The 72,089-nt window shown below is 42.0% G+C and overlaps 1 protein-coding gene across 1 annotated transcript; it reads left to right on the forward strand.

Annotated features, from left to right (window-relative positions):
* Positions 1 to 15,628: 15,628 nt before the first annotated feature.
* On the forward strand, positions 15,629 to 48,330 carry LOC139379243 (mucin-22-like). The gene is made up of 19 exons (XM_071122042.1): positions 15,629 to 18,758; positions 20,457 to 21,656; positions 22,638 to 24,215; positions 24,828 to 24,946; positions 26,426 to 26,584; positions 28,220 to 28,292; positions 29,721 to 30,493; positions 30,623 to 30,684; positions 30,769 to 30,917; positions 35,899 to 36,317; positions 36,585 to 36,649; positions 36,729 to 36,913; positions 44,559 to 44,977; positions 45,245 to 45,309; positions 45,389 to 45,573; positions 46,176 to 46,381; positions 46,511 to 46,572; positions 46,659 to 46,807; positions 47,289 to 48,330. Exons 1-19 carry the CDS (start codon positions 15,629 to 15,631, stop codon positions 47,378 to 47,380), a joined length of 9,090 nt encoding a protein of 3,029 aa, XP_070978143.1. The 3' UTR covers positions 47,381 to 48,330.
* The last annotated feature ends 23,759 nt before the right edge of the window (positions 48,331 to 72,089 follow it).

Here is a 72,089-nt window from a genome sequence, read left to right on the forward strand (position 1 = left end):
ATTCATATATCCTTATGTACATATTCTTTATCCCCTCACACTGTGTACAAGACAGTAGTTTTGAAATTGTTAGTTAGATTACTTGTTGGTTATTACTGCATTGTCGGAACTAGAAGCACAAGCATTTCGCTACACTCGCATTAACATCTGCTAACCATGTGTATGTGACAAATAAAATTTGATTTGATTTGATTTATATTTTTGACCTTTAATTAACTAGGCAAGAACAAATTCTTATTCACAATGACTGCCTACCTCATCCAAACCCAGACGACGCTGGGCCAATTGTGCGCCACCCAATCACGGTCGGATGTAATACAGCCTGGAATCAAACCAGGGACTGTAGTGATGTCTCTTGCGCTGAGATGGAGTGCCTTAGACCGCTGCGCCACTCAGTCTATATTTTCCCCTGGCCATGTTTCGAGACAGGTGCATGATAATGGCCCATTCTAAATCAAAACAAATTTCACACATATAGTTGAAGTCGGAAGTTTACACACACTTAGGTTGGAGTCATTAAATCTCATTTTTCAACCACTCCACAAATGTCTTGTTAACAAACTATAGTTTTGGCAAGTCAGTTAGGACATTTACTTTGTGCATGACACATGTCATTTTTACCAACAATTGTTTACAGACAGATCATTTCACTTACAATTCAGTGTATAACAATTCTAGTCGGTCAGAAGTTTACATACACTGAGTTGTATGTGCCTTTAAACTGATTGGAAAATTCCAGAAAATTCTGACAGGCTAATTGAACTAATTTGAGTCAATTGGAGGTATACCTGTGGATGTATTTCAAGGCCTACATTCAAACCCAGTGCCTCTTTGCTTGACATCATGGGCAAATCAAAAGAAATCAGCCAAGACTTCAGAAAAATAATTGTAGACCTCCACAAGTCTGGTTCATCCTTGGGAGCAATTTCCAAATGCCTGAAGATACCACATTCATCTGTACAAACAATAGTACGCAAGTATAAACACCATGGGACCACATAGCTGTCATACCGCTCAGGAAGGAGAAACATTCTGTTTCCTAGAGATGAATGTACTTTGGTGCGAAAAGTGAAAATCAATCCCAGAACAACAGCAAAGGACCCTGTGAAGATGCAGGAGGAAACAGGTACAAAAGTATCTATATCCACAGTAAAATGAGTCATATATCAACATAACCTGAAATGCCACTCAACAAGGAAGAAGCCACTGGTCCAAAACCGCCATAAAAAAAGCCAGACTAAGGTTTGCAACTGCACATGGGGACAAATATCGTACTTTTTAGGGAAATGTCCTCTGGACTCATGAAACAATTTTTTGGGGGGGCCATTATGACCACTATGAACACTTTCCCAACCGTGAAGTGGCAGCATCATGTTGTGGGTGCTTGGCTGCAGGAGGGACTGGTGCACTTCACAAAATAGATGGCATCATCAGGGATGAAAATTATGTGGATATATTGAAGCAACATCTCAAGACAAGTTAAAGCTTGGTCGCAAATGTGTCTTACAAATGGACAATGACTCCAAGCATACTTCCAAAGTTGTGGCAAAATGGATTAAGGACAACAATGTCAAGGTATTGGAGTGGCCATCACAAAGCCCTGACCTCAATCCCATAGAACATTGTGGGAAGAACTGAAGAAGTGTGTGCGAGCAAGGAGGCCTACAAACCTGACTCAGTTACACCAGCTCTGTCAGGAGGAATGGGACAAAATTCCCCCAACTTATTGTGGGAAGGTTGTGGAAGGCTACCTGAAACGTTTGACGCAAGGTAAACAATTTAAATGCAATGCTGCCAGATACTAATTGAGTGTATGTAAACTTCTGACCCACTGGGAATGTGATGAAAGAAATACAAGCTGAAATAAATAATTCTCTCTACTATTATTCTGACATTTCACATTCTTAAAATAAAGTGGTGATCCTAACTGACCTACTATTTTTTATTTGGATTAATTGTCAGGATTTGTGAAAAACTGAGTTTAAATGTATTTGGCTAAAGGTGTGTGTAAACTTCCGACTTCAACTGTATATAATTTACTATATGTAAAGACGAGATTAACTCAAGAATAGTCTGATGGGTGACAATATTAGCCTTATCACATGTGAATTATATTTTATCACTTGTAAATGATGTCCAGCGGTAAGGCAAGACACAAAGCCTTTTTAGAATCATAGTCGCACACCTCATGTAGCCTACCCATTGGCCTATTGGTTTTTGATAAGGTTTGTATCACAACTAAAGTGTCCGAATAAATTCTTAAAATGAAGCGCATTGATCCGCTTTACAAGAGGTGTAGAGCCTCACCGGCATGCATAAGCAGCGAGAGAGTGTCATGTTTGGGGGAAGATCATTTTCACCATAAAAATGCACCTTTATAATAAAAGCATTACGCGCATATTTGGGGTCACTTTTGATAATGGTGTTTTCCCGCAAATGACTCATTTGCGCTTATAGCCTACTGCCTGTGTGTGCATAGCTGTGCTTATAATGTAAAGAAATACCCTGATATTTTATCACATTTTAAACTAAACGCTCTGATCTGTTCCGTCCGCCTCATTTTTTAAGTAAATCAATATTTTTTATGCTTGTGGTTGTATTCATGTGGGATCTATCGCATCCTAGACTATGTTTGGAATATGTATTTATTTAGGTCAACTTTTGTACTATGGGGGATAATAGATTGATATGGTGCTTTTGCTGTTCGTTAGGCCTACTCATCCGGATTTTCTTCCGTCAGGGGTTACTAACCAAAAATACTACAGCAGAGGACATGGATGGAGTTCACACGGATCCCCTCAATGTGACAAAGAAACCTTGGATGATGTCATTCATTTTTTTTGGAGAAGGAACACGATTAGAAGAGTCTACAGTACACCAGTTTGATACGAGATCCTATACCCAGAGCAGTACTCTGCAGAACCCGTTGACTCATCAGAGCAGTACTCTGAAGTACCCGTTGACTCATCTGAGCAGTACTCTGAAGTAACCATTGAGTCATCTGAGCAGTACTCTGAAGTACCCGTTGACTCATCTGAGCAGTACTCTGCAGTAACCATTGACTCATCTGAGCAGTACTCTGCAGTAACCATTGAGTCATCTGAGCAGTACTCTGCAGTAACCATTGAGTCATCTGAGCAGTACTCTGCAGTAACCATTGAGTCATCTGAGCAGTACTCTGCAGTAACCATTGACTCATCTGAGCAGTACTCTGCAGTAACCATTGACTCATCTGAGCAGTACTCTGAAGTACCCGTTGACTCATCAGAGCAGTACTCTGAAGTAACCATTGACTCATCTGAGCAGTACTCTGCAGTAACCATTGACTCATCTGAGCAGTACTCTGAAGTAACCATTGAGTCATCTGAGCAGTACTCTGCAGTAACCATTGACTCATCTGAGCAGTACTCTGAAGTACCCATTGACTCATCTGAGCAGTACTCTGAAGTACCCATTGACTCATCAGAGCAGTACTCTGAAGTAACCATTGAGTCATCTGAGCAGTACTCTGCAGTACCCGTTGACTCATCTGAGCAGTACTCTGAAGTAACCATTGAGTCATCTGAGCAGTACTCTGCAGTAACCATTGACTCATCTGAGCAGTACTCTGAAGTAACCATTGACTCATCTGAGCAGTACTCTGCAGTAACCATTGACTCATCTGCACGTGAGTCTGGAAGACTGTACTCTTGTGTGTAACATGGTGGAAGTTGAAAATATGCCTTTATGTGTGACAACTGCATGTTTTCCTGTGAATTTATGTAAATCACAAGGCTTATTTGATTTTCCTGTGGTGCGGGAAAACTCTCAGCGACAACAGAGTGATGAAATAAAGATATAACTTCTGTAGGTACAATGACACCTTGTTATTGAATGCAGGAGGAGAGAATTATATAACATCAGCATGACTTCCTCCTGCATTTATGTATGAGTGTGAACAAGGTGGCATTGTACATAGTGCCATGAAAAATTATCTTTCTGAATTTCTCAATTTATGCCAATTTTTGATAAAGGGAACCTAAGTTTAAAAATAACAAAACAAAATCTATAGTCATTTTATTTATTTAACTTACAAAAAATAGGCAACGCCCAATTCCCCTGTGTGAAAAGGTCATTGTCAACATACGCTCAATAACTGGGTGTGCCACTTTTAGCAGCAATGACTGCAAACAAATGTTTCCCGTAGTTGTTTTTCAGTCTCTCACTTCACTGTGGAGACATTTTGGACTCATGCATGCAGAACTACTTTAAATCAGTGACATTGGTGGGTTTTGTTAAGCAAGAAGTTTTCGTTTTAAGTCCTGTCACAACATTCTCAGTTGGGATTAGGTCTGGACTTTGTCTAGACTTTTTTTATATTTTAGAATATAATACATTTAATTAATAATTAATAATTAACATAATTATTGCGACAAACAGGCATATGAAATGCCAATATCATTATACCACTGACAATGTGGTGATGAATTTGTAAAAACTGAACACACTACACAGTTTGTAATTTATTTATATATATTTTAATCTTTATTTAACTCGGCAAGTCAGTTAGAAACACATTCTTATTTACAATGACAGCCTAGGAACAGTGGGTGACCTTGAATAGGAGCAGATGTTCAGATTTTTTACCTTCTCAGCTCGGGGATTTGATCTTGCAACCTTTCGGTTACTCATCCAACGCTCTAACCACCAGGCCACCTGCCGCCAGAATAGCCATTTATGAACAGCAATGATGAGCAATTTATTGTTACATTCTATCACAAATGAGCCGATTTTTCAGATCTATATGTCTGCGTCCGATAATTGGTTTGGTCATTGTTAAATTCAAGGAATACTGTAGAGTTATAAAATGAAGGATTGTTGCCAACTAATCGCCTACGTTTGTAATGTTTATTGGATTAATTTGTATTGTAATATAATATTCATGCTTGGATTATAGGACATCTGATTTTATACTCAAATTACACAATAAAAGTGCAAACTAACTGTGGCAAAACTAGTACTCAAATTACACAATAAAAGTGCAAACTAACTGTGGCAAAACTAGTACTCAAATTACACAATAAAAGTGCAAACTAACTGTGGCAAAACTAGTACTCAAATTACACAATAAAAGTGCAAACTAACTGTGGCAAAACTAGTACTCAAATTACACAATAAAAGTGCAAACTAACTGTGGCAAAACTAGTACTCAAATTACACAATAAAAGTGCAAACTAACTGTGGCAAAACTAGTACTCAAATTACACAATAAAAGTGCAAACTAACTGTGGCAAAACTAGTACTTTTGATGTGTTACATTTTTTATTGTATATTATGATTGGCACCCCTAATGTGCTTTCTGTTTTGTTTCTGTTTAGCCTAATGACCGGCACACGGAAGTAGAGAACAGGTTAAGGCAGTTAAAAGGAATTCATTAACAATACATCGTAGACATGAGACAGGGAACAGATTGGTTACCACTACAGTTGCTCATATCACGTCATACCACATTACCTTATATAAGTGCCCACAGTCAAGATTAAGTCATCTAAGGGTGCACCACGGATTCTAAGACAAACTACTCTTGAACTTCTGAATATTGCACTATAGATACTGGATACATATAACTTGGTGTAGCTCTAGTCATATATGTATTACGAAATTATGATATCAACCATTAAGACATTTTAAAATGAACAGAATTTAAATTTCACAATAATGGGTAAGTATTTGAATATGCTTTATAATAATTTTTACTATTTTCAACAAAAGAAAAATCTGTAAACTCACTTTTAAATACATTTTCTGTCAACGATATAGAAAAGGGTCCTTAGGCTATGCATTATTTCAGTACAATGCCGTTGAAATGATGCATGAAGTCATTTCATAGAATATCTCAGAAACCTTATTTTATTTTAAGGCCAACCACCATAGGCTGAATTAGATTTTCATCTACTTATCAGTGATCTACAGTGTGCTACCATGTTGGGGACATATGCTCCTACATATGCTGCTGTGCTACCTGAAACTATTATTATTTTGGGAGCACCGGTGCCCCTAGAAGAAGAAAAAAATCACCCAGATAATAAATGTTGTAAAGATTTCTTCGCTGTCCTTCAGCCTCAGTAGTAGGCAAACATGTTGTGGCACAGAAAGTTCGGAAAATGGAGATGAGCTTCAAAAGTAACTAGGATTCATATAGATCCAATGTAGGATATATCTCAATTAAAAAATATATATATATTCCGGTGCTCCTAAACCAGCAATCTGCAGATGCTACGCAAAATATAAGGTTGTTTTTCCAATGTTTGTAAAGTAAATGTCAACAAACACTGTATGGCAAGCGGTACCGGAGATCCAAGTCTAGGTCCAAAAGTCTCCTTTTACCCCCAAGCCATAAGACTGCTGAACAATTAATCAAATGGCCACCCTACTCTCTGTTTAATGTCTATGCACGGTCACTTTACCCCTACCTACATGTACAAATTATCTCGACTAACTTGTACCCCCGCATATTGACTTGGTACCGAAACCCCCTGTATCTATCCTCATTATTGTTATTTTATTGTTACTTCTTTATGACTTTTTTTTTTACTTTAGTTTATTTCTTAAATATTTTCTTAAATCCATTTTCTTAAAACTGCCTTGTAAGTAAGCGTTTCATGGTAAGGTCTACCTACACCTGTTGTATTCGGTGCATGTGACAAATAACATTTGATTTGATTCAAACTATAATGTTGATATCATGGATGATCAGACTTCCCATCCATAGCCCTGTTTATGAATTGGAGTGTGGGTATATTTCTCCAGCCCCATCCTTCAACCTTTTACCAGATTGGCGCTTAAAATACCTCACATACTTTTCACTGTCTTCCTAAATATATTCACGTGTTCCTACATTTTTTCAACTTAGGAACACATGTGCTCACCATAGAACCCTGCTTATACATTTTGGTACTTTAATACAATGAGTGCTTTCAAAAAGAAACATCAAAATGTCAGAAACCTGATATTAAAGGTAGATTGTCTTTAATTTATCAATTTATCATCCAGTGGCGGTTCTAACTTGTATGGCTCCCTGGGCCCCCCCCCCCAATTCAGTGCCACCCCCCCCCCCCCCCCCAAAAAAAAGCACCTGTCACAGTCGTGTGTATAGGTGGCAGGGAAGTCAGGTGCAGGAGAATCAAAACTTGGTGGAAGGGAGTATTTTAATAACTTAAAAAACATAACTCCAAAACCATGAGATACAATGAAACAAAGTGGGTACGAGGAACCGTCGCGCACCTAATACAAAACAAGAATACTGAACATAAAACAATCTCTGACAAAGACATGAGGGGAAACAGAGGGTTAAATACACAACATGTAATGAATGGGATTGAAACCAGGTGTGTAGGAAGACCAGACAAAACCAATGGAAAATGAAAAATGGATCAATGATGGCTAGGAGACCGGTGACGTCGACCGCCGAGCACCGCCCGAACAACGAGAGGCAACGACTTGTCGTGACAGCACCATTCTGCACTAAGTGTAATTTTTATTCAGACATTTGGAACAACACAAATTAATAATCAGAACATTTAAAACTATATAAATATAAAAAATATATACAAAGATAAGACTCATAAATATAAAAAATAATTAACAAAGACAAATAGAAACAAATTTGTGTTGATTTGGCACTCGAGCATCAATACATTACCCATTCCCCAACACTGTCATCTAAGAGCCAAGACTAAACCCATTCACCTTAGTGGTGTGCATCTTGGTTTTATATTATTCTTAACGATTTCACACAAACCAGAAAGAAATGCAACAATATGTCTGTGAAACTATATTTTCACAGTATTATGAATGAATTGTGGTTCATTTGGTAGCATTTCGTTGTGTGACTGATTTTACTAAATGCATTAGTACTGTACAAAGTTAGAGGTGCGTTATTTGATAGATTCCCCCGCCCCCCTACCTCGGGCTTCCAGTGGGGAGACCTGAGGTCAACCTACCCCCACCCCCCTATCTCGGGCTTTCAGTGTGGAGACCTGAGGTCAACCTACCCCCACCCCCCTACCTCGGGCTTCCAGTGGGGAGACCTGAGGTCAGCCTACCCCCACCCCCCTACCTCGGGCTTCCAGTGGGGAGACCTGAGGTCAGCCTACCCCCACCCCCCTACCTCGGGCTTCCAGTGGGGAGACCTGAGGTCAACCTACCCCCACCCCCCTACCTCGGGCTTCCAGTGGGGAGACCTGAGGTCAACCTACCCCCACCCCCCTATCTCGGGCTTCCAGTGGGGAGACCTGAGGTCAACCTACCCCCACCCCCCTACCTCGGGCTTCCAGTGGGGAGACCTGAGGTCAACCTACCCCCACCCCCCTATCTCGGGCTTCCAGTGGGGAGACCTGAGGTCAACCTACCCCCACCCCCCTACCTCGGGCTTCCAGTGGGGAGACCTGAGGTCAACCTACCCCCACCCCCCTACCTCGGGCTTCCAGTGGGGAGACCTGAGGTCAGCCTACCCCCACCCCCCTACCTCGGGCTTCCAGTGGGGAGACCTGAGGTCAACCTACCCCCACCCCCCTACCTCGGGCTTCCAGTGGGGAGACCTGAGGTCAACCTACCCCCACCCCCCTACCTCGGGCTTTCAGTGTGGAGACCTGAGGTCAACCTACCCCCGCCCCCCCTATCTCGGGCTTCCAGTGTGGAGACCTGAGGTCAACCTACCCCCGCCCCCCCTATCTCGGGCTTCCAGTGTGGAGACCTGAGGTCAACCTACCCCCGCTCCCCCTATCTCGGGCTTCCAGTCAACCTACCCCCGCTCCCCCTATCTCGGGCTTCCAGTGGGAAGACCTGAGGTCAACCTACCCCCGCTCCCCCTATCTCGGGCTTCCAGTGGGGAGACCTGAGGTCAACCTACCCCCGCCCCCCTACCTCGGGCTTCCAGTGGGGAGACCTGAGGTCAACTTTCCCCCGACCCCCTCCCCATCTCGTACTTCTTAGTGGGAGACCTCCCAGTCAGTAGCCTGCCTAGCTCACTAACTAGAATCAGGGACGCCCACTCCGACCAGGTTTATTGACCCACAGTCCCACACGGTGACACGATATCATTGATGTGACGTGCAAATGAGCGATAGAAAACCGATCACGCAAATGTCACAATTCCGAAATGTTGGTTCAGCCGCTCCGTGCCACTCCCGGCAAGATGCCGCCCCAGGCGGCTGCCCGTGTCGCCTATACCTAAATCCGCCATTGCTACCGTCACCAAAATGTCATTATTTTTACCCCCTTTAAAATGTACATACATACTTTCAAAGCTCACTATATTGAATCCCACATAATGTAAAACCCAATTTAATAGAGAATGTTACAAACTGGACTATATGTAGTAACTTAGTTTGAAAAGATGGGATTGGATCTAAATAAGCATTTGGCAATTGGCAATTGGCAATTGGCCGGCTAAATTCGGTTTAATTTTCTTTAACTGACATTTCCCAAAAGTCAGACACTTCCCACAGGCCAAGTAATTTTTTCTCAGCTACATTCACCAAAGTTTGTGTGATTATCTTTAGATCATGTCAGACTTTTACTGAGGGAATTGTTTATATGTTGTCAAATTTGTATCGATGTAAAAAAAAAAAAAAAAATGAAAAAATGCAATAAAGAGAATGTACATTTTTGCATTTTAGAGATTGAAAGATGAAAAAGTGTTTATCCATAATCTGCTGGTTATAGTCCAATCCTGGAATTTCTTAATATTGAATTAGATTTAGCCAAATATTTCCTTTTAAATACAATATTTCAGAAAATGTGTAATGAAAAAAGTATAATATCTATAATCTACATTCAACTGGTAAAAATGTATTGTGATATGATTAAGGGGGGGGGGGGGGGGGGGGGGGGGATGTACCTTTAGGATAGGATAACTGCAGAACTCATTTAGCTGAAGGCTGTATCTTCAGCTATAGCTACAGTGGTTGAAACATGAGATGCAGTAAGTGAACTGTCAATTTATTTATGATCTTATTGCTAATTTGTATGTGGTTTAACTTAATTAAGGATCGGACCCTTTAAAAAAAATGTTTTGGCTAAAATGACAAACTGCCAGTAACTCAGGAACTGAAGCAAGGATATGCATACTATTGATACCATTTGAAAGGAAACACTTTGAAGTTTGCGGAAATGTTAAACTAAAGTAGGAGAAAATAACACATTACATCTGGTAAAAGATAATACACAGAAAAAAAACGTTGTTTTCTGTATTTTTTTTTGTTCCATCATCTTTGAAATGCAAGAGAAAGGCCATTATATCACTTAGGAGTCTATGCAGAATATATATTTTGGCCACTAGATGGCAGTAGTGTATGTGCAACGTCTAGCTTAGCTTGTAGGACAGACAGGGTGTTAAGCATGTCCCAGTTTAGGTCACCTAACAGTGCGAACTCTGAAGATAGATGGTAGGCAATCAATTCACATATGGTATACAGGGCACAGCTGGGGGCTGAAGGGGGTCAACGGTGAGAGACTTGTTACTGGAAAGGTGGATTTTAAAAGTAGAAACTTGAATTGTTTGGGCACAAACCTGGACAGAACTTTGCAGGCTAACTCTGCAGTAGATGGCAACTCTGCCCCCTTTGGCAGTTCTATCTAGTTGGAAAATGTTGTAGTTTGGGATGGGTTTTTGGTGGCCTTCCGAAGCCAGGATTCATACACTGCTTGGACATCCGGGTTGGCAGAGTGTGCTAAAGCAGTGAATAAAACAAACTTAGGGAGGAGGCTTCTAATGTTTACATGCATGAAACCAAGGCTTTTACGGTTACAGAAGTCAACAAATGAGACCACCTGGGGAATAAGAGTAAGAGGAGTGGTTCAGGGGGCTGCAGGGCCTGGGTTAACTTCTACATCACCAGAGGAACAGAGGAGGAGTAGAATAAGAGTACGGCTAAAGGCAATAAGAACTGGTTGTCTAGTGCATTCGGAACAGAGAGTAAAAATTATATGGTAATAAAAAAATGTAAGTTTACACACTCCCAGAAATGTCATAAATTATGCATAATTAGCTGTTTTCTAGTTTTTCCCGATTTCGACCTTTCTGCCTGCCCTGAGTCTGCCTGGCGTTCTGTACCTTGCCACACCACACTGCATTATTGACCCCTGCCTGCTCTGACCATGAGACTGCCTGCCATTCTGGACCTGTTGAACCCTATCTGGATTACTGGCCTCTCATTTTGCCTGCTCCTGTATTAGTAATACACGTTTGTTACTTTGACACTGTTTGCATCTGGATTTGACCTGAAATGTGCAATGACTGACCCAGCAGACTAGGACCATCTCTGCAGTGCCATCTCCTCCCAAGGAGCCACCGTTGGAAGGCACCAGGAGTTGCTTCGTGGTCTTATGGAAGAGTTCAAGACCTTGGCCGAACGCCATGACCAACCGTTGAACACATTGCTGGAGCAATTCCGCAGGGTTGTCTGTTAGGCAGCCTACCACGATGGTAATCTCCCAGCCCTTCAGTAATCCGGCTGTTAGCAGCGCCACCTCCCCGGGTCACCCCCGGAACCCAGCTTACCTTTCCCGGAACGCTTCGATGGAGAGTTGGGCACCTGTCGAGCGTTTCTCACTCAGTGTTCCCTCATCATCGAGCTGCAGCCCTCTTCCTTCCCCTTGGACCGCTCTCATCACACTGATGTCCTGGAGGGATCTCGCTACGGCTACAGGGCTACGGCAGTATGGGAACAACAGTCTGCCGTATGCGTCAGTCTGGAGGAGTTCATGGCGGAGGTAAATAACGTTTCTGAGGCTCCAACAGTCACTGCTGTGTCGCCAAAGACTCCCGCAGTGACGCAGACGATGCAGTGGATTTCTGCACGTTGGCAGCTGAGAGTGTCTGGAACCCGGAAGAGCTGTTTGACATGTTCCTGCACTGAGTATCGGAGGAAGTAAAAGATGAGCTTGCAGCCAGGGAACTACCGACGGATCTCAACTCGTTCATTGCCTTGGATATTCGGATCAATGGGCAACTAAGGGTACGAAGGAAGGGGAGGAGAGTCGATTCCACCTCGCCTCCGAGGCATCCCGGAAGTCCCCAACGGCTCCATTGCCGAGAGAACCCGAGGCTACCCAAGTTCCTCCAAGAGCCTCCAAAGACTGCCGATTCACCTCTTCCCGAGCCTATGCAATGAGACAGCTGTCTCCAGCTGAACAGCTATACAGTCTTCACACTAAGAGTTGCCTGTATTGCGGGACTGCTGGTCATTTCGTCTCCTTCTGTCCACTAAAAAAACAGACTCACCGGTAGGAGCAAGTACTCTGATGAGCCATATGGAGAACTTTTCATTTCCCCTTACTCGCACCCCTTTTCATACCATTTTGCTGTGGGAGAACCAGTCAAAATCTCCCCAGGTACTCATTGACTCTGTGGCCGTGGAGAGCTTTATGGACGCTACCCTGGCTTCTGAGCCGGACATCCCCACTCAGCCCCTCTCCATTCCAATGGACGTTAGAGCACTGGACGGGCGCTCTATAGGCCGGGTCAAGCACAATACCACCCCCATCAACTTACGTGTGTCAGTGAACCACAGCGAGACGATTCAATTCCTGCTCATAAAGTTTCTTCAGGTTCCTGTATTATTGGAATTTTCCTGGCTCCAGTGACACAATCCTCTCACTGACTGGTCTGCTGGTGCCATCATGGGCTGGAGCCCATTCTGCCATGCCCATTGCCTGAATTCAGCGCAGCCTGCCCTGGGACGTCTTCCTGGGGGCTCGGAAGTTGCCCCGGACCTTTCCGCCATTCCCATGGAGTACCAGGCCCTCCGGGAGGTGTTCATTAAGGCCCGGGCTACTTCGCTTCTGCCGCACTGACCCTATGACTGCGAGATTGACCTTCTCCCATGGACCACTCCGACCCGGGGACGACTGTGCTCTCTGTCAGGTTAGAGACCAAGGCTATGAAGACCTACATTGAAGACTCCCCATCTGCAGGGTTCAACAGTCCTTCTGCCTCCCCCGCCGGAGCAGGGTTCTTCTTTGTGGAGAAGAAGTGCAAAACCCTGAGCCTGTGTATTGATTTCCGGTGTCTCGACGACATCACGGTGAAGAACCGCTGCCCGCAACCAGTCATCTCCTCGGCCTTCGAGCCGCTCCAGGAGGTGACCATGTTCTCCAAGTTGGACCTAGGGAACGCCTACCACCTGGTGCGGATACGGGAAGGGGAGGAGTGGAAGACTGCCTTCAACACAGCCAGCAGTCACTACGAGTATATGGTCATGTAATTTGGCTTACCATCACCCCTGCTTTGTTCCAGGCTCTGGTTAATGTTCTCCATGACATGTTGAACCGTTTGGTCTTCGTCTTTCTTGATGCCATCCTCGTCTTCTCCCTCTCCACCCAAGAACACGTGTTTTACGTCCGACAGGTTTTCCAACGCCTCCTGGAGAACCAGATTTTTATCAAAGCAAAATACTTATGTAAATTACTTCATTTTCAATAAATTAGCAAACATTTTCAGAAACATGTTTGAAAAACAGTCTTTATGGGGTATTGTGTGTAGATGGGTGATAAAAAACATATTTAAACGGTATTTAATTCAGTCGGGTTTGAACTGAACTGTATTTTTGTCAAGGCTCATCCTATATAACTACTGCTGTACACACCTTTCTATGGGGTGTCAGGGAGTCTAGTGGTTAGATTGTTGGGCGAGTAACCGAAAACCTGCTGGAGTGAATCCCCAAGCTGACAAATAAAAAAATCTGTTGTTCTGCCTCTGACCAAGGGGCAATGATGCCGTCATTGAAAATAAGAACTTGTTCTTAACAGATTTGCCAGATTTGCCTAGTAAAATAAATTCCTGACATGGCTCGTTCTGATATTTCTTAATTTCTTTATATTTATTTGGGGGATTTATGTGTATTGATTTCTATTGTTAGTTATTAATGCACTGTTGGAGCTAAAAACATAAGCATGTCGCTGCTATAACATCTGCAAAATATATGTACGCAACCTATACCTTTTTTTAAATTTGGGTATTGACTGAAGTGATTAGGGAATCTGATCTGATTAGTGAAAACATGACCTATTTGGATATATTTGTGTTGAGCTAGTGATGGAGAAGTTTATATGTGGAGGTAGCTAATAGGTCACAAGCACTGTAGGTCATATTTTCATGGTATTAGTTTTACCTCTCCCAATTTGAACAGTTGTTGTGCTTTAACCAAATCCATTGTATTGTATATTTATGTCTTCAGATCATAATTCTCAAAGAACACATATGATGAGTCTATACCAGGTTATAGCAACAGCGCTCCTTCTAATGGGTAAGGGACGTGTATTCATAAGAATTTGACATTTTGGAATATATATCTATGATGTCATTGTTACAATTTTAATCAGATACATTTTACTCTGTTTATGTTGAACAATAGTGGTCATTACAATGAATCCTACAACTGCAACCACTACAACCATCAAAGATGCATCAACAACTGGTGAACCCTCTACAACCGTCAAAGATGCATCAACAACTGGTGAACCCACTACAACCGTCAAAGATGCATCAACAACTGGTGAACCCTCTACAACCGTCAAAGATGCATCAACAACTGGTGAACCCTCTACAACCATCAAAGATGCATCAACAACTGGTGAACCCACTACAACCGTCAAAGATGCATCAACAACTGGTGAACCCACTACAACCGTCAAAGATGCATCAACAACTGGTGAACCCACTACAACCGTCAAAGATGCATCAACAACTGGTGAACCCTCTACAACCGTCAAAGATGCATCAACAACTGGTGAACAACTACAAACGTCACTGATTGACCAAGAACAACTCGTGATCCCACTACGACTACCAATGAGTTATCAAAAACTAATGGTGAACCCATTACAATCGTTTCTTGGTCATCGACAACAACCGGTGAACCCGCCACAACCATCAATCATTCATCCAGAAAAACTGGTGAAAAAACTACAACCGTCAGTGACACATCGACAACGAATGGTGAACACACTGCAAAAGCCATTGATGCATCGACAAAAACTGGTGAGCCCAATACAACAGACAATGATTCACCACCAACAACTGATGACCCCACTACAACTGTCACTAATGCATCGACAACTATTAGTGAAATCACTTCAAAAGGCACTGGTGCATCAAAAACAACTTATGCACCGACTACAACCAACACAGGTGTTGTTATCAAAAACAACTAGTGAACCCACTACATCCGTCACTGAGTCAACAAAAACAACTAGTGAACCCACTACAACCGACACTGTTTCATCAACAACTGGTGAACCCACTACAACCATCACCGTTTTATCAACAACAACTGGTGAACCCACTACAACTATAACTGAGTCATCATCAACAACTGGTGAACCCACTACAACCATCACTGGTGTGTCAACAACAACTGGTGAACCCACTACAACGATCACTGGTGTGTCAACAACAACTGGTGAAACCACTACAACTGTTACTGGTGCATTATCAACAACTGGTGAACCCACTACGACCATCACTGGTGTGTCAACAACAACTGGTGAACCCACTACAACCATCACTGGTGTGTCAACAACAACTGGTGAACCCACTACAACCATCACTGGTGTGTCAACAACAACTGATGAACCAACGACAACCATGAATGGTGCATCGACAACAACTGGTGAACCCACTACGACTGTCACTGAGTCAACAAAAACAACTGGTGAACCCACAACAACAGTCACTGCTGTGTCAACAACAACTGGTGAACTCAATACAACTGTTACTGGGGCATCGACAACAACTGGTGAACCCACTACATCCGTCACGGTTTCATCAACAACGACTGATGAACCCACTACAACCATCACTGAGTCAACCATTACAACTGGTGAACCCACAACAGAAACTGTTGTGTCAACAACAACTGGTGAACCCACTACTACTATTACTGGGGCATCGACAACAACTGGTGAACCCACTACATCCGTCACGGTTTCATCAACAACAACTGATGAACCCACTGCAACTATTACTGGGGCATCGACAACAACTGGTGAACCCACTACACCCGTCACGGTTTCATCAACAACGACTGATGAACCCACGACGACCATCATTGTATCAACAAAAACAACTGTTCAACCCACATCAACAGTCACTGCTGTGTCGACAACAACTGGTGAACCCACTACGACAATAACTGGTGTTCCTACAACAACTAATGAGCCTTCTACAACCATCACTGGTGTGCCAACAACAACTGGTGAACCCACTACAAGTATCACTGAGTCATCATCAACAACTGGTGAACCCACTACAACCATCACTGAGTCATCATCAACAACTGGTGAACCCACTACGACAATCACTGGTGTTCCTACAACAACTAATGAGCCTTCTACAACCATCACTGGTGTGCCAACAACAACTGGTGAACCCACTACAGCTATCACTGAGTCATCATCTACAACTGGTGAACCCACTACAACCATCACTGGTGTGCCAACAACAACTGGTGAACCCACTACAACTATAACTGAGTCATCATCAACAACTGGTGAACCCACTGCAACTATTACTGAGTCATCATCAACAACTGGTGAATCCACTACAACTATAACTGAGTCAACATCAACAACTGATGAACCCACAACAACTATCACTGAGTCAACAAAAACAACTGGTGAACCCACAAGAACAGTCACTGTGTTGTCAACAACAACTGGTGAAACCACTACAACAATCACTGAGTCATTATCAACAACTGATGAACCCACTACAACAATCACTGAGTCATCATCAACAACTGGTGAACCCATGACAACTATAACTGAGTCATCATCAACAACTGGTGAACCCACTACAACCATCACTGCTGTGTCGACAACAACTGGTGAACCCACTACAACTATCACTGAGTCATCATCAACAACTGGTGAACCCACTACAACCATCACTTTGTCATCATCAACAACAAATGAACCTTCTACAACCATCACTGCTGTGACATCAACAACTGTTGAACCCACTACAACAATCACTGGTGTGACATCAACAACTGGTGAACCCACTACAACAATCACTGAGTCATCATCAACAACTGGTGAACCCACTACAACTATAACTGAGTCATCATCAACAACTGGTGAACCCACTACAACCATCACTGAGTCAACAAAAACAAATGGTGAACCCACTACAACTGTTACTGGGGCATCATCAATAACTGGTGAATCCACTACAACTATAACTGAGTCATCATCAACAACTGGTGAACCCACTACAACTATTACTGAGTCATCATCAATAACTGGTGAATCCACTACAACTATAACTGAGTCATCATCAACAACTGGTGAACCCACTACAACTATAACTGAGTCATCATCAACAACTGGTGAACCCACTACAACCATCACTGAGTCAACAAAAACAAATGGTGAACCCACTACAACTGTTACTGGGGCATCATCAACAACTGGTGAACCCACTACGACCATCACTGGTGTGTCATCAACAACTGGTGAACCCTCTACGACCATCACTGGTGTGTCATCAACAACTGGTGAACCCACTACGACCATCACTGGTGTGTCATCAACAACTGGTGAACCCACTACAACTATTACTGAGTCATCATCAACAACTGGTGAACCCACTACAACTATAACTGAGTCATCATCAACAACTGGTGAACCCACTACAACCATCACTGAGTCAACAAAAACAACTGGTGAACCCACTACAACTGTTACTGGGGCATCATCAACAACTGGTGAACCCACTACGACCATCACTGGTGCATCATCAACAACTGGTGAACCCACTACAACCATCACTGGTGTGACATCAACAACTGTTGAATCCACTACAACTATAACTGAGTCATCATCAACAACTGGTGAACCCACTACGACCATCACTGGGGCATCATCAACAACTGGTGAACCCACTACGACCATCACTGGTGTGTCATCAACAACTGGTGAACCCACTACAACTGTTACTGGGGCATCATCAACAACTGGTGAACCCACTACGACCATCACTGGTGTGTCATCAACAACTGGTGAACCCACTACGACCATCACTGGGGCATCAACAACAACTGGTGAACCCACTACGACCATCACTGGTGTGTCATCAACAACTGGTGAACCCACTACAACTGTTACTGGGGCATCATCAACAACTGGTGAACCCACTACGACCATCACTGAGTCATCATCAACAACTGGTGAACCCACTACAACAATCACTGAGTCACCATCAACAACTGGTGAACCCACTACAACTATAACTGAGTCATCATCAACAACTGGTGAACCCACTACAACCATCACTGGTGTGACATCAACAACTGGTGAACCCACTACAACAATCACTGCGTCATCATCAACAACTGGTGAACGCACTACAACTATAACTGAGTCATCATCAACAACTGGTGAACCCACTACAACTGTTACTGGTCCATCGACAGCAACTGGTGAACCCACAACATCTGTCACTGGTTCATCTACAACAACTGGTGAACCCACTACGACCAACTCTGAGTCATCATCAACAACTGGTGAACCCACTACAACAATCATTGAGTCATCATCAACAACTGGTGAACCCACTACAACTATAACTGAGTCATCATCAACAACTGGTGAACCCACTACAACTATAACTGAGTCATCAACAACAACTGGAGAACCCACTACAACAATCACTGAGTCATCATCAACAACTGGTGAACCCACTACAACAATCATTGAGTCATCATCAACAACTGGTGAACCCACTACAACTATAACTGAGTCATCATCAACAACTGGTGAACCCACTACAACAATCACTGAGTCATCATCAACAACTGGTGAACCCACTACAACAATCACTTTGTCATCATCAACAACTGGTGAACCCACTACAACTATAACTGAGTTTACAAATACAACTGGTGAACCAACTACAAGTGTTACTGTTTCATCAACAACAGCTGGATCTTCCACTACAACCATCACTGAGTCTACAAAAACAACTGGTAAACCCACAAGAACAGTCACTGTGGTGTCAACAACAACTGGTGAACCCACTACAACTATAACTGAGTCATCATCAACAACTGGTGAATCCACTACAACTATTACTGAGTCATCATCAACAACTGGTGAACCCACTACAACTATTACTGAGTCATCATCAACAACTGGTGAACCCACTACAACAATCACTGAGTCTACAAAATCAACTGGTGAACACACAAGAGCAGTCATTGGTTCATCAACAACAACTGGTGAACCCACTACGACCATCACTGGTGTGTCAACAACAACTGGTGAACCCACTACAACAATCACTGAGTCATCATCAACAACTGGTGAACCCACTACAACTATAACTGAGTCATCATCAACAACTGGTGAACCCACTACAACTATTACTGAGTCATCATCAACAACTGGTGAACCCACTACAACAATCACTGAGTCTACAAAATCAACTGGTGAACACACAAGAGCAGTCATTGGTTCATCAACAACAACTGGTGAACCCACTACGACCATCACTGGTGTGTCAACAACAACTGATGAACCCACTACAACCATCACTGGTGTGTCAACAACAACTGATGAACCCACTACAACTATAACTGAGTCATCATCAACAACTGGTGAACCCACTACAACCATCACTGGTGTGTCAACAACAACTGGTGAACCCACTACAACTATAACTGAGTCATCATCAACAACTGGTGAACCCACTACAACAATCACTGAGTCATCATCAACAACTGGTGAACCCACTACAACTATTACTGAGTCATCATCAACAACTGGTGAACCCACTACAACAATCACTGAGTCATCATCAACAACTGGTGAACCCACTACAACTATAACTGAGTCATCAACAACAACTGGTGAACCCACTACAACAATCACTTTGTCATCATCAACAACAAATGAACCTTCTACAACCATCACTGGTGTGACATCAACAACTGGTGAACCCACTACAGCTATCACTGAGTCATCATCTACAACTGGTGAACCCACTACAACCATCACTTTGTCATCATCAACAACTGGTGAACCCACTACAACTATAACTGAGTCATCATCTACAACTGGTGAACCCACTACAACCATCACTTTGTCATCATCAACAACTGGTGAACCCACTACAACTATTACTGAGTCATCATCAACAACTGCTGAACCCACTACAACTATAACTGGTGTGTCATCAACAACTGGTGAAACCACTACAACCATCACTGGTGTGACATCAACAACTGGTGAACCCACTACAACAATCACTGAGTCATCATCAACAACTGATGAACCCACTACAACCATCACTGGTGTGTCAACAACAACTGGTGAACCCACTACAACTATAACTGAGTCATCATCAACATCTGGTGAACCCACTACAACTATCACTGAGTCTACAAAATCAACTGGTGAACACACAAGAGCAGTCATTGGTTCATCAACAACAACTGGTGAACCCACTACAACAATCACTGAGTCATCATCAACAACTGGTGAACCCACTACAACTATAACTGAGTCATCATCAACAACTGGTGAACCCACTACAACTATCACTGAGTCATCATCAACAACTGTTGAACCCACTACAACTGTTACTGGTGCATCATCAACAACTGGTGAACCCACTACAACTATAACTGAGTCATCATCAACAACTGGTGAACCCACTACAACTATTACTGAGTCATCATCAACAACTGGTGAACCCACTACAACTATCATTGAGTCATCATCTACAATGGGTGAACCCACTACAACCATCACTTTGTCATCATCAACAACTGGTGAACCCACTACAACTATCACTGAGTCATCATCAACAACTGGTGAACCCACTACGACCATCACTGGTGTGTCAACAACAACTGATGAACCCACTACAACCATCACTGGTGTGTCAACAACAACTGGTGAACCCACTACAACTATTACTGAGTCAACATCAACAACTGATGAACCCACTACAACCATCACTGGTGTGTCAACAACAACTGGTGAACCCACTACAACTATAACTGAGTCATCATCAACAACTGGTGAACCCACTACAACTATAACTGAGTCATCATCAACAACTGGTGAACCCACTACAACTGTTACTGGGTCATCATCAACAACGGGTGAACCCACTACAACCATCACTTTGTCATCATCAACAACTGGTGAACCCACTACAACAATTATTGAGTCATCATCAACAACTAGTGAATCCACTACAACTATTACTGAGTCATCATCAACAACTGGTGAACCCACTACGACCATCACTGGTGTGTCAACAACAACTGGTGAACCCACTACAACTATCACTGAGTCATCATCAACAACTGGTGAACCCACTACAACAATCACTGAGTCACCATCAACAACTGGTGAACCCACTACAACTATAAGTGAGTCATCATCAACAACTGGTGAACCCACTACGACCATCACTGGTGTGTCAACAACAACTGGTGAACCCACTACAACAATCACTGAGTCATCATCAACAACTGGTGAACCCACTACAACAATCACTGAGTCACCATCAACAACTGGTGAACCCACTACAACTATAAGTGAGTCATCATCAACAACTGGTGAACCCACTACGACCATCACTGGTGTGTCAACAACAACTGGTGAACCCACTACAACTATAACTGAGTCATCATCAACAACTGGTGAACCCACTACAACTATCACTGAGTCATCATCAACAACTGGTGAACCCACTACAACTATCACTGAGTCATCATCAACAATGGGTGAACCCACTACAACCATCACTTTGTCATCATCAACAACTGGTGAACCCACTACAACTATCACTGAGTCATCATCAACAACTGGTGAACCCACTACAACTATCACTGAGTCATCATCAACAACTGGTGAACCCACTACAACTATCACTGAGTCATCATCAACAATGGGTGAACCCACTACAACCATCACTGGTGTGTCAACAACAACTGATGAACCCACTACAACCATCACTGGTGTGTCAACAACAACTGGTGAACCCACTACAACTATTACTGAGTCATCATCAACAACTGGTGAACCCACTACAACTATAACTGAGTCATCATCAACAACTGGTGAACCCACTACAACTGTTACTGGTGCATCATCAACAACTGGTGAACCCACTACAACTATAACTGAGTCATCATCAACATCTGGTGAACCCACTACAACGATCACTGAGTCTACAAAATCAACTGGTGAACACACAAGAGCAGTCATTGGTTCATCAACAACAACTGGTGAACCCACTACAACAATCACTGAGTCATCAACAACTGGTGAACCGACTACAACTATAACTGAGTCATCATCAACAACTGGTGAACCCACTACAACTATCACTGAGTCATCATCAACAATGGGTGAACCCACTACAACCATCACTTTGTCATCATCAACAACTGGTGAACCCACTACAACTATCACTGAGTCATCATCAACAACTGGTGAACCCACTACAACCATCACTGGTGTGTCAACAACAACTGGTGAACCCACTACAACTATAACTGAGTCATCATCAACATCTGGTGAACCCACTACAACTATCACTGAGTCTACAAAATCAACTGGTGAACACACAAGAGCAGTCATTGGTTCATCAACAACAACTGGTGAACCCACTACAACAATCACTGAGTCATCATCAACAACTGGTGAACCCACTACAACTATAACTGAGTCATCATCAACAACTGGTGAACCCACTACAACTATCACTGAGTCATCATCAACAACTGTTGAACCCACTACAACTGTTACTGGTGCATCATCAACAACTGGTGAACCCACTACAACTATAACTGAGTCATCATCAACAACTGGTGAACCCACTACAACTATTACTGAGTCATCATCAACAACTGTTGAACCCACTACAACTATCATTGAGTCATCATCTACAATGGGTGAACCCACTACAACCATCACTTTGTCATCATCAACAACTGGTGAACCCACTACAACTATCACTGAGTCATCATCAACAACTGGTGAACCCACTACGACCATCACTGGTGTGTCAACAACAACTGATGAACCCACTACAACCATCACTGGTGTGTCAACAACAACTGGTGAACCCACTACAACTATAACTGAGTCATCATCAACAACTGGTGATCCCACTACAACTATAACTGAGTCATCATCAACAACTGGTGAACCCACTACAACTGTTACTGGGTCATCATCAACAACGGGTGAACCCACTACAACCATCACTTTGTCATCATCAACAACTGGTGAACCCACTACAACAATTATTGAGTCATCATCAACAACTAGTGAATCCACTACAACTATTACTGAGTCATCATCAACAACTGGTGAACCCACTACGACCATCACTGGTGTGTCAACAACAACTGGTGAACCCACTACAACTATCACTGAGTCATCGTCAACAACTGGTGAACCCAATACAACAATCACTGAGTCACCATCAACAACTGGTGAACCCACTACAACTATAAGTGAGTCATCATCAACAACTGGTGAACCCACTACGACCATCACTGGTGTGTCAACAACAACTGGTGAACCCACTACAACAATCACTGAGTCATCATCAACAACTGGTGAACCCACTACAACAATCACTGAGTCACCATCAACAACTGGTGAACCCACTACAACTATAAGTGAGTCATCATCAACAACTGGTGAACCCACTACGACCATCACTGGTGTGTCAACAACAACTGGTGAACCCACTACAACTATCACTGAGTCATCATCAACAACTGGTGAACCCACTACAACTATCACTGAGTCACCATCAACAACTGGTGAACCCACTACGACCATCACTTTGTCAACATCAACAACAAATGGACCTTCTAGAACCATCACTGGTGTGACATCAACAACTGGTGAACCCACTACAACAATCACTGAGTCATCATCAACAACTGGTGAACCCACTACAACAATCACTGAGTCACCATCAACAACTGGTGAACCCACTACAACTATAAGTGAGTCATCATCAACAACTGGTGAACCCACTACGACCATCACTGGTGTGTCAACAACAACTGGTGAACCCACTACAACTATCACTGAGTCATCATCAACAACTGGTGAACCCACTACAACTATCACTGAGTCATCATCAACAACTGGTGAACCCACTACAACTATCACTGAGTCACCATCAACAACTGGTGAACCCACTACAACTATAACTGAGTCATCATCAACAACTGGTGAATCTACTACAACTATAACGGAGTCATCATCAACAACTGGTGAACCCACTACAACTGTTACTGGTGCATCATCAACAACTGGTGAACCCACTACAACTATAACTGAGTCATCATCAACAACTGGTGAACCCACTACAACTATCACTGAGTCATCATCAACAACTGGTGAACCCACTACAACTATCACTGAGTCATCATCAACAATGGGTGAACCCACTACAACCATCACTTTGTCATCATCAACAACTGGTGAACCCACTACAACTATCACTGAGTCATCATCAACAATGGGTGAACCCACTACAACCATCACTTTGTCATCATCAACAACTGGTGAACCCACTACAACTATCACTGAGTCATCATCAACAACTGGTGAACCCACTACAACCATCACTGGTGTGTCAACAACAACTGGTGAACCCACTACAACTATAACTGAGTCATCATCAACATCTGGTGAACCCACTACAACTATCACTGAGTCTACAAAATCAACTGGTGAACACACAAGAGCAGTCATTGGTTCATCAACAACAACTGGTGAACCCACTACAACAATCACAGAGTCATCATCAACAACTGGTGAACCCACTACAACTATAACTGAGTCATCATCAACAACTGGTGAACCCACTACAACTATCACTGAGTCATCATCAACAACTGGTGAACCCACTACAACTGTTACTGGTGCATCATCAACAACTGGTGAACCCACTACAACTATAACTGAGTCATCATCAACAACTGGTGAACCCACTACAACTATTACTGAGTCATCATCAACAACTGGTGAACCCACTACAACTATCACTGAGTCATCATCAACAATGGGTGAACCCACTACAACCATTACTTTGTCATCATCAACAACTGGTGAACCCACTACAACTATCACTGAGTCATCATCAACAACTGGTGAACCCACTACAACCATCACTGGTGTGTCAACAACAACTGGTGAACCCACTACAACTATAACTGAGTCATCATCAACAACTGGTGAACCCACTACAACTGTTACTGGTGCATCATCAACAACTGGTGAACCCACTACAACTATAACTGAGTCATCATCAACAACTGGTGAACCCACTACAACTATCACTGAGTCATCATCAACAACTGGTGAACCCACTACAACTGTTACTGGTGCATCATCAACAACTGGTGAACCCACTACAACTATCACTGAGTCATCATCAACAACTGGTGAACCCACTACAACTATCACTGAGTCATCATCAACAACGGGTGAACCCACTACAACCATCACTTTGTCATCATCAACAACAAATGAACCGTCTACAACCATCACTGGTGTGACATCAACAACTGGTGAACCCACTACAACAATCATTGAGTCATCATCAACAAATAGTGAATCCACTACAACTATAACTGAGTCATCAACAACAACTGGTGAACCCACTACAACTATTACTGAGCCATCATCAACAACTGGTGAACCCACTACGACCATCACTGGTGTGTCAACAACAACTGGTGAACCCACTACAACTATCACTGAGTCATCATCAACAACTGGTGAACCCACTACGACCATCACTGGTGTGTCAACAACAACTGGTGAACCCACTACAACTGTTACTGAGTCATCATCAACAACTGGTGAACCCACTACAACCATCACTGGTGTGACATCAACAACTGGTGAACCCACTACAACAATCACTGAGTCACCATCAACAACTGGTGAACCCACTACAACAATCACTGAGTCATCATCAACAACTGGTGAACCCACTACAACAATCACTGAGTCATCATCAACAACTGGTGAACCCACTACAACTATAACTGAGTCATCATCAACAACTGGTGAACCCACTACAACTATAACTGAGTCATCATCAACAACTGGTGAACCCACTACAACTATCACTGAGTCATCATCAACAACTGGTGAACCCACTACAACTGTTACTGGTGCATCATCAACAACTGGTGAACCCACTACAACTATCACTGAGTCATCATCAACAACGGGTGAACCCACTACAACCATCACTTTGTCATCATCAACAACAAATGAACCGTCTACAACCATCACTGGTGTGACATCAACAACTGGTGAACCCACTACAACAATCACTGAGTCATCATCAACAACTAGTGAATCCTCTACAACTATAACTGAGTCATCAACAACAACTGGTGAACCCACTACAACTATTACTGAGTCATCATCAACAACTGGTGAACCCACTACGACCATCACTGGTGTGTCAACAACAACTGGTGTACCCACTACAACTATCACTGAGTCATCATCAACAACTGGTGAACCCACTACAACTGTTACTGGTGCATCATCAACAACTGGTGAACCCACTACAACTATAACTGAGTCATCATCAACAACTGGTGAACCCACTACAACAATCACTGAGTCACCATCAACAACTGGTGAACCCACTACAACTATAACTGAGTCATCATCAACAACTGGTGAACCCACTACAACTATAACTGAGTCATCATCAACAACTGGTGAACCCACTACAACTATCACTGAGTCATCATCAACAACTGGTGAACCCACTACAACTGTTACTGGTGCATCATCAACAACTGGTGAACCCACTACAACTATCCCTGAGTCATCATCAACAACTAGTGAATCCACTACAACTATAACTGAGTCATCAACAACAACTGGTGAACCCACTACAACTATTACTGAGTCATCATCAACAACTGGTGAACCCACTACGACCATCACTGGTGTGTCAACAACAACTGGTGAACCCACTACAACTATCACTGAGTCATCATCAACAACTGGTGAACCCACTACGACCATCACTTTGTCATCATCAACAACAAATGGACCTTCTACAACCATCACTGGTTTGACATCAACAACTGGTGAACCCACTACAACAATCACTGAGTCACCATCAACAACTGGTGAACCCACTACAACAATCACTGAGTCATCATCAACAACTGGTGAACCCACTACAACAATCACTGAGTCATCATCAACAACTGGTGAACCCACTACAACAATCACTGAGTCACCATCAACAACTGGTGAACCCACTACAACTATAACTGAGTCATCATCAACAACTGGTGAATCCACTAAAACTATAATGGAGTCATCATCAACAACTGGTGAACCCACTACAACTGTTACTGGTGCATCATCAACAACTGGTGAACCCACTACAACTATAACTGAGTCATCATCAACAACTGGTGAACCCACTACAACTATCACTGAGTCATCATCAACAACTGGTGAACCCACTACAACTGTTACTGGTGCATCATCAACAACTGGTGAACCCACTACAACTATAACTGAGTCATCATCAACAACTGGTGAACCCACTACAACTATCACTGAGTCATCATCAACAACTGGTGAACCCACTACAACTATCACTGAGTCATCATCAACAACTGGTGAACCCACTACAACTATCACTGAGTCATCATCAACAATGGGTGAACCCACTACAACCATCACTTTGTCATCATCAACAACTGGTGAACCCACTACAACTATCACTGAGTCATTATCAACAACTGGTGAACCCACTACAACCATCACTTTGTCATCATCAACAACAACTGATGAACCCACTACAACCATCACTGGTGTGTCATCAACAACTGGTGAACCCACTACAACTATAACTGAGTCATCATCAACAACTGGTGAACCCACTACAACTATAACTGAGTCATCATCAACAACTGGTGAACCCACTACAACTATCACTGAGTCATCATCAACAACTGGTGAACCCACTACAACTGTTACTGGTGCATCATCAACAACTGGTGAACCCACTACAACTATAACTGAGTCATCATCAACAACTGGTGAACCCACTACAACTATCACTGAGTCATCATCAACAACTGGTGAACCCACTACAACTATCACTGAGTCATCATCAACAACTGGTGAACCCACTACAACTATCACTGAGTCATCATCAACAATGGGTGAACCCACTACAACCATCACTTTGTCATCATCAACAACTGGTGAACCCACTACAACTATCACTGAGTCATTATCAACAACTGGTGAACCCACTACAACCATCACTTTGTCATCATCAACAACAACTGATGAACCCACTACAACCATCACTGGTGTGACAACAACAACTGGTGAACCCACTACAACCATCACTTTGTCATCATCAACAACTGGTGAACCCACTACAACTATAACTGAGTCATCATCAACAACTGGTGAACCCACTACAACTGTTACTGGTGCATCATCAACAACTGGTGAACCCACTACAACTATAACTGAGTCATCATCAACAACTGGTGAACCCACTACAACTATCACTGAGTCATCATCAACAACTGGTGAACCCACTACAACTGTTACTGGTGCATCATCAACAACTGGTGAACCCACTACAACTATAACTGAGTCATCATCAACAACAAATGAACCGTCTACAACCATCACTGGTGTGACATCAACAACTGGTGAACCCACTACAACAATCATTGAGTCATCATCAACAACTAGTGAATCCACTACAACTATAACTGAGTCATCAACAACAACTGGTGAACCCACTACAACTATTACTGAGTCATCATCAACAACTGGTGAACCCACTACGACCATCACTGGTGTGTCAACAACAACTGGTGAACCCACTACAACTATTACTGAGTCATCATCAACAACTGGTGAACCCACTACGACCATCACTGGTGTGTCAACAACAACTGGTGAACCCACTACAACAATCACTGAGTCACCATCAACAACTGGTGAACCCACTACAACTACAACTGAGTCATCATCAACAACTGGTGAACCCACTACAACAATCACTGGTGTTTCTAAAACAACTAATGAGCCTTCTACAACCATCACTGGTGTGTCAACAACAACTGGTGAACCCACTACAACTATCACTGAGTCATCATCAACAACAAATGAACCTTCTACAACCATCACTGGTGTGACATCAACAACTGGTGAACCCACTACAACAATCACTGGTGTGACATCAACAACTGGTGAACCCACTACAACAATCACTGAGTCATCATCAACAACTGGTGAACCCACTACAACTATAACTGAGTCATCATCAACAACTGGTGAATCCACTACAACTGTTACTGTGTTATCAACAACAACTGATGAACCCACTACAACCATCACTGAGTCAACAAAAACAACTGGTGAACCCACAACAACAGTCACTGTTGTGTCAACAACTGTTACTGGGGCATCGACAACAACTGGTGAACCCACTACATCCATCACGGTTTCATCAACAACAACTGAAGAACCCACTACAAGCATCACTGAGTCAACAAAAACAACTGTTCAACCCACATCAACAGTCAAAGCTTTGTCGACAACAACTGATGAACCCACTACAACCATCACTGAGTCAACAAAAACAACTGGTGAACCCACTTCAACAGTCACTGCTGTGTCAACAACAACTGGTGAAACCACTACAACTGTTACTGGGGCATCAACAACAACTGATGGACCCACCACGACAATCACTGAGTCAACAAAAACAACTGGTGAACTCACAACAACAGTCACTGGTGAATCAACAACAACTGATGAACCCACTACAACCATCACCGGAGAATCAACAACAACTGTTGATCTTACTTCATCCATCATTGGTGTGTCAACAACAAGTTATGCATCAACAACTACTGTTACTGCAGCAACAACTAAAACTGTCACGGATGTGTTGACATCAACTGGTGAACCCACTATGACCGTAACTGGTGTGTGGTCAACAACTGGCGAACCCACTTCAGTCATCACTGGTGTGTCGACAACAACTTTTGAACCCACTTCAGTCATCACTGGTGTGTCGACAACAACTTTTGAACCCACTTCAGTCATCACTGGTGTGTCGACAACAACTTTTGAACCCACTTCAGTCATCACTGGTGTGTCGACAACAACTTTTGAACCCACTTCAGTCATCACTGGTGTGTCGACAACGACTGTTACAGCTTTACCCACTACAACCGTCACTAGTGCATCAAATGCCACCACAACTACAACGGCTACTCCTGCCATCGTCACAGCCACCACAACTGCAACTACCGCTGTTGCAAACACTAGGGTTCCTGTGGTGTTCAGGTCCAGCGGAGAGACATTTACCTCTGACCTATCAAACACATCTTCTCAGGCCTTTCAAACCAGAGCATTGCTGATTAAAACTCAGGTGAGCCTCCCAAAACAATGAAGATGTGAATGTCCTAACGAGAGGGGTAGGTTACAGTAATACAGTCAACTTTTAATTGACAGTAAGTTGTTTGTTTAAAATTCATCTGTTTCTTGTTTTGCATTCCAGCTTGAACCTTTCTATCGATCGGCTTTCACCTCTTTCAACAGTTTGGATGTGACAGAATTCAGGTGATTTTTTTGTATTGCATGTTGTGTGTTGATTTAAATTGATCTCACTTTCTATTTAACATGTTATCTCTCATTTCTTCTCAGCTCTGGATCCATCATCAATACTGTAAATGTAGCATTCAGCTCCCCCTCGGTGCCTAATATCACAGAGATTGGCACTGTTTTGATAAATGCTGCTCAAAACATCACAGCTTTCAATATTGACCCCAACTCAGTGACGGTCAACAGCACAGGTAAACACATTTATTAATTCAATTCCATTTTATTATGTGGTAAGTTATTATTTAAAACAAAAATTGGAGCGTCACAAATCTATTTGGAACAGTAATTGGTGAAGTGATTTATTTCAATTTTATTTTAGTTTAAAATAACTTACAAATTAGTCTCCATCAATTGGCTGAACTTTTTCTTAAAATAGTATATATAAAAAAATACAAATAAAAGGACGTACATTTCAGTTGGGATTTGCCTGCTCTTGCTCTGTAATGCACATGTTGCTAATAATGTGAGTGTTCTGTATCAGAATGCCACAGTTCTTCTAATTCTAATGCTTCGAACTGTGTGTTTGTAGCATCCACAGTGCATTCGGAAAGTATTCAGACCCCTTGAATTTTTTCACATTTTGTTACGTTACAGCCTCATTCTAAAATGGATTAAATGTTATTTTCTTCGTCATCAATCTCCACACAACACCCAATAAGGACACTGCAAATACAGGTTTTTAGACATGTTTGCTAATTTATAGAAAATAAAAAACTGAAATATTACACTTACATAATACATTTACATGTACAGTGCCTTGCGAAAGTATTCGGCCCCCTTGAACTTTGCGACCTTTTGCCACATTTCAGGCTTCAAACATAAAGATATAAAACTGTATTTTTTTGTGAAGAATCAACAACAAGTGGGACACAATCATGAAGTGGAACGACATTTATTGGATATTTCAAACTTTTTTAACAAATCAAAAACTGAAAAATTGGGCGTGCAAAATTATTCATTCACCCCAGTCTGAGGTCCTGAGCGCTCTGGAGCAGGTTTTCATCAAGGATCTCTCTGTACTTTACTCCTTTCATCTTTCCCTCGATCCTGATTAGTCTCCCAGTCCATGTCGCTGAAAAACATCCACCCACAGAATGATGCTGCCACCACCATGCTTCACTGTAGGGATGATACCGGGTTTCCTCCAGACGTGACACTTGGCATTCAATCCAAAGAGTAAAATCTTGGTTTCATCAGACCAGAGAACCTTTGTTTCTCATGTCAAACTCCAAGTGGGCTGTCATGTGCCTTTTACTGAGGAGTTGCTTCTGTTTGGCCACTCTACCATAAAAGCCTGATTGGTGGAGTGCTGCTGAGATGGATATCCTTCTGTTCCAAACTCCTTCCATTTATGAACGATGGAAGCCATTGTGTTCTTGGGGACCTTAAATGCTGCAGACATTTTTTGGTACCCTAGCCCAGATCTGTGCCTCAACACAATTCTGTCTCGCAGCTCTACGGACAATTCCTTCGACCTCATGGCTTGATTTTTCCTCTGATGTGCACTGTCAACTGTGGGACCTTATATAGACAGGTGTGTGACCTTCCAAATCATTGAATATATTACAGATGGACTCCAATAAAGTTGTAGAAAAATAGGTAGGTAGGGCAAAGATACAGGATGGTAGGCAGGCTCAGGGTCGGGGCAGGCAGGCAGGAATGATAAAAACTGGGAAACTAGAAAACAGGGACAAGGAGACAATCACAAAGACAGTCTGCTTGTCATCGATACTTAGAGGTGGTCTTGAGAAAGGCCGACCCGGCTCTCTTCCAGGTACGTCTACAACGATGGACAAACATCTGGACCGAAGGTTTGCAGACCTCTTCCTCTTGCTTGGAGAAGATTGGGGGCTGGGATAGCCCAGAGAATACTCAAAGGGCGAGAGACCAGTGGCAGAGTAAGGAAGGTTGTTGCGGGTGTACTCGACCCACACCAGTTGCTGACTCCAGGTGGTGGGGTTGGCAGAGACTAGGCAGCAAAGGGTCATCTCCAAGTCTTGGTTGGCTCGCTCCGACTGGCCATTGGACTGGGGGTGGATCCCGGAGGACAGTCAGGCCGATGACCCAATGAGCATGCAGAAAGCCTTCCAGGACTGGGATGAGAACTGAGGACCCTGGTCGGAGACCATGTCCACCGGGAGTCCACGGATCCGGAACACGTGCTGCACCATAAGCTGGGCCGTCTCCTTGGCCGAGGGTAGTTTGGGTAGAGGAATGTATTGGCAAACCGGTTGACCACAGTCAGGATGGCAGTGTTTCCCTCAGACGGGTGGAGACCCGAGACGAAATCCAGGGATATATGGGACCAGGGACGGTGAGGGACAAGCAGTGGTTGAAAAAGACCAGCCGGAGGTTGCCGGGGAGTCTTATTCTGTGCACAGACCGAAATCCGGAACCGTTTTAGGGCACCAAAAGCGTTGTCGCACGAAGACCAGGGTCCGATGGGAGCCCGAGGGGCAGGCAAACCTGGAGGAATGGGCCCACTCCAGGACCGCGGAGCGGACAGAGTCAGGCAAAAACATCCGGTTATCTGGGCCCCCTCCAGGGTACGGCTGGGACTGCGGCGCCTTCCGGAACCTGTTTCCCAATACCCCAGCTGAGTGCCGTCTCCAGGCACAATGTAGGAAGGATGGTCTCGGGCTCTGGGGTAGTAACAGTGGAACTATAACAGCGATTGATGTGGATTGAGGTGCTGGGCGGTGCGGAGATACTCCAGGCTTTTGTGGTAGGTCCACACAATGAACGGATGTTCCGCCAATTCCAGCCAGTGCCTCCATTCCTCTAATTCCATCTTCACGCTCCCGATTCCCCACATCGTAGTTCCTCTCCGTGGAGTTGAGACGGTGGGAGAAGAAGGCACAAGGATGCAGCTTAAGGTCCAGGGCAGAATGTTGGGACAGAACAGCCCCCACTCTGACATCCGAAGCATCGGCCTCCACCATGAACTGATGGGAAGGGTTAGGATGAAACAAGATAGGACCAATGGTGAAGCGGTGTTTGAGGTCCCGGAACATCCGGTCAGGGGCAGAGGACCACGTGAACAAATCTTGGTAGAGGTGAGTGCAGACAGTGGGGAAACCAGGGTGCTGTAACCCCAGATAAAGCGGCAATAAAAGTAAGCAAACCCCAGGAAACGTTGCAGCTGCACCCTGGACGTAGACTGGAGCCAATCCACCACTGCTCCCACCTTCCCTGGACACTCCCAGCAGACATGAAGAAACCCAGAATGTGGATGGTGGAGAGATGGAACTCGCAGTTCTCCGCCTTCACAAACAGCTGATTCTCCAGAAGGTGGTGAAGAACCTGTCGTACGTGGAGCACGGGGTCTTTGGGGGGAGCAGGAGAAGAAGAGGATGTCATCAATATAGATGAAGACGAACTGGTTCAACATGACGCAGAGAACATCATTTACCAGAGCCTGGAACACAACAAGGGTATTGGTGAGGCCAAAATGCATTGGTTAGGCCAAAATGCATGAACAGATACTTGTAGTGGCTGCTGACCATGTTGAAGGCGGTCTTCCATTTGTCCCCCTCTCGTATCAGCACCAGGTGGTAGGCGTTCCGTAGATCCAGCTTGGAAAAAACAGTGGCCCCCTGGAGCGGCTCGAAGGCCAAGGAAATGAGTGGTAGCAGGTAACGGTACTTCACAGTAACGTCATTGAGTCCCCGGAAGTCAATGCACGGGCGCAGGGTCTTGTCCTTTTCCTCCAAGAAGTAGAACCCGGCGCCGGCAGGAGAGGAAGAGGGATGGATAAATCCTGTGGCTAGGGAGTCCCCAATGTAGGTCTCCATAGCCTTGGGCTCCGGGCCTGACAGAGAGTACAGACATCCCCGGGGCGGCGTGGTGCTAGGGAGAAGGTCAGTCCTGTAGTCAGAGTGTCGGAAGCAAAGTGGCCCGGGCTCAACACCTGAAGGTCCTGGTACTCCGCGTGAATGGCGAGAGGTCCGGGACAACTTCCCAGCCCACAGGAAGGCGTCCCGGGGCAGGTTGCGCTGACTTCAGACAATGGGCGTGGCAGAACGGACTCCAGCCCATGATAACGCCAGTAGACCAGTTGATGAGGGGATTGCGTCGCTGGAGCAAGGAGAATCCCAAATCTGAGGAGACTTGATGAGCAGAAATTGAATAGTCTCGCTGTGATTCCCTGACACCCATAGATTGATGGGAGTGGTAATATGAGTGACCCGGCCTATAGAGCGCCCGTCCAGTGCTCTAACATCCATGGGAATGGAGGGGGGCTGAGTGGGGATGTTCAAATCGGAAGCCAGGGTAGCGTCCAAAAAGCTCTCGTCGGCTCGAGAGTCAATGAGGACGCAAAGAGATTTGGACTGGTTTCCCCACAGTAGAATGGCATGAAAAGGGGTGCGTGTAAGGGAAGCAGAAAAGTTCTCCATATGGCCCACCAGAGTACTCGCTCCTACCGGTGGGCCTGGTCTTTTAAAGGACAAGAGGATACAAAATGACCAAGAGTCCTGCAACACAGACAACTCTTCGTGTTGATCCTGTATTGCCATTTCGCTGGCGACAATGCTCCAGCAAAATGTCCAAAGCCCGGCCATGGCATTCAGCCAACATTTGGACCCCCTCCATAAGGTCACGAAGCAATTCCTCGTACCTCTCTAAGGTGGCTCCTTGGGAGAAGATGGCGTTGAGAAGCTGGCCCGGGTTTGCTGGGTCAGTTGTGGCCAGTTTGTACTAACACATTTCAGGTAAGGCCCAGACGCAGACAACGTTGAAGTAACAACAGTGTATTAATCCAACAGAGGCAGGCAAGAGACAGGTCAAGGGCAGGCAGGGGTCAATATACAGATAGGTAGAGCAAAGGTACAGGACGGAAGGTAGGCTCAGGGACAGGTCAGGCAGAGGTCAGTAATCGAGATAGGTGGGGCAAAGTTACAGGATGGAAGGCAGGCTCAGTGCAGGCAGGAATTCAAGGGGTCTGAATGCACTGTAAACATTAGAAATGGTTTTCAGCTGAAGTGGTCCATGTGAAATGTTGCAACCTGTTTACAGGCTGCAAGATGTGCATTACATAACAGCCCAACATTTACTGATTTAGATGTCAATATAAGATCATCATGTTATACTCCCATCTGTTACGATGACTGTGTTATACTGCCACATAGCCTTAAAGAGATGTGGAAATGCCCATTTTATGTTTTAACTTAGCTGCTCCTGCTACAAGTATTGTTCCTCCTACAACTTCTGTTACTACCACTGTGGCTGGTACTACCACCGCAACAACTGGAGAACCTGTCCCTGTTCCTGCTACCGTTCCTACAATGAGACCCACAACTACAACCACCACATATGTGGCCCCCACAACTACAGTGTCAAGGACAGCATCACCACTGTCAACAACTACCAGCACAGCTCCAACTACCACAACAACCAATGCACCAACCACCACAACAACACATACTACTACTACTAGTACAACAACAACTGCAACAACAACAACAACAACAACTGCACATCTTCAACCTGCTCCACTGGTGTCTTTCGTCATACAACAAGTGTTTGTAGAAGCTTTAAATGACCCTCAAAGTACACAATTCCAAGAACTTGCAATAACTATTACTGCAGTGGTGAGTCCTAGAAATTCAGAGTTTGTTCATATTGGGTGTATGACCATCAATAATGTATGGCGATTGTTGGAAAATCTATATGTTAAAGTACATCTTTCATTTGTTCTAATCAGGCAACAATTAGTCTCCATCACTACATATTGATTTATATTCCCCAATATCTATCTTTAATAACTAGGGCTTAGCTATGTGGATTGGAATATATAGAAATGTTTTTGTGTGTGCTAAATCATTCAAATGTTCTCCTGTTTGTACCATTCCTTACAGTTCGATGTGATCTACAAAGCAAAATATGGGATCCTTTTCATCCGGACGATTGTTCTTGGATTCACGTAATATTCCATTCTGTTCTATTCTATTCTTTTAACCTTTGGCATGCCACTGTTCATAACCTTTTATGACCTTTTGCAGACCTATTTTCCATTCCCGTATGGATGCAGAAACACAGGCGGAGGTCCAACTGGTGTTCAACGAGACCTCCACTCAATCTGTCCCTGAGCTTACTGACATTAGGGATACACTGAAAGAAGCTGTGACCAATCCAAACGATTTCTTTGGCAACCTCTCAGTGGATGTTACCACCATCATTGTTAAAGGTGAGTAAAACCATTGGGTGAACAAAAACGATTATACACAGCCAAATCTGAGTGTTACATGTAATGCTTTTCTACAGTCTATACACATCCCAGTGTTGGGGAGTAGTGAACTACAGATGGTGGATCTTACTTTGAGCCGGTTTGCTATAGCAGGATTATATCCCGCAGCAACAGACATTTTTGAAAGTTTTCCTGCAACAGGGTAATGAAATTAAGATCTGACATCTGTACATGTAGTTCAACTAATAATTTAACTACATTTTGCAGTAACTTGGTGGTAGTTGAACTGAATTCATGTCGAATTAGACTTTTCAGTATTTCATTCAGTTTCCTGCCATGTCGCTAACTACTGGACCTACACACTACTTTTTTTGCACAAAAATGAAATGAAATATGCATGAGAAAAGTAGGCTATAATTTCTGTCCGTCTTGCAGTTTCAGAGTTGCATATAGATTTTTCAGAAAGTAGTTTGGACATGATGAATTACTTTTCCAAAGTAACTTCACTAAAGTGAACTAGATTTTTTTAAGGGTAGCGTTTGTGTAGCTCGACTTGTTCCAGTGTAAAGTAATTTGTAGTTTGGTAAAATATATTTTCAGAGTAGCTTCTCCAAAACTGACAGGTTCATAATTTTCAGAGTTAAAACAACACTTTGCTTAGAGCTGATGTCATGTTATGAAATGAACACCTGTAGTGTTACAGTTACAACCTTTTGGAGTTTGTTTTAACACTGTAGGGTGTAAAGTCTTATTGTCATATTTCCCATAATGCCTTTCTTCAGTGGGGATTGATGGAGGACTACATCCTGAAAAAGTGTAATGCTGTTGGGGGGGGGTTTGGTCCAAACGTCTGAAAATATAAAAGAATACAAAACAAAAAAAAGTAATCCTCGCTCAATCGAAATGAAGCCAGAACCCTACACCAGGTTAGTGTTAGGACCCAGGTATCTGGAAGGATGGAACTGCTGCAGCTAGCCATTTCTGTGAAAAAATATTTGATTTATTTTTATAGCAAGACAACAACTAAGCAGTACAAGCAGTACTAAAACCTCTCTGGGATAGGCGGGACAGTCGCGTCCCTCTTGGCCAATAGCAGAGCGCCAAATTCAAACAAAATACTATACAAATCTAACTTTCATTAAATCACACATGTAAGATACCAAATTAAAGCTACCCTCATTGTGAATCCAGCCAACATGTCAGATTTCAAAAAAAGGCTTTTTGGTAAAAGCATAAGATGCTTAATTAATAACCTCTTGCATCGACCCGACACGCAAGCGTCTCATCTAGCCACCTGGAAATGCACATGCGCCACCTGGAAATGCACATGCGCTACGCTAAATGCTAATAGCACTCGTTAAAACTCAAACGTTCATTAAAACACACATGCAGGGTATTGAATTAAAGCTACACTCGTTGTGAATCTAGCCAACAAGTCAGATTTTTTTAAATGCTTTTCGGCGAAAGCATGAGAAGCTATTATCTGATAGCATGCAACACCCCAAAATGCCTGAAGGCGACGTAAACAAAAGAATTAGCGTAGCCGGCGCTACACAAATAGCAGGAATAAAATATAAAACATTCATTACCTTTGACGAGCTTCTTTCTTTGCACTCCTATATGCCCCATAAACATCACTATTGGGTCTTTTTTTCGATTAAATCGGTCCATATATACCCAAAATAGCCATCTATGGAAACTGTGTAATTCAGAAAAAACATTGTTTCAAAACGCTGCATCATTTTTTAAAATTAAAAAAGTTGACGATAAACTTTCACAAAACACTTCGAAATAGTTTTGTAATCCAACTTTAGGTATTAGTAAACGTTAATAATCTATCAAAATGATCACGGGGCGATGTGTATTCAATAGCTCCACGTCTTGAAATCATGGTCGGAAATTTCTCCTCCAAAACATCCTGTCGGAGACCGGAAGGAATGGGCTCCCTCTCACTCGTTTGACCAAGAAACAAAGCCCAGGCAAATGACAAGACTGGCGACATCGTGTGGAAGCTGTAGGACTTGCAATCTCAGCCCCATTTAATTTGGTGTCCTTTAAACAATACATGCAAGTGGCGCATTGATGTTTTTTCCAGTTTTCAGTGATCAGTTTTTCTTGCGCTTTTCGATGAAACACACGCTCTGTTATAGTCACAGCCGTGATTTAACCAGTTTTAGAAACGTGAGAGTGTTTTCTATCCACATATACTAATCATATGCATATACTATATTCCTGGCATGAGTAGCAGAACGCTGAAATGTTGCGCGATTTTTAACAGAATGTTCGAAAAAGTAGAGGGTCGACTTTTAAGATGCATCTGATGATAGCACAAGAGTAAACAAAGAGAGTAGCATATTTCAACCCTGCAGGCGCAACACAAAATGCATAAATAAAATATAAATCATGCCTTACCTTTGACGAGCTTCTGTTGTTGGCACTCCAATATGTGCCATAAACATCAGAAATTGTCATTTTGTTCGATTAATTCCATCGATATATATCCAAAATGTCAATTTATTTGGTGCGTTTGATCCAGAAAAACACAGCTTCCAATTTGCGCAATGTCACTACAAAATATCTCAAAAGTTACCTGTAAACTTTGCCAAAACATTTCAAACTACTTTTGTAATACAACTTTAGGTATTTTTAAACGTTAATAATTGATCAAATTGAAGACGGGACTTTCTGCGTTCAATACAGGAAGACAACAAGCTGACACTACTTTTCAAGTCATGCGCCTCTCTCAAAAAGTACACTTCAAATGACACTCATTCGAAGAAGTTTTAAGTGAAGAATCAAGAAAGCAAACACAGAACAGATGTACACATAGACCAAAGTTTTACAACACACACATTCAAACGTTTTTTCTTTATTTTTACTAATTTATACATTGTAGAATAATAGTGAATAAATTAAAACTATGAAAAAACACATGGAATCACATAGTAACCAAAAATGTTTCATCAAATCAAAATATATTTTATATTTGATATACTTTGCATTGATGACAGCTTTGCACACTCTTGGCATTCTCTCAACCAGCTTCACCTGGAATGCTTTTCCAACGGTCTTGAAGGATTTCCTGTTTATGCTGAGCACTTGTTGGCTGTTTTTCCTTCAATCTGTGGTCAGACCCATCACAAAACAATCTCAATTTTGATTGAGGTTGGGGGGTTGTGGAGAACAGGTCATCTGATGCAGCACGCCATTACTCTCCTTCTTTGTAAAATATCCCTTACACAGCCTGGGGGTGTATTGGGTCATTGTCCTGTGGAAAATCAAATGATAGTCCCACTAAGCCCAAGCCAGATGGGATGGCGTATCGCTGCAGAATGCTGTGGTAGCCATGCTGGTTAAGTGTCCCTTGAATTCTAAAAAAATCACAGACAGTGTCACCGGCAAAACACCCCCACACCATCACACCTCCTCCTCCGTGCTTTATGGTGGGAAATACACATGCAGAGATCATCTGTTCACCCACACCGCGTCTCACAAAGACACGGCTGTTGGAACCAAAAGTCTCCAATTTGGACTCCAGACCAAAGGACAAATTTCCACCGGTCTAACGTGCATTGCGTGCATTTCTTGGCCCAAGCAAGTCTCTTCATCTTATTGGTGTCCTTTAGTAGTGGTTTCTTTGCAGCATTTAGACCATGAAGGTCTTATTCACACAGTCTCCTTCTGAACAGTTGATGTTGAGATGTGTCTGTTACTTGAACTCTGTGTACATTTCTTTGTGTGGCAATTTCTGAGGATGGTAACTCTGAATTTATTTGGGGTGCAATCTGAGGTGCAGTTAAACCTCTTGCGACGAGCAATCCCGGATCCGGGATCGTAATCATAGCCTCAAACGAATTAGCATAACGCAGCGGACATAAATATCCCTAGAAACTTTTCCTATTCATGAAAATCGCAAATGAAATGAAATAAATATATTCAAACACAAGCTTAGCCTTTTGTTAACAACACTGTCATCTCAGATTTTCCAAATATGCGTTACAGCCAACGCTAGACAAGCATTTGTGTAAGTTTATCATGGCAAAATGCTATGCTAGCTCTGCTGGCAGCAGGCAACATTTTCACGAAAATAAGAAAAGCAACCAAATTAAATAATTTACCTTTGAAGAACTTCGGATGCTTTCACTCAGGAGACTCCCAGTTAGATAGCAAATGTTCCTTTTTTTCCAAAAAGATTATCTTTGTAGGCGAAATAGCTCCCGTTTGTTCATCATGCTTGGCTGAGAAATCGACCGGAAAATGCTACCTATACAACGCCAAACTTTTTTCAAAATGAACTCCATAATATCGACAGAAACACGGCAAACGTTGTTTAGGATCCATCCTCAAGGTGTTTTTAACATATATATTCCATAATATATCTGTCGAAGCAATTGGTTTCTCATAAGAATCGATTGGAAAAATGGCTACCTCAGTATTTTACTCAAGATTTTCTGCGGGAGACACCATGTGACCACTTGCTATATATGGTCCCTTACGGCTATTCTTCAATGGAAATGCGTAAAAAGACGTCACAATGCTGTAGACACCTTGGGGAATACGTGGAAAACGTAAGCTCATTCGTAGCTCATTCACAGCCATATAAGGAATCATTGGCATGAGGCGGTTTAAAAAAATGCGGCACTTCCTGGTTGGATTTTTATCTGGGTTTCGCCTGTAACATCAGTTCTGTGGCACTCACAGACAATATCTTTGCAGTTTTGGAAACGTCAGAGTGTTTTCTTTCCAAAGCTGTCAATTATATGCATAGTCGAGCATCTTTTTGTGACAAAATATCTTGTTTAAAACGGGAACGTTTTTCATCCCAAAATTTTAATAGCGCCCCCTAATGCATTACTGGTTAAATTAACTCTAATGAACTTATCCTCTGCAGCAGAGGTAATTCTGGGTCTTCCATTTCTGTGGCAGTCCTCATGAGAGCCAGTTTCATCATAGAGCTTGATGGTTTTTGCGACAGCGCTTGAAGAAACATTCAAAGTTCTTGAACTGTTGAATATACACTGACCTTCATGTCTTAAAGTAATGATGGACTGTCGTTTCTCTTTGCTTATTTGAGTTGTTATTGCCATAATATGGACTTAGTTTTTTACCAAATAGGGCTATCTTCTGTATACTCCCACTACCATGTCACAATACAACTGAATGGCTCAAATACATTAAGGAAAGAAATTCCACAAATGTACTTTTAAGTATGCATTCCAGATGACTACCTCATGAAGCTGGTTGAGAGAATGTCCAGAGTGTGAAAATGCTGTCATCAAGGCAAAGGGTGGCTATTTGAAGAATCTATTTTGATTTGTTTAAAACTTTTTTGGATACTACATGATTCCATGTGTTATTTCATAGTTCTGATGTCTTCACTATTATTCTACAATGGAGAAAATAGCAAAACTAAAGAAAAACCCTTAAATGAGTAGGTGTTCTAAAACTTTTGACCGGTAGTGTACATACAGATGTAGGATCTTAATTTGAGCCAGTTTCAAACAGCAGGAAAATAATCATGCAGCAACAAGAAATGTGAATATTATGTAGCTTACAATTTTAGTCAATATTGTTCAGGGGTTGATACATCTTTCGTTGAGGCAAATCAAGTCTGACATTTTAAAGTGGAAATTAAAAACTGTAGAAGCCTTTGTGAAACTCAAATACACTACATTTGCATTTCCTGCAGTGGAGGAAAATTCTCAGCATCAAAAGAGTAATCGAATATTCTACTTCTGTATACACATAGACATAATGAACAAACATAGAAACCATAGCCTATAATAGCAGCCACACATCTGAAATAAAATGATCCTAGATCAGATTTTGGGAGTACGTTATAGCTTTGGAACAGCATCTCAATGCTAATTCCAATAATTTAGGTAGTTGATTTTTTTCTAATTTACATACAGTGCCTTCTGGAAGATTTCAGACCTCTTGACTTGATCCACATTTTGTTACTTCACAGCCTTATTCTGAAATGGATAATATAAAACATCCTCAGCATCCTACACACAATACAGCATAATGACAAAATGAAAACAGTTTTTTTTTAGACATTTTGCAAATTAAAAAACAGAAATATCTTGTTTACATAACTATTCAGACCCTTTGTTGTGACCCTCAAAATTGAGCTCATGTGCATTGTTTCCATTGATAGGTCTTGATATGTTTCTACAACTTGATTGCAGTCCACCTTTGAACAATTCAATTGATTGGACATGATTTGGAAAGGCACAAACCTGTCTATATAAGGTCTCACAGTTGACAGTGCATGTCAGAGCAAAAACCAAGCCATGAAGTCAAAGCAATTGTCCATAGAGCTCCGAGATAGGATTGTGCCGGGGCATAGATCACAGATAATTTCTGCAGCATTGAAGGTCCCGAATAACACAGTGGCCTCCATCATTCTTAAAGTTTGGAACCACCAAGATGTGGTGATGGTCATGGTCATGATGTGGGGATGTTTTTTAATGGCAGGGACTGGGAGACTAGTCAGGATCAACACAAAGATGTATGGAGCAAAGTACAGAGAGATCCTTGGTGAAAACCTGATCCAAAGCTCTCAGTTTCTCAGAATGAAGCGAAGGTTCAACTTCCAACAGGACAATGACACTATGCACACAAACAAGATGGAACTGGGTTCGGGACAAATCTTTTTAAGACCTTGAGGGCCCCAGCCAGAGCCCAGACCGATTAAACATCTCTGAAAAGACCTGAACATAGCTGTGCACCAAAGCACCCCATCGAACCTGACAGAACTTGAGTGGTTCTGCAGAGAAGAAGGGGAGAACCTCCCAAAATACAGGTGTGCCAAGCTTGTACCGACATACCCAAGAAGTCTCAAGGATGTCATCGCTGCCACAATAGCTTCAACAAAGAACTTAGTAAATGGCCTGAAATCAGTAATCCAGATAGACAGACGTCAAAAATCCTGATAGGTGGGGCAAAGGTACAGCACGGCAGGCAGGAATGATCAGAACTGGGAAACTAGAAAACAGGGACTATAGCAATACCAGGAACAAGGGAAAAACGTTGGTAGGTTTGAACGAACAAAACGAAAGGGCAACAGACAAACAGAGAACATAGGTATAAATACACAGGGGATAATGGGGAAGATGGGCGACACCTGGAGGGGGGTGGATGCAATCACAAAAGCAGGTGAAACAGATCAGGGTGTGACATCACCTGAGCTCAATTTCCGTGTCTCATTGCAAAGGTTCCGAATACTTATGTTAATAAGGTATTTCAGTTTTTTTTGTAATACATTTTAAACATTTCTTAAAACCTGTTTTCACTTTGTCATTATGGGGTATTTTGTGAAAATTGATGAGGGAAAAAAATATTTAATCCATTTCAGAATAAGGCTGTAATGTAACAAAATGTGGGAAAAAGTCAAGGGGACTGAATTTCCAAATGTACTCTATACTTTAGAAATGTTTTTCAGTTGAAGTGGTTCATGTGAAATGATCAGGAAGCCTGTTTACAGGCTGTCGGAAGTGAATTACATAAAAGACCAACATATGATGATTTAGTTGTCAATATAAGAGCATCATGTTATACTTCCATCTGTAACGATGACTGTGTTATACTGCCACAAAGCCTTAAAGAGATGTTGAAATGTCCATTTTATGTTTTAACTTAGCTGCTCCTGCAACAAGTACTGTTCCTCCTACAACTTCTGTTACTACCACTGTGGCTGGTACTACCACCACGACAACTGGAGAACCTGTCCCTGTTCCTGCTACCGTTCCTACAACTAGGCCCACAACTACAACCACCACATATGTGGCCCCCACAACTACAGTGTCAAGAACAGCATCACCACTGTCAACAACTACCAGCAAAGCTCCAACTACCACAACAACCAATGCACCAACTACCACAACAACACATACTACTACTAGTACAGCAACAACAACAACTGCAACAACAACAACAACAACTGCACATCTTCAAACTGCTCCACTGATGTCTTTCGTCATACAACAAGTGTTTGTAGAAGCTTTAAATGACCCTCAAAGTACACAATTCCAAGGACTTGCAATAACTATTACTGCAGTGGTAAGTCCTAGAAATTCAGAGTTTGTTTATATTGGGTGTATGACCATCAATAATGTATGGCGATTGTTGGAAAATCTATATTTTAAAGTACGTCTTTAATATGTTCTAATCAGGTGACAGTTAGTCTCCATCACTACATGTTGATTTATATTCCCCAATGTCTATCTTAAATAACTAGGGCTTAGCTATGTGGATTGGAATATATAGAAATGTTTTTGTGTGTGTTAAATCATTCAAATGTTCTCCTGTTTGTACCATTCCTTACAGTTCGATGTGATCTACAAAGCAAAATATGGGATCCTTTTCATCCGGACGATTGTTCTTGGATTCACGTAATATTCCATTCTATTCTATTCTATTCTTTTAAACTTTGGCATGCCACTGTTCATGACCTTTTATGACCTTTTGCAGACCTATTTTCCATTCCCGTATGGATGCAGAAACACAGGCAGAGGTCCAACTAGTGTTCAATGAGACCTCCACTCAATCTGTCCCTGAGGTTACTGACATTAGCAATACACTGAAAGAAGCAGTTGCCAATCCAAACATTACCTTTGGCAACCTCTCTGTGGATGTTACCACCATCATTGTTCAAGGTGAGTAAACCAAGTTGGGTGAACAAAAACGATTATACACAGCAATTTCTCCAGTGTTGAATAAAATCTGAGTGTTACATTTAATTCTTACATATATACATGTAGCTCAACTAATAATTTAACTACATTTGGCAGTAGCTTGGTGGAAGTTGCACCGAATTCATATCTAATTAGTTTCTTCAGTAGTTAATTACATTTCTTGCCGTGTAGCTAACTACTGGAACTACACTACTTTTTTATGACAAATTGGGGGGAGGGGCAGGGAGGTGTCCAAACGTCCAAAAATAAACAAGGTACAAAAGGAAAAAGTAACCCTCAGTCATTCAAAGTGCAGCCAGAACCCTACTCCAGGTTAGTGTTAGAGCCCAGGTACCTGAGAGAATGGAACTGCTGCAGCTAGCTATTTTTGTAAACAATTATTTGATTTATTTTCTATACAAGACAACAAATAAGCAGTACAAGCAGTAGTTGGAGCAACCACGCCTCAGAAATATAAATATTTTAAAGAAAAAATTAAGTGAAGAATCAAAAAATCAAACACAGAACAGACAGTATAAAGCATTAGCTTGTACAGTAACTTTTCTGCTCTTTTGACTTCAAAGTGCCCACCACAAATAACAACACAACTACAACGGCTACTCCTGTCATCACTACTGCTATCATCACAACTACAACCACTGAAACTACCGTTGTGCCACTCACTAAGGTGACTGTGGTGTTCCGGTCCAGTGGAGAGACATTTACCTCTGACCTATCAAACACATCTTCTCAGGCCTTTCAAACCCGAGCATTACTGATTAGAACTCAGGTGAGCCTCCCAAAACAATGAAGATGTGAATGTCCTATTGAAAGGGGTAGAATACAGTTACATAGTCAGCTTTTAATCAACAGGAAGTTGTTTGTTTAAACTTCATCTGTTTCTTGTTTTGTCTTCCAGCTTGATCCTTTCTATCGATCAGCTTTCACCTCTTTCAACAGTTTGACTGTGACAGAATTCAGGTGATTTTTTTTTGCATTACATTTTGTATGTTGATATAAATTGATCTCACTTTCTATCTAACATGTTATCTCTCATTTGTTCCCAGCTCTGGATCCATCATCAATACTATGAATTTAGCATTCAGATCCTCCTCTGTCCCAAATTCCATGGAGATTGGCACTGTTTTAATAAATGCCGCCCAAAAAATCACAGCTTTCAACATTGACCCCACCTCAGTGAGAGTCAACGACACAGGTTAACTCATTTATTTATTTATTTATTTGTATTCTATTATAAGTTAAATAAATATACAGTGGGGCAAAAAAAAGTATTTAGTCAGCCACCAATTGTGCAAGTTCTCCCACTTAAAAAGATGCGAGAGGCCTGCAATTTTCATCATAGGTACACTTCAACTATGACAGACAAAATGAGAAAAAAAAATCCAGAATATCACATTGTAGGATTTTTAATGAATTTATTAGCAAAATATGGAGGAAAATAAGTATTGGTGGCTGACGAAATACTTTTTTGCCCCACTGTATTGTCTAAAAATATAATTATTGTATTTTCTTCGCCATTGTATCATATGCCATTATCTCTACACGAATCAATAATTTACGAGTTGCGTTCCAGTTGTATTTAGCAAACCAGCTGTCTCACTAATCACATTACAGGGCAACAAACACTCTTCCTATTTTCATTTGAACATGTTTCCCTTTTTCTCTTTCCATCCCAGCCGTGACCTCAAGTGGAATAAGCAGCAAGACCAGTCTCTGCACAGCATTCTTTCTGGTGGTTCTGTCGCTGCTACTGTCAAGCCAGCATTAGTCTCAGTGGCAACGCCCACTAAAAACACTATTTCACTCACTGGCAAGCAGCAGAACGAAATAGTGTGTGTAGTCATATTTTCACTTTGTGAACTTCCCACACATTCCAACCCCTAGCCCAATTCCACCCATGATTTGAATAGTGTCCAAAAATGAAATCAAGTCTTGTAAAGCTGACATAAGATACACTATTTGTGGCAGTTGAACACAACGATGTGATATAATTACTGCCTATTCAATCAAAATGTGTAAGTGTATGGGTTTCCGTCATAAGTCGATGTTATTTCCATGCAATGAAAAATAATGTTTGATTTAATATGTACTTAAGGCTATTTTTGATTCGTTCTGTTGCTGATATGAACTAAAAACATGTATTCACTCTGTTTGCTGATATAAACTAAAACATGTATTCACTCTGTTGCTGATATGAACTAACGAGAGAAATATTTTATTTTATATTTCGACTTAACCAGTGAAACCTGGATAACTGATTTAAATAAGGCCCTTTGGAGCAAAATGTTCTACAATTTAAATCAATGTAGTTTTCATTCTGTTATACCATAAACATGTAATTCTTTCTTCAATGGTCCTGATCAGAGTTGTGGATTTGAGTCGGATTGCAACATGCGGGAAGAAAATTACAGACGGAGGCGCAACAATTTCCAACTTTGTTCGACATTTGAAGCTGCACAAAGAACGGTAAATCGTGTCTAATATAGCCGACAGCTATCCTTCACCCGAGGTTGTGTGTTTATGAGTGTGTGTAACTTGTTTCATGGGTTTCTTTTTGCTGGCTTGTGATGTCTGGAGCCTGTATTGTTATGTGCGCTCCTCACTGCTTGCCTAGATTATACTTGCAGATTGATTTACCACCGCGCTGTTTGGAGCTGGGAAAGATCAAATGAGCACATTTGTGATAGAGTGCCTCCTAGAATGGTTGTGTACTCTTTCTAACCTGCTGATTACAGCGAGTGCTTGAACCTCTGATTGTGTTTATGCATCACACAAATCCCACCATCCCTCTATCTGGTGTCTTCCGCAGTTGTGAGCTTTTTCCGTTGATTCTTTCATCTGAGGCACCGCATTTAGTTACAGTTTTCCTGATAGAAAATATATAGATCTGTACTCAATTCTCTATTCTACACGGCAAAGGCTGCTATAGGGGGGGGTTACACATGGCTACCCATGTATTTCCGCAGGGGGGAACCACTACTTCGGTCTCACCGATTGAAACGCTATTAGTGCGCACCACCGCTAACTAACTAGCCATTTCACATCCGTTACATACATACTGAATTCTATTACATTCTATTCTATTCTATACTATCTTAGTTTATGCCGCTCTGACATCTCATGCAAATACTTACATATTCTTAATTCCATTCCTTCACTTTAGATTGTGTGTATTGTTAGATACAACTTCTTAGATATTACTGCACTGTTGGAGCTAGAAACAAGCATTTTGGTACAAAATCGCAATAACGTCTGCTAAACACGTGTATGTGACAAATAACATTAGATTTGATTTGAAATACCTCACCCCTCCATGCCTTATTGCTTAATCACGCATCATCATATATTTTCAAAAACAAAAACAATTATTGTATCCTGTGAGCCGAATTGTAAAAAAAAAAATACATAAATTAGAATAAAACAAGTATTTAACAAAGTCGTTGTGTCATTGAGCAGGAGTTTTGCTGTGTATTATCTTACCCACATACTGTCAAATCAATTTCAAGGACAGAGAACCTGTTTTGATGGATCAGTTTATGCTGTCCTGTAGGTACGACCCCCCCCCCCCCCCCCAGTTATAATCCAGGGTGATTATAGGATACCATAACATCATTCCACAGGGTCAAACTCCAGTTTCCATGGGCTGCCATATATGCATGTTTGCATTCCTCCCTTACACAAATGACATTGACTGAGGAGTCTACAAACCCGAGGAGTATACTAGTAATGGGATAAAGATGTTCATGAGCTAACTTTGGTCAATTCTGAACTCAACTCAGGATAACCGTTGACACGAAGGTGGCTCACCATTCAGGTAAACAAAAGACGGCCATATTGACAGTCTAGTAAAAGAAAGGCTGCACCTCTAATAGCCTATTTGCAGCAATAGAATTTGCAGGATAACTTATTTTTTTCCTTTTGATTTAGGCAAAAACTTAGTTGTCCATGGAATGCGTTTTTTAACATTGTCTCAATGAAGATATTGGCATTCGACTCACTGGGCTGTACACGCAAGGTATGCACACAACAATACAGGCCTGGCTTGAGTTAGTTACAGGTGTTGGATCAATATCCTTCCTTTGTAGCGTGGTTGGAGCCTGAATTGGAATGTGAAGCTAACTGAAGCTAGCTATAGAAAAGGTGGCTTTAAAAAATTCAGAATAGATCTAGCTAGCATCACACTATTGGCCTCTGGTTTCCCTAAATCAGACACTCATTAAGTTAAATGATAAGAATGAAACCAGCAGATGCTGCAGCCATGCAGAAATGTAGTTTGATAACATAAATTACACAGTCCTCCTCAGCCCTCCATGGTTTATACATAACTCAAACTCCACAGCCCTCCACGGTTTATACTGAAATGTCATTGTAACCAATGTTACCTCAAAACAAATTAGGCACTGAACAAATTTCAAGTCTGCTGAGCGCAAACTTGAATGATGTGAAAATTCTGTGTAACTTCGAGTTTGAGTTTACTGTGAACACTAAGGATGTACCCACTTTAAGTTACAGTTTTAACAGTGGCCAAGTAGGCTTCTGTGGCTATTTGATCATAATGTTATCAGAACTCAGGATAAGACGCAGATGCAGACAGCTAGAGTCACAGATGTTTATTGAAAAACAGGTCAAAGGCAGGCAGAGGTCCGTAATCCAGGGCAGAGTTAATAAGGTACAGAACAGCAGGCAGTCTTGGGGTCAGGAAAGGCAAAGGTTTGTAAACGGGTCAGAGTCAGGCAGGTACAGAAAGGCAGGCAGGCTCAGGGTCAGGGCAGGCAGAATGGTCAGAACCGGGAAAACTAGGAAACAGAACTTGAAAAAAGCAGGGAGATGGGAAAATACGCTGGTAAGATCTGACAAGATGAACTGGCAACAGACAAACAGAGAACACAGGCATAATTACACTGAGGATAATGGGGAAGAGGTGTGACACCTGGAGGGGGGTGGAGACAAGCACAAAGACAAGTGAAACAGATCAGGGTGTGACAAATATGGGCCTATCAGAGTGGCCAACCATAAAGAAATATGGAGAAAAAGCATCCCATAATATTTTAACATGTAAATAGCTGTTATTACATTCAGCCAACAGTAGCATCCAATGTGTGGTGATCGATGTAGGCCTACATTCCATTAGACTTGAAAAAAACATCCAGGCTTGACCTTTAACCTGTTGATCCACTTGTCCTTCAGACAAGGACGTGACTGAAAATCTTGTTGTGCTGTTAGATGCAAGAAACCACTTTAACAAAATAAAATGCATTATTATTCCCATACCACTATTACGGAACATCAGACATATTATGCTACCCTCTGCCTATTGGCTACTTAGCTTATTCAAGCAAGTCTCAATATACAACACTTCCCCTTCAAGACAAAACATATCTTTAACTGACTCGCTTTTCAAAGATGTCCAAGAAATGTACATGTTTTGTGCTCTTGTAGGAAGCAATCACTCCCCTACTGCTGACTACAAATGATCTAAAACTGGGCTAATAACTCACTAACTAGCAAAGGATGTGAACAAAATGTGCACATGGCTACATGCAGCTCTCGTTTTGATCTCAAAACAAGCGCATCTACTCACGACCGCTCATGCTGTAAACACAGTCCAGTTCAAAGTAAATGACACAGAACCATATAGGTTAAAACTTCTTTGGGACAGGGGGGAAGTTTTGAGTAGCTTGGATAAAAAGGTCCCAGAGTAAACTGCCTCCTACTCAGTCCTAAAAGCTAAAGTTTCTAAACTGTTTGAATGATGTCTGTGAGTATAACACAACTCATATGGCAGGCAAAAACCTGAGAAAAAAATCCAACAAGGAAGTGGGAAATCTGAAGTTTGTAGTTTTTCAAGTCGTTGCCTATCGAACATACAGTGTCTATGAGTTCATATTGCACTTTCTAAGGCTTCCACTAGATATCAACAGTCTTTAGAACCTTGTTTGATGCTTCTACTGTGAAGGATGAGGGAATAAGAGCTGATTGAGTCAGCGGTCTTGCGTGAGCTGCTGTATCTTTTCTGAATTTTTATAATGAGTATTTCTGTATTTGAATTTGGCGCTCTGCAATCTCACTGGATGTTGGCCAGGTGGGATGCTAGCGTCCCACATACCCTAAAGAGGTTAAAAACAGTTTCCCATGCTTGTTCAATGAACCATAAACAATTCATTATTGAACATGCACCTGTGGAAAGGTCATTAACTTCTTATGGCTGCAGGGGCAGTATTGAGTAGCTTGGAGGAAGGGTCCCCTAACTAAACGGCCTGCTCCTCAGTCCCAGTTGCTAATATATGCATATTATTATTAGTATTGGATAGAAAACACTCTGAAGTTCCTAAAACTGTTTGAATGATGTCTGTGAGTATAACATAACTCATATGGCAGGCAAAAACCTGAGAAGAAATCCAAACAGTGAGAAATCTGAGATTGGTCGATTTTCAACCCAGCCCCTATTGAATTCACAGTGGGATATGGATGAAGTTGCACTTCCTAGGGCTTCCACTAGATTTCAACCGTCTTTAGAAACTTGAATGAGGCTTCTACTGTGTTGTGGGGCTGAATGGGAGCTGAATGAGCCAGGTGTCTGGCAAAGAGCCAAGGGCTGGTCATGCGCAATTCACATAATAGTGACCTGCTTTCCATGGCTTCTCTATAAACAAAGGAATTCTCCGGTTGGAATTTTATTGAAGATTTATGATAACAACACCCTAAAGATTGATTCTATACTCAGTTTGACAAGTTTCTTCGACCTGTAATATAACTTTTTGAAGTTTTCGTCTGACGTTCGGATGGACCTGCACGAGCGTCTGGATTTGTGTACTAAAAGCGCTAACAAAAGTAGCTACTTGTACATAAATAATGGATATTATCTAAGAAATCAAGCATTTCTTGTGGAACTAGGATTCCTGGGAGTGCATTCTGATGAAGATCATCAAAGGTAAGGGAATATTTATAATGTGATTTCTGATTTCTGTTGACTCCAACATGGCGGATAATTGCATTTATTTTCTGAGCATCGTCTCGGATTGCTGCATGGTTTGCTTTTTCCGTAAAGTTTTTTTGAAATCTGACACAGCGGTTGCATTAACCTCTTGGAACTGTAGGGGCAGTATTGTCATTTTTTGAAGAAAAAAAACGTTCCCGTTTTAATGCCAGTGGCAGGTCATTGGTAAAATTAGAAAGAGTAGAGGGCCTGGAGAGCTGCCCTGTGGTACTCCACATTTTACATGTTTGACATAAGAGAAGCTTACATTAAAGAAAACCCTTTGAGTTCTATTAGATAGAAAGCTCTGAATCCACGATATGGCAGAGGATGAAAAGCCATAACACATACATTTTTTAAACAACAGGTTATGGTCAATAATATAAAAGTGTGCACTGAAATCTAACAATACAGCTCTCCAGAATCTTCTTCTTATCAACTACTTTCAACCATTCATCAGTCATTTGTGTCAGTGCAGTACTTGTTGAGTGCCCTTCTCTATCAATATGCTGAAAGTCTGTTGTTCTTTTGTTTACAGAGAAATGGCATTGTATTTGGCCAAACTGGCAGCAAGCTTGTAGGTCTGCTTTTAGAACCAGTAAGGGCTGCTTTACCACTCTTGGTTAGCGGAATTACTTTTATTTCCTTCCAGGACTCTGGACAAAGACATTCCTCTAGGCTCAGATTAAAGATCTCAGATAGGAGTGGCTGTAGAGTCAGCTACCATCCTCAGTAGCTTTCCATGTAAGTCGTCAATGCCAGGATGTTGGCATTGTTTTGTCATTATTAATCGATAATAATAATTTGTCTACCTCTCACACAATAACATTACAAAATTCAAACCTGCAATGCTTTTCCTTCATTATTTGTTTTTTTACGCATGAATATGATGGCTCACTGCTCGCTGTTGGCATTTCCTGCCTAAGTTTTCAGACTTTGTCAATAAAGTAATTAAAACAATTGCCAACATCAAATGGTTTTGTGATGAATAAGCCATCTGATTTTTTATTTGATTTATTCTTATTTTATTTTAACTTTATTTAACCAGGTAGGCAAGTTGAGAACAAATTCTCATTTACAATTGCGACCTGGCCAAGATAAAGCAAAGCAGTTTGACAGTTAGACACAACAACACAGAGTTACACATGGAGTAAAACAAGCATACAGTCAATAATACAGTAGAAAAATAAGTCTATATACAATGTGAGCAAGTGAGGTGAGATAAGGGAGGTAAAGGCAAAAAAAGGCTATGGTGGCGAAGTAAATACAATATAGCAAGTAAAACACTGGAATGGTAGATTTGCAGTGGAAGAATGTGCAAAGTAGAGATAGAAATAATGGGGTGAAAAGGAGCTAAATAAAAAAATACAAAAATAAATACAGTTGGGAAAGAGGTAGTTGTTTGGGCTAAATTATAGATGGGCTATGTACAGGTGCAGTAATCTGTGAGCTGCTCTGACAGCTGGTGCTTAAAGCTAGTGAGGGAGATAAGTGTTTCCAGTTTCAGAGATTTTTGTAGTTCGTTCCAGTCATTGGCAGCAGAGAACTGGAATGAGAGGCGGCCAAAGGAAGAATTGGTTTTGGGGGTGACCAGAGAGATATACCTGCTGGAGCGCGTGCTACAGGTGGGTGCTGCTATGGTGACCAGCGAGCTGAGATAAGGGGGGACTTTACCTAGCATGGTCTTGTAGATGACCTGGAGCCAGTGGGTTTGGCGATGAGTATGAAGCGAGGGCCAGCCAACGAGAGTGTACAGGTCGCAGTGGTTGGCAGTATATGGGGCTTTGGTGACAAAACGGATGGCACTGTGATAGACTGCATCCAATTTATTGAGCAGGGATTGGAGGCTATTTTGTAAATGACATCGCCAAAGTCGAGGATTGGTACGATGGTCAGTTTTACAAGGGTATGTTTGGCAGCATGAGTGAAGGATGCTTTGTTGCAAAATAGGAAGCCAATTCTAGATTTAACTTTGGATTGGAGATGTTTGATGTGAGTCTGGAAGGAGAGTTTACAGTCTAACCAGACACCTAGGTATTTGTAGTTGTCCACATATTCTAAGTCAGAGCCGTCCAGAGTAGTGATGTTGGACAGGTGGACAGGTGCAGGCAGTGATCGGTTGAAGAGCATGCATTTAGGAGTTGAATTTGTCTTTCTCCACATAATTTCATTTAAAGTACTTCAAAGTTTTTTTTCCATAATTCTTTATAATATTGGTCCTTGCTTCATAATACAGTTTCTTCTTCTTTGTGTTGAGTTTAGTCACATAATTTCTCAATTTGCAGTAAGTCAGCCAGTCAGATGTGCAGCCAGACTTATTAGCCACTCCTTTCCCCCCCCCCCATCTCTTTCAACCATTCAGTTTTTCAATTCCTCATCAATCCAGGAAGCCTTAACAGTTCTAACAGTCAGTTTCTTAACAGGTGCATGCTGTTCAGTAATTGGAAGAAGCAATTTCATAAATTCATCAAGTGCAGTGTCTGGATGCTCAGACCAACACATATTTGTGACATCATCCACATAAGAGTCACATGGTCCAAATACACCAAGACATTTGTGTATAGAGCACAACATAATCTATTCCCCATCGGGGGACTGTAAAGATTTGGCATGGGTCCTCAGATCCTCAAAAGGTTCTACAGCTGCACTATTGAGAGCATCCTGACGGGTTGCGTCACTGCCTTGTATGGCAACTGCTCGGCCTCCGACTGCAATGCCTTACAAAGGGCAGTGCGTACGGCCCAATACATCACTGGGCCATCCAGGACCTCTATACCAGGCGGTGGCAGAGGAAGGCCTAGCCACCCATAGACTGTTCTCTCTGCTACCTCACGGCAAGTGGTACCCGAGCGCCAAGTCTAGGTCCCAGAGGCTTCTAAACAACTTCTACCCCCAAGCCATAAGACTCTAGAACCTCTAATCAAATGGCTATCCAGACAATATGCATTGACACCCCCCCCCCCCTCTTTTCATGCTCTCTATTTATTATCTATGAATAGTCACTTTTATAACTCTACCTACATGTACATATTACCTCAATTACCTCGACTAAGCTTTGGCCTCGCATGTTGATACCCGCTGTATAAAACGTCGCTATTGTTATTTTACTGCTGCTCTTTACTAATTTGTTACGTTTATTTCTTAGGTATTTATTTAAAAACTGCAGTGTTGGTTAAGGTCTTGTAAGTAAGCATTTCACTGTAAGGTCCTGTTGTATTCGGCGGATATGACAAATACAATTTGATTCGTTTTGTATGTGACCAATAAAATTTGGTTTGATTTGATTGGTTTGATTTGGTCCTTCGGAGATTGTTGAGGTTTTACATCAGGTGATGAAGGAACTGAACCGAAGACTGGAGAGACACTTTAATTTAGATGCTGCCAACTTTACGTTTGCAATATTTACTGGATGAATTTGTATTGTAATACAATATTCATTCTAGGACATCAGATTTTATACAATAGGTGCAAACTAACTGTGACAAAAGTCGTGTTTTTCATGTGTTACTTTTACATTGTATTTATTGATTGGCATCCCTAATGTCACAATATGGTTTGTGTTTTACTCTAGCCTAATGACCATTACACGGAAGTAGAGAACAGGTCTTGGCAGTTAAAAGGAATGCATTAACAATGCATCGTAGACATGAGACAGGGAACAGATTGGTCACCACTACAGGAGCTCATATCACGTCATACCACATTACCTTATATAAGTGCCCACAGTCAAGATTAAGTCATCTAAGGGTGCACCACGGATTCTAAGACAATCTACTCCTGAACTTCTGAATATTGCACTATAGATACTGGATACATATAACTTGGTGTAGCTCTCGTCAAATAAATTATAAAATCAACCAATAAGACATTTTAGAATCAACAGAATTTCTATTTCACAATAATGGGTAAGTATTTGAATATTCATTATAATAAGCCACATTTGTAATTTTTTTTCTTCTGTAAACTCACTTTGAAATACATTTTCTGTCAATCATATAGAAAAGGGTCCTTATGCATTATATAAGTACAATACCTTTGAAATGATTCATGGCGTTAATTCATATAATATCTCTTGTTTTTTTTATGGCCAACCACCACAGGCTGAAAAAAAAAGAAAAGTGCATCTACTTATCAGTGATCTACAGTGTGCTACCGTTTTGGGAACATATGCTCCTACATATGTAGCTCTGCTACCTGAAACTATTATTTTGGGAGCACCAGTGCCCCTAGAAAAAAAATCACTCAGATAATAAATGTTGTAAAGATTTCTTCGCTGTCCTTCAGCCTCAGTAGTAGGCAAACCTCTGGTGTCACAGAAAGTTCGGAAAATGGAGATGAGCTTCAAAAGTAACTAGGATTCATATAGACCCAATGTAGGCTATATCTCAATCTTAATTTGTTTTATTCTGGTGCTCCTAAACATTGTATTTTGGGTTTAGGAGCAAACTGCAGTTGCAACATTCATTTTTTGACCTATAAATGAATGATGTGAACCTGTAGATTTTTAAAGAGTTTAACTAATAAATGCCCCATGAGCTTAGTTCAACTGTCGTAGCCCATGAGATGCAAAATATATGCTTGTTTTTCCAATTCTGTGAAGTAAATGTAAACAAACACTATACGGTAAGTGGTATCGGAGCGCCAAGACTATGTGCAAAATGTTCCTTAACAGCTTTTACCCCCAAGCCATAAGACTGCTGGACAATTAATAAAATGGCCACCCTGACTATTTGCATTGACCCCCCACCCTTTGTTTTTACATTGCTGCTACTCGCTGTTTATTATCAGTTTACACCTACCTATATATACAAATAACCTCGACTAACCTGTACCCCCACACATTAAAAACCTTTACAGGATCGGTGGGTCCCCCACGGGACGGTTGAGCTAACGTAGGCTTATGCAAATTAGCATGAGGTTGTAAGTAACAAGAAAATTTAACAGGACATCTGAAATTGGCATAAAACTTAAATTCTTGTTAATCTAACTGCACTGTCCAATTTACCGTAGATATTACAGTGAAATAATACCATGCTATTGTTTGAGGAGAGTGCACAGTTATGAACTGGAAAAGTTATTAATAAACCAGTTAGGCGCATTTGAGCAGTCTAAAAACAATATTTTCAACAGAAATGCAATGGTTCATTGGATCAGTCGTCAGACTTTAACTGAGGGAATTGTTTATATGTTGTCAAATTTGTATTCAATATAACATTTGAAAAAATGCAAAAACAAAAAAATGCTAACAAAAATAATATATGTTTTTGTATTTAGAGATTTAAAAAGTATTCATCCATAATCTGCTGGTTTAAAAGTCCACTCCTTGGAATGTCTTCACAAAATTAAACCAAAATATTTAGGCTGACTTCTTTCAGTGTCCAGATTAATGGATTTCCGGTATATGCAAATATGTTCTTATTTAATTAGCATAATTTTTCATTTTAAATACAATATTTCAGAAAATGTGTAATACAAGAAAAGTATTATATTTGTGTCTACATTCAAATCAAATCAAATCAAATCACATTTTATTTGTCACATACACATGGTTAGCAGATGTTAATGCGAGTGTAGCGAAATGCTTGTGCTTCTAGTTCCGACAATGCAGTAATAACAAGTAATCTAACTAACAATTCCAAAACTACTGTCTTGTACACAGTGTGAGGGGATAAAGAATATGTACATAAGGATATATGAATGAGTGATGGTACAGAGCAGCATAGGCAAGATACAGTAGATGGTATCGAGTACAGTATGTACAAATGAGATGAGTATGTAAACAAAGTGGCATAGTTTAAAGTGGCTAGTGATACATGTATTACATAAGGATACAGTCGATGATATAGAGTACAGTATATACGTATGCATATGAGATGAATAATGTAGGGTAAGTAACATTATATAAGGTAGCATTGTTTAAAGTGGCTAGTGATATATTTACATCATTTCCCATCAATTCCCATTATTAAAGTGGCTGGAGTTGAGTCAGTGTCAGTGTGTTGGCAGCAGCCACTCAGTGTTAGTGGTGGCTGTTTAACAGTCTGATGGCCTTGAGATAGAAGCTGTTTTTCAGTCTCTCGGTCCCAGCTTTGATGCACCTGTACTGACCTCGCCTTCTGGATGATAGCGGGGTGAACAGGCAGTGGCTCGGGTGGTTGATGTCCTTGATGATCTTTATGGCCTTCCTGTGACATCGGGTGGTGTAGGTGTCCTGGAGGGCAGGTAGTTTGCCCCCGGTGATGCGTTGTGCAGACCTCACTACCCTCTGGAGAGCCTTACGATTGAGGGCGGTGCAGTTGCCATACCAGGCGGTGATACAGCCCGCCAGGATGCTCTCGATTGTGCATCTGTAGAAGTTTGTGAGTGCTTTTGGTGACAAGCCGAATTTCTTCAGCCTCCTGAGGTTGAAGAGGCGCTGCTGCGCCTTCTTCACGATGCTGTCTGTGTGAGTGGACCAATTCAGTTTGTCTGTGATGTGTATGCCGAGGAACTTAAAACTTGCTACCCTCTCCACTACTGTTCCATCGATGTGGATAGGGGGGTGTTCCCTCTGCTGTTTCCTGAAGTCCACAATCATCTCCTTAGTTTTGTTGACGTTGAGTGTGAGGTTATTTTCCTGACACCACACTCCGAGGGCCCTCACCTCCTCCCTGTAGGCCGTCTTGTCGTTGTTGGTAATCAAGCCTACCAGTGTTGTGTCGTCCGCAAATTTGATGATTGAGTTGGAGGCGTGCGTGGCCACGCAGTCGTGGGTGAACAGGGAGTACAGGAGAGGGCTCAGAACGCACCCTTGTGGGGCCCCAGTGTTGAGGATCAGCGGGGAGGAGATGTTGTTGCCTACCCTCACCACCTGGGGGCGGCCCGTCAGGAAGTCCAGTACCCAGTTGCACAGGGCGGGGTCGAGACCCAGGGTCTCGAGCTTGATGACGAGCTTGGAGGGTACTATGGTGTTGAATGCCGAGCTGTAGTCGATGAACAGCATTCTCACATAGGTATTCCTCTTGTCCAGATGGGTTAGGGCAGTGTGCAGTGTGGTTGAGATTGCATCGTCTGTGGACCTATTTGGGCGGTAAGCAAATTGGAGTGGGTCTAGGGTGTCAGGTAGGGTGGAGGTGATATGGTCCTTGACTAGTCTCTCAAAGCACTTCATGATGACGGATGTGAGTGCCATCTCCCGGTAGTCGTTTAGCTCAGTTACCTTAGCTTTCTTGGGAACAGGAGCAATGGTGGCCCTCTTGAAGCATGTGGGAACAGCAGACTGGTATAGGGATTGATTGAATATGTCCGTAAACACACCGGCCAGCTGGTCTGCGCATGCTCTGAGGGCGCGGCTGGGGATGCCGTCTGGGCCTGCAGCCTTGCGAGGGTTAACACGTTTAAATGTCTTACTCACCTCGGCTGCAGTGAAGGAGAGACCGCATGTTTTCGTTGCAGGCCGTGTCAGTGGCACTGTATTGTCCTCAAAGCGGGCAAAAAAGTTATTTAGCCTGCCTGGGAGCAAGACATCCTGGTCCGTGACTGGGCTGGATTTCTTCCTGTAGTCCGTGATTGACTGTAGACCCTGCCACATGCCTCTTGTGTCTGAGCCGTTGAATTGAGATTCTACTTTGTCTCTGTACTGGCGCTTAGCTTGTTTGATAGCCTTGCGGAGGGAATAGCTGCACTGTTTGTATTCGGTCATGTTACCAGACACCTTGCCCTGATTAAAAGCAGTGGTTCGCGCTTTCAGTTTCACACGAATGCTGCCATCAATCCACGGTTTCTGGTTAGGGAATGTTTTAATCGTTGCTATGGGAACAACATCTTCAACGCACGTTCTAATGAACTCGCACACCGAATCAGCGTATTCGTCAATGTTGTTATCTGACGCAATACGAAACATCTCCCAGTCCACGTGATAGAAGCAGTCTTGGAGTGTGGAGTCAGCTTGGTCGGACCAGCGTTGGACAGACCTCAGCGTGGGAGCCTCTTGTTTTAGTTTCTGTCTGTAGGCAGGGATCAACAAAATGGAGTCGTGGTCAGCTTTTCCAAAAGGGGGGCGGGGCAGGGCCTTATATGCGTCGCGGAAGTTAGAGTAACAATGATCCAAGGTCTTTCCACCCCTGGTTGCGCAATCGATATGCTGATAAAATTTGGGGAGTCTTGTTTTCAGATTAGCCTTGTTAAAATCCCCAGCTACAATGAATGCAGCCTCCGGATAAATCGTTTCCAGTTTGCAGAGAGTTAAATAAAGTTTGTTCAGAGCCATGTCTGCTTGGGGGGGGGATATATACGGCTGTGATTATAATCGAAGAGAATTCTCTTGGTAGAGAATGCGGTCTACATTTGATTGTGAGGAATTCTAAATCAGGTGAACAGAAGGATTTGAGTTCCTGTATGTTTCTTTCATCACACCATGTCACGTTGGCCATGAGGCATACGCCCCCGCCCCTCTTCTTACCAGAAAGATGTTTGTTTCTGTCAGCGCGATGCGTGGAGAAACCCTGTTGGCTGCACCGCTTCGGATAGAGTCTCTCCAGTGAGCCATGTTTCAGTGAAGCAAAGGACGTTACAGTCTCTGATGTCCATCTGGAATGCTACCCTTGCTCGGATTTCATCAACCTTGTTGTCAAGAGACTGGACATTGGCAAGAAGAATGCTAGGGAGTGGTGCGCGGTGTGCCCGTCTCCGGAGTCTGACCAGAAGACCGCCTCGTTTCCCTCTCTTTCGGAGTCGTTTTTTTGGGTCGCTGCATAGGATCCACTCCGTTGTCCTGTTTGTAAGGCAGAACACAGGGTCCGCGTCGCGAAAAACATATTCTTGGTCGTACTGATGGTGAGTTGACGCTGATCTTATATTCAGTAGTTCTTCTCGACTGTATGTAATGAAACCTAAGATGACCTGGGGTACTAATGTAAGAAATAACACGTAAAAAAACAAAAAACTGCATAGTTTCCTAGGAACGCGAAGCGAGGCGGCCATCTCTGTCGGCGCCGGAAGTTGTAATCAACTGGTAAAAGTTGATTGTCATATGATGAAGGGGGGAAAATGTATCTATTAGGATAGGATAACTGCAGAACTCAGTTAGCTGAAGGCTGTCTCAATTCATTACTGTTGAATTGTTCTATATCTTAAGCTATAGCTACAGTGGTTGAAACATGAGATGCAGTAAGAAAGTATTCAGATCCCTTGACTTTTATTCTAAAATTGATTAAATACATGTTTTTCTTCATCAATCTACACACAATACCCCATAATGATAAAGCAAAAACAGGTTTGAAGAAATGTTGGTAAATTTATTCAAAAAAATTGAATAGCAGCAAATTGGTTTTAAAAGTGCATCATGTCAAAATGTGTAGAATAGCAAGATCACCACCGGTCGACATTGCGCCACTGTCATGACTCTCCTTCCTTGGCGAGGATCAAAGTTGCCAGATCAGCTAGGCACATGGGGGACAGATTGACAGATCCCCCCCCCTCTCTCCCACAGGAGAGCAGGGAGAGAGGGATTATGGACGGTTTTATGACTTCACAACCGGTCGTAAAATTATAGAGAACTTTCTCTAAATTGCCCTGCAGTATTGTGAAGGTAAAACTCCCTTTGTTACAGAGAGACTCTTGCCACCAAAATGTGGGAAAAGGTCAGTTGGGACTTAAAGAATAATTCTGTCAAAGTGTTATTTATTTTGTGATGTCATTAATGATGGTATAGCTAAATACCTGTATCTCTGAAGATGTACACGTTCGAGCTGTCAGGTTTGCAAATAAATGTTGTATAAAATATATGATTATTAAGTATGACAATACTTTTGTGAAGATTTTAGCCTTCTAAATGAGAATTATTTTTCATCTAAACTTCTGCCCAGTCAGTAGCCACGCCACAGTGAGCTCAGAGTTTGTGCCAGCATGGCCAGAGTGCATAAAAGGTGTTTCAAACTCTAGAGACCAAGTAGACGACGGTGTGAGCCCAATGTCACAAAATTGTTAGAAGCTCTGAAACTCTCAAGACGAGTAAAGACTAAAGACTAGACCAGCACATTCACAGTCTTCTGCTGTGTATGAAAAAGTACTCATAGAACATTGACGATAGACTCTGATACAACCGTGGGTACGCCTGAAGTATCTATTCCAACGAACACTACAAGACCAGAAAAGCTTTACTAGAAAATACATTATGACCTCTGGTGGACAAACCAGAATCTTACATCCCTCGATAACTTAGGACCGATCGAGTTCGACAGAGAGGCGACAGAGAAAGACATCTACAGGAAAACATATATTGTATTTCTAATCCGAATTAACGTGGTTAGGATGCTAAGTTTTCATATTTCTGTGAGCGTAACTTCCACATGTATGTACGATAAATTGACTCTCTTTGTCTCTCCCTCTCTTCATCTTTCCCCACACTCCTTTCCATTGTGTAAAAAGCCGTCATATGTTAGTTAATAAATAAATTATTAAATCAGTTTCGTTTAGTACTGAATTTTCAAAAGGACTAGGGTTCTTGCAGATATCATGAGGTCTACGATGTTCAGAATGAGACTGATGAGGTAATAATTAATAATTGACTGTTATTTATGTAAGAGATATCCATATATCTTTAGAGTTTAAGTCGGGAGATAGTAACTCGTTAAACAACTATTCCCATGGTGCCCCAAATTCCTAATGAGTTAATTGTTACATGATTAATTTATTCGAGTAACAAATAAACATAATTAGTTGATTAAATAAATAACAGTCATCAGATTAATGATATTCACATCACGACACAGCTCATAAGTTACATAAAATACACCTATCCAGAAACAAGTCTCTCACAGTTGCCACCTTTTATAGACCCCATTCACCCTCATCCCGTCAGTAGAGGATGCCTGGTTGCTCTATAAAAGTGCTTTCCTCACCATCTTAAATAAGCATGCACCATTCAAAAAATGTAGAACTAAGAACAGATATAGCCCTTGGTTCACCCCAGATTTGACTGCCCTTGACCAGCACAAAAGCCTCCTGTGACTTTCTGCATTAGCATCGAATACAAGTCAGGAACCAAGGGAAGTCAGGAACCAATATACTCAGTCAGTTAAGAAAGCTAAGGCTACTTTTTTCAAACATAAATTTGAATCCTGTAGCACTAATTCCAAAACGTTTTGGGACACTGTAAAGTCCATGGAGAATAAGAGCACCACTGAGGATAGGAAACACTGTCACCACCGATAAATCTACGATAATCGATCATTTCAATAAGCATTTTCCTATGGCTGGCAATGCTTTCCACTCAGCCAACATCTCAGCACAGCACACCCCACAGCAACTTAAGGGCAAGCCAGCCACATCGCAGACACCAACACCTCGCTCCCAGACAATCTAAACACAGTCTTTGCCCGTTTCACGGGAAAACACAGGGCCACCGCCCTGATCTAAATGACTATCACTCACTTCTGTCATCATGAATCGCTTCAAGGTCCAGACCTAATCCCAATTGAGATGTTGTGGCAGGACTTGAAACCAGCAGTTCATGCTTGAAAACTCACAAATGTCGCTGAGTGAAAGCAGTTCTGCATGCAAGAACGGTCCAAAATTCCTCCATGTGATGTGAGAGACTGATAAAGCTACAGGAAGGGTTTGGTTGCAGTCATTGTAGCAAAAGGTGTCACAACCAGTTATTGAGTGTAAGGGGACAACAACTTTTTCACACAGGGGAATTGGGTGTTGCATAACGTTTTTCCTTCAATAAATAAAATAAGTATACATTTTTAGTCTGATTTGTAAAAGCAGGTTCCATTTATCTAATATTAGGTTTTGGTCGAAGATCAGATAACATTTAGTATTAAAAATATGCATAAATATAAAGAAAGTCAGAAAGAGGGCAAATACTTGTTCTGAGTCTTCATGTCTCAGAACAAGAATATACTTTCAGAAGAAAGTTCTTTGTTTCTGGCCATTTTGAGCCAGAAACAAAGAACCCACAAATGCTGATGCTCCAGATACTCAACTAGTCTAAAGAAGGCCAGTTTTATTGCTTCTTTAATCAGGACAACAGTTTGCAGCTGTGCTAACATAATTGCAAAAGGGTTTTGTAATGATCAATTAGCCGTTTAAAATTATAACCTTGGATTAGCTAACACAACGTGTCATTGGAACACAAGAGTGATGGTTGCTGATAATGGGCCTCTGTACGCCTATGTAGATATTCCATTAAAAAAATCATCCGTTTCAAAAGTCATTTTCAGCTACAAAAGTACACATCCAGTGGATAGAGAGCCGTTTATTATGTTCAACATAGGAGGGCCAAACACAGGAAGCAGCTCTTTCAGTAGTTTAGTTGGAATAGGGTCCAGTATGCAGCTTGAAGGTTTAGAGGCCATGATTATTTTCATCATTGTGTCAAGAGATATAGTACTAAAACACTTGAGTGTCTCTCTTGATCCTAGGTCCTGGCAGAGTTGTGCAGACTCAGGACAACTGAGCTTTGAAGGAATACGCAGATTTAAAGAGGAGTCCGTAATTTGCTTTCTAATAATCATCATCTTTTCCTCAAAGAAGTTCATGAATTTATTACTACTGAAGTGAAAGCCATCCTCACTTGGGGAATGCTGCTTTTTAGTTAGCTTTGCGACGGTATCAAAAATAAATGTAGGATTGTTCTTATTTTCCTCAATTAAGTTGGAAAAATAGGATGATCGAGCAGCAGTGAGGGCTCTTCAATACTGCACGGTATTGTCTTTCCAAGCTAGTCGGAAGACTTACAGTTGTACTCTGACGTCCTTGGGTAGGTGGAGGGAGTCTGGAAGGACATCAAGGAATATTTGTGTTGTCTGTGAATTTATAGCACGACCTTTGATGCTCCTTGGTTGGGGTCTGAGCAGATTATTTGTTGCAATTGCAAATGTAATAAAATGGTGGTCCGATAGTCCAGGATTATGAGGAAAAACATTAAGATCCACAACATTTATTCCATGGGACAAAACTAGGTCCAGAGTATGACTGTGACATGAGTAGGTCCAGTGACATGTTGGACAAAACCCACCCTCTGCTATGACTACAAGGTCCGATAGGAATTCAGGGAACACAATGAGGAATGTTGTATATGGCCCAGGAGGCCTGTAAACAGTAGCTATAAAAAGTGACTGAGTAGGCTACATGGATTTCATGACTAGAAGCTCAAAAGATGAAAACGTCATTATTTTTTAAATTTGCTATCGGAATATTAGCATCACCTCCACCTTTGCGGGATGCACGGGGGATATGGTCACTAGTGTAACCAGGGGGTGAGGCCTCATTTAACACAGTAAATTCATCAGGCTTAAGCCATGTTTCAGTCAGGCCAATCACATCAAGATTATGATCAGTGATTAGTTAATTGACTATAATTGCCTTTGAAGTAAGGGATCTAACATTAAGTAGCCCTATTTTGAGATGTGAGGTATCACGATCTCTTGCAAAAATAATAGGAATAGACAAGGTCTTTATCCTAGTGAGATTGCTAAGGCGAACACCGCCATGTTTTAGTTTTGCCCAACCCAGGTCGAGGCACAGATGGGGGTAGATGAGCTGACTACACTGACTGTGCTAGTGGCAGACTCCACTAAGCTGGCAGGCCTGGCCTGCACCCTATTTCATTGTGGAGCTAGAGGAGTTAGAGCCCTGTCTCTGTTGGTAGATAAGAAGAGAGCACCCCTTCAGTTAGGATGGAGTCCGTCACTCCTCAGCAGGCAAGGCTTGGTCCTGTTTGTGGGTGAGTCCCAGAAAGAGGGCCAATTATCTACAAATTCCATATTTTGGGAGGGGCAGAAAACAGTTTTCAACCAGCGATTGAGTTGTGAGACTCTGCTGTAGAGCTTTGTATGGAGAGTTGTTTTATTATGCTAATTCGATTTCCGTCGGGGTATGGACATTGACTCTAGGGGGTTTAACGGCTGTGGTAAGGACAAAACTGAGGATGGATCAACAACACTGTAGTTAGTCCACAATACTAATCTAAATTACAGAGTGAAAAGAAGGAAGCCTGTACAGATTACAAATATTCCAAAACATGCATCCTGTTTGCAATCAGGCACAAAAGTAAAACTGCTCATTTGCAAAGAAATGTCATTTATGTCCTGAATACAAAGCTTTATGTTTCGAGAAAATCCAACACAACACATCACTGAGTACCGCTCTTCATATTTTCAAGCATGGTGGTGGCTGTATCGTGTTGTGCTTATGCTTGTCATCGGCAAGGACTAGGGAGTTTTTTAGGATAAAAATAAACGGAATAGAGCTAAGCCCAGGCAAAATCCTAAAGGAAAACCTGGTTCAGCCTGCTTTCCAGAAGACAAATTCATGTTTCAGCAGGACAATATATATCTATACAGGGCGATAGCCAGATGCAGACACGGGGGGCAGATGGTTCGAGTCTCTGATATTTATTATAATCCAAGGGGCAGGCAAGAGACAGGTTGTGGACAGGCAAATGTCATAAACCAGGTCAGAGTCCAGGAGGTACAGAGTGGCAGGCAGGCTCAAGGTCAGGGCAGGAAAGGATCAAAACTGGGAGGACTAGAAAAAAATGGAGATAAAGAAAAAGCAGGAGCGCAGAAAAACACGCTGGTTGACTTGACAAGACAAGACGAACTGGCAACAGACAAACAGAGAAGACAGGAATAAATACACAGGGACTAATGGGGAAAACAGGTGACACCTGGAGATGGATGGAGACAATCACAAAGACAGGTGAAACAGATCAGGGCATGACACAATAACCTAAAACACAAGGCCAAGTAGACAGTACACTGGAGTTGCTTACCAAGACGACATTGAATGTTCCTGAGTGGCCTAGTTACTGTTTTGACTTAAATTGCCTTGAATATCTATGGCTGTCTAGCAATGATCTAGCAGTCTTATATGGAACACATACTTACCCCACTATATATACCAACAGGGGTCTTTTCACTGTCCCCAAATTCAGAATAAATTCATGAAAGCGTACAGTATTATATAGAGCCATTACATGGAACTTCCTTCCATCTCATATGATAAATTGAACAGCAAACCTGGTTTAAAAAAAACAGATAAAAGGAACACCTCACGGCACAACGTCTCTCCACTATTTGACCTAGATAGTTTGTGTGTATGTATTGATATGTAGGCTACGTGCCATTTGTAAATGTATGTAGTTTTGATCTTGAACTGTTCTTATCTATTATTGTTCTGTATTATGTCATGTTTTATGTTTTGTGTGACCCCAGGAAGAGTAGCTGCTTCTTTCGCAACAGCTAACGGGGATCCTAATAAAATTCCAAATTATCAACCACCAACTTGACAGAGCTTGAATATTTTTTTTAAGAATAATGTGCAAATATTGTACAATCCAGGTGTGCAAAGCTCTTTGAGACTTACCCAGAAAGACACACAGCTGTAATCGCTGTCAAAGGTGATTCTCTCATTGGCTGGCCCTCGCTTCATACTCATCGCCAAACCCACTAGCTCCAGGTCATCTACAAGACCCTGCTAGGTAAAGTCCCCCCTTATCTCAGCTCAACGGTCTCCATAGCAGCACCCACCTGTAGCACGCGCTCCAGCAGGTATATCTCTCTAGTCACCCCCAAAACCAATTCTTCCTTTGGCCGCCTCTCATTCCAGTTCTCTGCTGCCAATGACTGGAACAAACTACAAAAATCTCTGAAACTGGAAACACTTATTTTCCTCACTAGCTTAAAGCACCAGCTGTCAGAGCAGCTCACAGATTACTGCACCTGTACATAGTCCATCTATAATTTAGCCCAAACAACTACCTCTGCCCCTACTGTATTGATTTATTGATTTATTTTGCTCCTTTGCACCCCATTATTTTATTTCTACTTTGCACATTCTTCCACTGCAAATCTACCATTCCAGTGTTTTACTTGCTATATTGTATTTACTTCGCCACCATGGCCTTTTTGTTTTGCCTTTACCTCATTTGCTCACATCGTATATAGACTTATTTTTCTACTATATTATTGACTGTTTGTTTTACTCCATGTGTAACTCTGTGTTGTTGTATGTGTCAAACTGCTTTGCTTTATCTTGGCCAGGTCGAAATTGTAAATGAGAACTTGTTCTCAACTTACCTACCTGGTTAAATAAAGGTGAAATAAATAAATAAATAAACATTTAACTCAGGGGTGTGAATACTTACAACCAGCCTGGCGCATCACACTGAACATGTAACAAAACAATTCCAACAAGGGCATGGGGGGGGAACAGAGGAATATATATATATATATATATATATATATATATATATATATATATATATATACAATGTGATTAGGGAATGTAAACCAGGTGTGACAAGACAAAACAAATGGAACATTGAAAAATGGAGCGGCAATGGCTAGAAGGCCGGTGACGTCGACCGCCGAACGACACCCAAACAAGGAAAGGAGCCGACTTCGGTGGAAGTCGTGACGATATTTGTGTTGAGCTAGTGATGGAGCAGTTTATATGTGGAGGTAGCTAATACGTAACAGGCACTGTAGGTCATATTTTCATGGTATTAGTTTTACCTCTCCCATTTTGAACAGTTGTTGTGCTTTAACCAAATCCATTGTATTGTATATTTATGTCTTTAGATCATAATTCTCAAAGAACACATATGATGAGTTTATACCAAGCGCTCCTTCTAATGGGTAAGGGATGTGTATTCAACAGAATTAGACATTTTGGAATATATATCAATGATGTCATTGTTATTATTTTAATAAAATAAATGTTCCTCTGTTTTTGCTGAACAGTAGTGGTCATTACAATGAATCCTACAACCGCAACCGTTACAGCCTTCAATGATGCATCAACAACAACTGATGAACCCACTACAACCGTAACTGATGCATTGACTACAACTGGTCAACCCACTACAACTGTCATTGATGCGTCGATAGTAACTGGTGAACCCACAACAACCGTCAACGCTGCATCACCAACTACTGTTAAAGCCACAGCCACTACAACCATCACCGAGTTATCGAAAACAACTGGTGAACCAAATAAAATGGTCATCGATGCAATGACAAAAACTGGTGAACCGCTACAGCCGTCACTGATTCAACGACAACAACTGGTGAACATACTAAAACCACCACTGAGTCAACGACAAAAACTGGTGAACCCACTAAAACTACCACTGAGTCAACGACAACAACTGGTGAACCCACTAAAACTACCACTGAGTCAACGACAACATCTGGTGAAACCACTAAAACTACCACTGAGTCAACGACAACATCTGGTGAAACCACTAAAACCACCACTGATTCAACGACAACAACTGGTGAACCTACTAAAACTACCACTGAGTCATCGACAACAACTTGTGAACCCACTAAAACTACCACTGAGTCATCAACAACATCTGGTGAACCCACTAAAACCACCACTGAGTCATAAACAACATCTGGTGAACCCACTAAAACTACCACTGAGTCATCAACAACAACTGGTGAACCCACTAAAACTACCACTGAGTCATCAACAACAACTGGTGAACCCACTAAAACCACCACTGAGTCATAAACAACATCTGGTGAACCCACTAAAACTACCACTGAGTCAACAACAACAACTGGTGAACCCACTAAAACCACCACTGAGTCATAAACAACATCTGGTGAACCCACTAAAACTACCACTGAGTCAACGACAACATCTGGTGAAACCACTAAAACCACCACTGAATCAACAAAAACAACTGGTGAACCCACTAAAACTGTCACTGTTTCATCCAGAACAACTGGTGAACCCATTACAGTCGTTTTTGCGTCATCCAGAACCACTGGTGAAAATACTACAACCGTCAATGATTCACCAAAAACAACTAGTAAACCCACAACAAGCGTCACTGATGCAACAACTACTGCCAGTGAAACCGCTACAACCATCACTGGTGTTGTCGACAAAAACAGATGCAGCTGCAACTGTCATTGATGCACCGAGAACAACAGGTGAACCCACTACAACCATCACTGATTCATCAACAACAGCTGGTGAACCCACTACAACCATCACTGATTCATCAACAACAGCTGGTGAACCCACTACAACCATCACTGATTCATCAACAACAACTGGTGAACCCACTACAACCATCACTGATGTGTCAATAGTAACTGGTGAACCCACTACAACCATCACTGATTCATCAACAACAACTGGTGAACCCACTACAACCATCACTGATTCATCAACAACAACTGGTGAACCCACTACAACCATAACTGATTCATCAACAATAACTTCTGAACCCACTACAACCATAACTGATTCATCAACAATAACTTCTGAACCCACTACAACCATAACTGATTCATCAACAATAACTTCTGAACCCACTACAACCATCACTGATTCATCAACAACAACTGGTGAACCCACTGAAACATTGACAATAACTAGTGAATCCACTACAACAGTCACTGGTGTGTCGACAACAACGGACAAACCAACTACAAACGTCACTGGTAGATTGACATCAACGGTTACAGCGTCACCCACAACAACAACTGTCATTGGAGCATCAACAACAACTAGTGAACTTACTTCAACTGTCACTCGTGGGTCGACAACAACTGGTGAACCCACTACAACTGTCACTCGTGGGTCGACAACAACTGGTGAACCCACTACAACTGTCACTCGTGGGTCGACAACAACTGGTGAACCCACTACAACCATCATTGGTTCATCAACAACAACTGGTGGACCCACTACAACCATCACTGAGTCATCAAAATCAACTGGTGAACCCACTACAACCATCACTGAGTCATCAAAATCAACTGGTGAACCCACTACAACCATCACTGAGTCATCAAAATCAACTGGTGAACCCACTACAACCATCACTGAGTCATCAAAATCAACTGGTGAACCCACAACAACAGTAACTGTTGTGTCAACAACAACTGGTGAACCCACTACAACCATCACTGAGTCATCAAAATCAACTGGTGAACCCACAACAACAGTCACTGGTGTGTCAACAACAACTGGTGAACCCACAACAACAGTCACTGCTGTGTCGACAACAACTGGTGAACCCACAACAACAGTCACTGCTGTGTCGACAACAACTGGTGAACACACTACAACCCTCTGTGGTGTGTCGACAACAATGGTGACAGATGTACCAATTACAACATTAACAGGTGGATTGACAACATCTGGTGAACCCACTACTTCCGTCACGGTTTCATCAACAACAACTGATGAACCCACCACAACCATCACTGAGTCAACAAAAACAACTGGTGAACCCACTACTCCCGTCACGGTTTCATCAACAACAACTGATGAACCCACCACAACCATCACTGAATCAACAAAAACAACTGGTGAACCCACAACAACTGGTGAACCCACAACAACTGGTGAACCCACCACAACCATCACTGAATCAACAAAAACAACTGGTGAATCGACTACAACTGTCACTGTTGTGTCAACAACAACTGGTGAACCCACTACAACTGTTACTGGGGCATCAACAACAACTGGTGAACCCACT

The sequence above is a fragment of the Oncorhynchus clarkii genome, chromosome 21, assembly GCF_045791955.1.
Source record: "Oncorhynchus clarkii lewisi isolate Uvic-CL-2024 chromosome 21, UVic_Ocla_1.0, whole genome shotgun sequence".
Classification (NCBI taxonomy): Eukaryota; Metazoa; Chordata; class Actinopteri; order Salmoniformes; family Salmonidae; genus Oncorhynchus; species Oncorhynchus clarkii.

What these genes read in the sequence shown, in the direction of transcription:
- LOC139379243 (XM_071122042.1), top strand. Translation starts at nt 15,629, where the DNA reads ATGAATGGTGCATCGACAACAACTGGTGAACCCACTACGACTGTCACT. An exon ending in CAATAACTATTACTGCAGTG is followed by an intron (nt 44,978 to 45,244) that starts GTAAGTCCTAGA and finishes CATTCCTTACAG; the next exon opens with TTCGATGTGATCTACAAAGC. An exon ending in AGTGAGAGTCAACGACACAG is followed by an intron (nt 46,808 to 47,288) that starts GTTAACTCATTT and finishes TTTCCATCCCAG; the next exon opens with CCGTGACCTCAAGTGGAATA.